Genomic DNA, 51,881 nt, shown 5'->3' with positions numbered 1-51,881 from the left:
TAGATTCTCAATTTTTGGTCCCGTTCAAATTGGTCTACATTAAGGTCCAAAGGGTCCAAAATTAAACTTAGTTTGATTTTAACAAAAATTGAATCCTTGGGGTTCTTTGATATGCTGAATCTAAAAATGTACTTAGATTTTTGATTATTGGCCAAGTTTTCAAGTTGGTCCAAATCAGGGTCCAAAATTAAACTTTGTTTGATTTCATCAAAAATTTAATAATTGGGGTTCTTTGAATTAAACTAAGTTTGATTTTAACAAAAATTGGATTCTTGGGCTTCTTTGATATGCTGAATCTAAACATATACTTAGATTTTTGATTATGGGCCCAGTTTTCAAGTTGGTTCAAATCAGGATCCAAAATTATTATATTAAGTATTGTGCAATAGCAAGACATTTTCAATTGCACAGTATTCAGCAATAGCAAGAAATCTTCAATTGCACAGTATTGTGCAATAGCAAGAAATTTTCAATTGCACAGTAGTGCGCAATAGCAAGAAATCTTCAATTGCACAGTATTGTGCAATAGCAAATATTTTCAATTGCACAGTATTGCACAATAGCAAGAAATATCTAATTGCACAATATTGTACAATAGCAAGAAATTTTCAATTGGAGTTATCTTTCTTTGTCCAGAATAGTATTTGAATCAACTTAAATCATTGTTTTATACAATATACAATGTATATTCACTTTTACTACCAACTGATAAATTGAAACAATCTTTACCATTCAGTGATAACAAGCACTTTATTTTACATTTAATATTTTATGATGTATTTAAAAGAGTAGTTATTGTTGCAAACTCCATTAGAAATTTGAATTGAGATCAGTTTTGGGAAAAGGGAAAGGGGGAAGTGAAATAAAAAAAAAGGGGGGGGTGTTAAATTTTTCTCATTTCAGATTTCATAAATAAAAAGAAAATTTCTTCAAACATTTTTTTGAGAGGATTAATATTCAACAGCATAGTGAATTGGTCAAAGGCAAAAAAAATATTTTAAGTTCATTAGACCACATTCATTCTGTGTCAGAAACCTATGCAGTGTCAACTATTTAATCACAATCCAAATTTAGAGCTGAATCCAGCTTGAATGTTGTGTCCATACTTGCCCCAACCGTTCAGGGTTCAACCTCTGCGGTCGTATAAAGCTGCGCCCTGCGGAGCATCTGGTTTTATCTAAATCTTAAAATCCCCAAAAGAGGCATGGTTTGTGAATCAGCTGTATTTACAAAGTGCAACCTATATGGATTTTTCTAATTAATATAAACCTGCTTTATCTACCTTTTATTTTATATATCTATTGAATATTGAGACTTTCCAGTGGTTAAAAAATAAACATAAGTAAGGAAGTGATATAAAATATTGCTAATACATCCTTAATGTATATAATGACTGGACAGTTGCCAAGACTAATAAATACATTTGGTGACTGTTATATTATTAGCTTTCATAAAACACTTGTGATTACACAATGCATATCGGAATATTATGTTTGTATAATCTCAAGAAGTTATAAAGAGATACGATTTCTACTTAAAAATGATGTATGCTAGTATTATAATTATAACTCTTTCGTTATGTATCGAACTAAGCAATGGTTTCTTTGCAAGAACAATTCGAGATGGAAACTGGAGGACGAAGACACACATAGATATAACAGTAACGGGAACATTAAGAGCAATTGAGAAGTATATCAAATTAAACAAAGGATTTGGATCTATTGACGATTTCTTTAGTAATGGTAAGATACTCTGTGTGGCAATTAATTATTGGCTTGTCGTTAATATCAATACCCAATCAATCAAGTTCATCTAATGCTGATGCATTCAGTAATCAATGACACAGTTTTAATATATAAATAAGAACAAAAAACAAATATACACCACATATTTTGATCCAGGATTTTGACAGGGGGCGGGGCAAACTATGCAATGTTACGAGTGCATTAACAATATATGTGGCTCCATTAGGGGACTGGACCCCTGTCCCCTTAATCCGCATCTTTACATTATGATTTCCATAGTACAAAAATCAGTTTCTGTCATCTTCATCAAGAGAAAAGGTTTGAAAGCAATCAACAAAAAGATAATTATGATGCCCAATGACCGATAAACACACGAATAAAGGTCCGCCGACGATTAACAGCGATCATATATGTTCAAAGATTACTTTTTCAACTCAACTCGTTCGTTGTTATCGTATCTCATTATTATTTGTTATTTACAGATTTTGGTGTTGGTTGCAGAGCTTGATTGTTTCTGATAAATGTATTCACTTTCACTTTTTAAAGCCCCAAACAACATCATTTTTGTATGCAAATCACATTACGTCCACTGCTTGATAAATAGATTAGGCATTGACAATTCACTTGAAAACTCAACATTTACCCCACGACACTTACCAAGGAGGAAATTCTGAATAATCATGGGTCTGTTCTGTGTTACTATGGATTTTCAACCAAAGATAATTAAAGAACTGGATCTTCCGTCACTGTATTGGATACCTAAACTTCGAAAGTGTCCTTACAAGCAACGTTATATTGCTGGGTCTTCCAAATGCTCCACGAATCGTCTTTCTGAATTATTAACATCAATGGTATCAGCAATCAAAGATGGGCTTCAAATATATTGTAAAACTAACTATTCTAGAGGTGGCGTGAATCAGATGTGGATACAAATATATTCCAAAGATCTTTTAGAGTACATACAATCTAAAACTCTTTCATTTTGCAATAGTGTTACAAACATTTGACTTTTCTACACTTTACACAAGTATTCCCCATTCGAAACTAAAAGACAATTTGAAAGAGTTGGTCCTGCTTTGCTTCATAAAAAGAATGTCAAACGTCGAAAAACGTATCTTGTCTTCAAACAAAAAATTCCGTGAAACTGACATTATGGAGATGCTGTGATTGACAACATATTTGTTACGTTTGGAGGACGTGTTTTTCAACAAACTATCGGCATTCCCATGGAAACCAACTATGCCTCTCTTCTTGCCGAGTAGTCCTCTTATTCATATGAAACTGACTTTTTACAGGAACTTCTTAGGAAGAAAGAAAAGAAGTAAGCAATATTTTCTTACTTCAATTTCCGCTATATAATGTTTCTCACTAAATAAATCAAAATTTGGTGACTATGTTGAACGCATCTATCCAATCGAAGGATACAGCAGATACAGTTAAGTCTGCCATATATCTTGACTCGTATCTAGAAATTGATAAAGAGGATCGGTTGAAAGCAAAACTTTACGATAAAAGAGATGATTGCAGCTTCCCAATTGTAAACTTTCCATTTCTATGTAGCAACATTACAGCAGCGCCTGCATACGAAGTATATATCTCCCAGTTGATGTTTGTATTTCCTATCACAATTTCCTTGATAGAGGGTTGCTTTTAACAAGGAGGCTATTAAACCAAGATTTCAAAGTGGTGAAGCTGAAATCATCTCTTCGTAAAGTTTACGGACGCCATCACGAGTTGGTTTACTGGAATACTTATTTTCGCGAATACTTTATTTCGCGTTTATCCCTTTCTAGCCCACTTTGTGGCGATTTAATTTGGCGGTTTTCAAATTCACTTGATGTAGTTAGATAAGGAAAGATCCAAGTTTTAAATGTTCGCGAAGATTTATTTCCGTGTTATTTTTCTACTCGCGAAAGTGGCGAAAATAAATCGCTGGCGAAGATTAAAGTTGGTTTGCAGTATCTGTTCCCCAGATGACAACGGATATGTTCAAATTATCGTTACTACAATCCTGTCCCCGTATTTCCGAATGTGACCTACCGAATAAGACTGTTGTTTGTCTATTAGTCTTTTTTTTTTTAAAATGACGTTTTCAGTTTATTTTCGATTTATGAGTTTGAATATTAGAGTGTTGGGACGAATAAGTGCTTAATATATTATATAGACACCTGTCTATTGTTAACGATTGTATGTTTCCCCTTAGATATATTTTGGTTATTTCCTTCGCTGAGTTGCTGTCTTCTTGACGTTCACCCACATCTCAATTAAATCATGTCACGACTCTTATACATGTTGAGAATCAGAGATTTTAAGACACCAGAATGGTTGTCTGATCTGTAAATTACCGATTTTGTTCTATTTCTAATCTCAAGTGATATTTTTACATAGTCTTGTTTCGCAAAGCGGGTATTTGTGAATCATATATATAGAAGGAACGCTTATCCTTCTTGATACATTCGTTGTTGCTCTGTATATAGTTCATTAGATTCCGTTGGTGTTGTGTGTCTATACTATATCAAAATTTATATCGCCCAAAGTTCATAAGACTGATGACTACTAGTATATTAAACAAATACTACCAGATATCGCGTTAACAAAATCCCAAACAACATATTATTAAAATATGACAAATTTCTCATACATATATCAATTACTTAAAACCACGCAGTTTAAAGTTATCTACAATTGTTTTAGATGCCAGTGGCAAAGATACAATGATGAAGAAAGTATTTGCGTTGAGAAATGCAGTTGCTGATACACAGGGGAAGAAGAAGGATACAGCTTATATACATTGTCACGCCGATCAAATCTTTCTCGGTAAATTTTATACGAGTTAACATTTTTATCGTAGAATTCCAAATAGTCTTTAGTTAGTCATTCTAAATATATCAAATTCTAATAAATGTCCAGTAGTTTGAATAGTATTGATTCTGAACATAAACTAACAGGAACATACCAACACCAACTTCTTTGCTATAAAAAAAAAACACCAATAGACTATAGCTTTGAAATTAATAATACAGTCGATTGTAATACTAAATTTTCTTACATTGATTGATTGATTGATTGTTTGTTGCTTAACGTCCAGTGGCAAATATTTCATGCATATTCAGGACGAGAACAAGTTCACAATAACTACTATAGGTAGGTCTTGTCACAAGAGAGGCCATCTGGGATGATGGTCGGGGAAATTTGGACTGCCACTGAAAAATGAGGATATATTGGATAGGGACAGAAATTTTGCCTTGCAACAGGCCACCTACGGACCCCAAAATTTTCTTACAAAACGGAAACCAAATCATGTAAATTTAAATGATTTCTGAAAATGATCATTACATTTTACTCAGTTCTGCCAATTTGTTGAAAACTACAACAAAAATCTTTTATCTCCTGTTTTCTAGTACTACTTATTCTCAACAGACATTTGTAAAATGTAATTATGTGACTAATGATTTAAAACACCACAATATACATTTGTACATTAGATTTCCATAAAACATTAATTGCCAGTATTACATACTACGACTTAGTTTCACAAGTACCTATTTCCACCACAATTTCTACATACTTGTTACTGTTTATTATGATGTTGTTGAATTTCATTCACACATAATTTGTTTTGATTTCAGCACACAACTTCGTGAAATCTTGTAAAAAGAAATTGATTGCACGAAAGGGTGATCTGGACGAATTCATAACCCAGCTTGGTGAATGCCTCTATACCGTACAGTCATTTTATAGCAATACGAACTGGGTAGAAATGTTTGGAGGTGTTGCGTATGAAGATTTTGGTAAATATGAGAAAATGATGGTGGTAAAAGCATGCGAAACAGGAATCCAGAAAAAAAATGTCACACGAGCATTCATTGGGTTCATAAACATTTAAGGAACAATATGAAATTAATTGAGTTTAACAGAACATAAAAGGGACGAATCGATTCACAGAACTAATTTTATTTCATATGCATGATCATAATGATATTATAGTGTTAAAATTAACTATAATAGACCGGTGGTGGATTCGGGGAAAAAAGGGGGTACAAATAATACCCCGAATTACAAGACAACTTATCCCACCTTCTTACATTATATTTCTTTTTATAATAGGAATAAATGATTTAATGGAAGTAGCGGCCTTAGAAGAAGACACCTGTTTAGATAATGCGGATTACAAGTAATATGTATTTAACGTTTTATCAGAATTAAATATATAGTCATGCTCATTAGAAAATGTGACATATGCAATTTGACGAATGCAGAAATTCAGGATAGTATGAAATGAAAAATGATATACTTCATTATTCAATTTTTAACTAGAATACTGAAATAAAAATTACTTTTTTTTAAATTGATGAGTAAAATATCAATTTCATATTTCGACAAATACTTTTAAATAAATTTGAAAAAAAAGATAGTCATGTTTAATTAAAAAATCTTAAATCGACGATAATAAGATAAATATGAAGAAAAACAAAAAAGGTGGTTGTTAACTGTGTGCATGGTTATGGATAATAAATAAACTCATCATAGATACCAGGATTGAAATTTTATAATTGCGCCAGACGCGCGTTTCGTCTTCAAAAAACTCATTAGTGATGCTCGCATAAAAAAATGTTAAAAAGGCCAAATAAAGTACGAAGGTGAAGAGCATTGAGGACCAAAAATTCCTAAAAGTTTTGCCAAATACAGCTAAGGTAGTCAACTCCCGAGGTAGAAAAGCCTTAGTACTTCTAAAATTCAGTGTTTTATAAACAGTTAATTTATAATTATGACCATATCAATGATAAATCATGTCAACACAGAAGTGCTGACTACATGATATGGACACTTCTAAAACCTGTGTCTGAGGTTAATTAAACATTTAAACCGTTGAACTAACCGTTTACCCGGTTGAGTTAGGAGCTTGCATTGATCAAGAGCTTAAATTTAAGTGTTTTCTGTTTGTTTGTGTCGAGCGTTTACATGTCTTAAAGGAGATTTTTAGTATATTTAACCAAGACAGCAACCCAATAAATATGTATGGCAACGAGTACTTATTAAGGATCATGAGTTGAATATATGCCATCAACAACAAATCCGAAAAATCCTGCGACCCCAAACCCCCCTAAAAAAACAAATAAACCCCCAATCAGAGGCTCACAAGAGCCTGTGTCGCTCACCTAGGTCTATTTACATCTTCAATAATGGACAAGCTCTACCATTGTGGACTAGGTCAGAATGAATGACTAAAATCTCTCTTTTGTTGATTTTGTATTGCTGACACTTTTTCTGTTTACAATCAATCTACTTAAGTTTTTGCCCAAAACACAAAACGGGTTAGAAATTAACATCTTATGGCATCACTCCTGTAAAGTGTCTATTAATGATTTCGGCAAAAATATGACATATTTGTAGATCTTGTCTTGATGATCATTTTTTATAATTTTCAACATAATAGACAAAACAAGAAATAATAATAAATAACGAACATAGTTTTCAAGATACATCAGATAATTGGCAAAAGCGCGAAGTATTTGGGAAAAATATCATTTAACAGAAAATACTCCAATCGGGCAAGTCTGACGGCGGTAAAAATGATCAGAACATTAAGATCTATATACTGCCCACTTTCATCAAAACTGTTAAACGACTTCTTATAGGATTTATTGCCCTTAAATGACGATTTTCCCATTTTTCTTCATCTTTTCCAATTATCTTGAAAACGGTGTACTGTTTTTCAGTAATGTCATCTCTGTTGGTTTGCCGGCTATATTACCGGACACATATTTGAAACTAGATACCCCAATGATGATTGTGGCCTTGGTGTTGTAGTTTTAGAGGAGAATGTTTTGTAAGAGTTAACGGATGACGGACGCCAAGTCATGAGAAAAGCTCACTTGGCACGTTGGTCCAGGTGAACTTATAAAACCGAAGGTACTATGTTGGAAAGCCATACGGCGTGAATATTTGGTCTTTGAAAAAAATCTTCAGCCTAATTTGTTGTAATTTACACAAGCAGTACACTAACAATAACTACACGAAAGAAGAACCATTATTTAGTATTCACGGGGCATTGAAGTAATAGCTTTCATCGATTATTTACCGATACCCTTAAAAATAGTCAGTGAGAGTTGCATAGACCGGTTAATTAAGTATATCCTATTTTTATTCTTTTCCCTTGAGAAACACTTTAAGTACATTCCATATTTTTGCCTACCTGCATTGAATTGTCCATAATTTTGCTGTTTTAGTTCTCAATGTAAGAACAACATCAAAGTGAACGGTAAACTGACTAGCGGATACCATCAAGGAAGAGGCAACACAAAACCTGCAAGTACGTAAATAAAGGCAACAGTAGTATACCACTGTTCAAAACTCATAAATCCATGGACAAAAAACCTTTGTGATAACTTTTTGAAAATTTAGAAACAATCACAAAACAACTTACGTTATTATATAATCTATTATGTGAGTTTTTATGGTAAAGTTTTAAATTTGTTATATATATAATAAGTGTTAATTAGGTGATACTATGATGTTTGACAGGAAAAGTGGTGCAGTGCATATCTATTTTTATCCAACACTCTTCGAAGGCCTATATAACCTCAGACATTTAAATAGATGAACCAAATAGAAATTTGAAAGCTCCCGGTTGATTACAATAATACTTTAATAAACATTTTATTCGAACATACGTATTTGTAGAATTCTACTTAAAATTGATAACATTTTCTAATGTTAATCAGTTTGACATTTTTAATTCATATATATTGTTGCTTTAATCTTAAAACTTGAATATAAACTACTAGTATGTCAACAATTTTAAATCTGATCATTTCTGCATTTTCTTTTAGAGGCAATTGGTTCATCAACTGGTAAATGTAGTCACGGAGGTCCTGACGATGACAGCAGAAAACTTGTGGCCAGATGTGGCATCAATAAGGATACCCTTACTCCTGAATGGTCACCACATTCTCATTTACACGAACAGGCATATAAAGCCGCTGTCCAGGCTACAGATAACTTCCTTGTTGCTAATGGTCAGTGATATAGACTCATTTGAATCAATTTTAAAATGGAATCATGCGTTGAGTTTCATTTCACAAATTACTTTATAACGGTGTATACATATTCTCTTTTAATTTTTTTGTAAACTATTAAACTTATGGCACGGTATGACTTTTTATTACTTTTTGTTTTATAAATAAACGAGATGTAAGGTTTGTACAGTCAACCAGACAGCAACCCAACAACACAAACATAAACAAATGTTGATGGTCAACACCACAATACGGTCATCGACAATAAACAGGTGTCTATAAAATATGTTTCAATCTATTTTCTACTCCGAGTCTTTTTTTAGCCTTACTATGTTCTGATGCGTTATTAGTTGTAGAAAACACTGTTAAGGGTTGACTAGCGCTATATCCTGAAGTCTATACTGTGAACAAGAGAGGCGGAATATATCAAAGGGATATGTAAAATCATAAGTCTAAGACCAACTGATGTTTCTGAAATGTGGCTACATAGAAATGAAAAGTTCACAATTGATAAGAAGCTAAAATCAACTTTTCTGTAAATTTCTGCAGTTAAACAAACTCATCATAGATACCAGGATTAAATTTTGCATTTACGCCAGACGCGCGTTTCGTCTACAAAAAACTCATCAGTGACGCTCAAATCCAAAAAAATTAAAAAGGCCAAATATAGTACGAAGTTGAAGAGCATTGAGGACCAAAATGACCGACCCTTATCATTAATTTCTAGGTAAGTTAAGATAGTAAGGAGAATTAACTGTATCTATGGTATCCTTTATTTTTAATGTTTGGTGAGATAGATGCTTTTAACATAGTCATCCAACTTTGAATGGTTTAGTGAGAGGTCATCGTATATTTAGCGCACGTAAAAATAAAGGATAATGCTCTACTTTTCGTTTTTAATAAGAAGCTCCTATATATATGAAGTCTGCCTCGTATGAATAAAGGAACAGATGGACAACAGGAGAATCAACGTTTGTACCAGTAAGTCCGCAAAGTGTAAAAAGTAAAATAACAAGAACACCGAACTCCGAGGAAAATTCAAAACGGAAAGTCCATAGTCAAATCGCAAAATCAAATGTGTTATCAATCATCTTGACAATGTCAGTTTCAGATGATTTGTTGTTTCAAGTAGAGTCTTTTTGTTTTTATAAATTATGATTCCCCCCGCCTTAAACAAGGTATATGTTTCTACGTTGGCCATTCTTTTTTTTATGAATCAAAGCTAGGCCGAATCTTTTAATCTGCTCTAAAATTTGGAATGTGGAATAATTGTGTAAAGGGTAGAAAAGTCAAATATTTTATTAGATGAAAAATGCTTATATTGTATATGCTTTAACACATCTGATTCACACCGGCCCAAGAGTAGTTAGTCTCACAATATTCATGAAGCCCGGCTTTGGTTGCTGATAAAATAGGTGTTTATAGTTGGGAAAGAGATTTCATGGAGCAAGAGGCAGATCCAGCCATACGACATTGTTTGAAGGGACACTTGTAACTTAGGTATCCAATACAGTATAGACAGATTCAGTTCTTCATCTTTGTTTGAAATTCCAAAGGCACAAAGAACAAACCTATGATTATTCAAGATTTCCCAGTTGATAAAAGTCGAGGGGATATATGTTGAATTTCAAGTAAATTCCATTATCAACCATGTTTTTGTCATTTGATTCCCACAGAAAAACATTTTTGTTTGCTTTATCTGCGGGGACAATAGTAGGAAATATGTGTTGGTCTTTGATATTCACAACATTTTGGAACACTTGGGTGGACTAGATATTGATGTTTCTTACAGAATAATTAAGCAAAGTACTACAACTGTTTCGGTTCTCAATAACTCTGCATGGAAAGATGGCAATTTGATATACAAATGTTGCAGTAAATTATAAAGCTGTCGATATGTATATACATGTATTACATTTTGTTTGGTTTCCTTGCTATATTTATACAAATAATCAAATTGATAAAGACAGGCTCTGATAGAAAAAAAGGGGAGGGTTTAAGGGATTCGTTCTGCAAAAGACATTGTACCTGTCTTTAAAATATAAGCCTACGTCAATATCGTTTGCTTTCTACTTTTTTTATTGAATATATCTTTACTATTACTGCTCGTGGTTCAGCATTGCTAGGAATAACAAATATCCGATAAAAAACGTTGAAGCAAACGATATGGTCCTACATTGTCTTATATCATAAGACTAGGCATTGCCCCTTTTCGTCGATTGTTATTTACTTCTATAAAAATTTCCAATGAAAGAAGTGGTTCCGACGACGGGTTCTTCACAGATTAGCCAGTGAAAAATGATGTCAAATATGCTATTTATTTTTTATCAAGGAACTGGAGTGCTATACATTATTGGGCAAACATTATTTGAAGATGTATTTCATGTTAAAAGACGGAGAAATATGACTCTAGCAGTAGCAATAGACTATACAGCATCTATGACAGACGACATTGACGCTGTGAAAACAAAGGTGATAGAACTGTTAACAAATACTGTAGGATCTTCCAATGAACCTGCTGATTATGTTCTGTCTTTGTTTCATGATCCAGGTAGGCCTTATATATATTGTTCTACTTCAAGTTTTAAATTGGGCTATCTGAAATAGACCAAATGACCAAATAGTTAGCGTCTAAGATCTAGTATTATGTAAATTGTAAGCCTTTTTTTTCTAAGCCGTTATTTTTAGAGTCAACAGAAAAAAAAATATACAATCACAATACTAATTAAAAGAAAAGGTTTCATAAATCTTCAATTTATGGACTTACTGTCTGTTCTTATCGGTAACAATTTCCCGTTCATAAATTTAGATTTGATTAAGAAACTAGATTCCAGCTAACTAATTGCAAAGTTGACCATAGGTGAATTTGACTGTTCTCATATCATATGGCTTTTAACGTTTCTTCGTATTTATACATCATACATGGATTTCAAATATATATTGTGTGCGTTCCTGATAGAGCTAAATCAAGGCGCACGGAATTTATAAAAACTGTCTTTTTAATTGAGCACCCAGGAATAATAATATTTAGTCTTTTATTTAATGTTTTGGCCTTATTGTAGTCCAATTAAGTCTGACGTCCTGTGTGGTTTTTTCAATTATTTTCCGGACGCCTTCCAACGTCAATAGGGCAGCATCAAAGCAAAATAGACTGCCAAGACTTCATTATCATTTGGAGTATTCAAACAAACGTTTTATCATCTACTGAATCAGACACGATTTAACTTTAAATATCCTCCATCCTGTCCCTGCCAATATATTCTGGGTGTCACTTTATAATATCGAATTTTCCTTTTCAGAAACATTGAATACGGCTCATAAGTATATTGATGGATATGCAATGATTAACAAAATTCAAACACTCAAAACAGTTCGCAGTAATGACCATGACTGTCCTGAATACGCAGCATCAGGGACTTTAGCAGGTACAATAGGGACGTCACATAAAGAACTACGGTTAACACGATATCAGATAAATCTCCAGTAGAAAACGTTTTTGTTTACATTTTAGACAGACGAAAATAGTGGTGATTGCTTCAAACATGAAATTAAACAAGTTGTTATTGGCTTTGAACTAGCTGTCAGTAACATGCGAGTACTTTCAGATCTATACTTAATGTCTTTTTTGTTGTTGGAATGTACAAGTACCCGACCACGTCCACTCTGTGTCTTGTTTTTGTTAGATGTATTTCTATTTGGATCCATCTGATGAGTTAAGCCTTTTTCAACTGATTTTGATAGTTCGTTTTAATGTTGTACTATAACACCACTGTCCAAGGTTCGGGGAGGGTTGGGATCCCGATAACATGTTTAACCCCGCCATATTCTGTATGTATATGCCTGTCCAAAGTCCAGAGCCTGTTATTCAGTGGTTGTCGTTTGTTGCTATGTTCCATATTTGTTTTTCGTTTATTTTTTTGTACATAAATTAGGCCGTTAGCTTTCTCGTTAGAATTGTTTTAACATTTTTCATTTCGGGGTCTTTTATAGCTGACTATGCTTAATGGGCTTTGCTCATTGTTGAAGGCCGTACGGTGACTTAAAGTTGTTAATTTCTGTGTAATTTGGTTTCTTGTGAAGAGTTGTCTCATTGGCAATCATACCACATCTTCTTTTTTATATGTTCAATGACAAGACAAATGCAATGCAAACATATTTTAAATTGGAGGCAACATGAATGCGTTATTTCTATTCTCTGTAAATTCAATTCACAACTCTCCTAGAATAAGGACGATTTAGAGCTTCAAATGTTTTTTGACGACAGCATGTTTCGGTACATATACCCGTATCTTTTTTTTTTTTTTTTTTTATTTCAGATAGATTTGAAAACCTTTAAACGATCCAAATATCAATCAAAAGCCTAAATAGTATGCAACCTATGTTCTCTGGCAGGACTAGAGTATCTTTGAAATCGCCCACTTCAGAGACAATATTTACTCTAGTATACAACAGTACCTAATCCAGACGTTTTCATCATATCGTCTGAAATTGACATGATATACCTGTCTTAATGTCTTAATGTTTTGGTCAATTTTGATTCATTGTCTCTTTTAACAAAATTTTCAAATACACTTCGATTTTAATTATCCCCCTGCACAGAACCACTTTACCTTTAAAAGTAGTATACGATTTTCTATTTCAGTTCTGTTCATATTTGATATGTTCTGCTAGACCAATGCTTGGTTAGATTTATTAAGCTCTTCACCGGTTGTTAATAATAAATACAATATTATTTGTCCAGTAATGCACTCTGTTTACTTTCTTCTGAAAATAGGTCGACAGTTTGCGTAAAGGTTGTATCTCTTGAAAGACGATAAATGCATTTTGAAAATGTATTTCTGTCAAAATTGTCCTGAATAATTATTGGGTAATTCTAAATTTGTAACATTTGTATTCAACATTCTTATATCATATGCGTGAGAATAACGGTATTTCCCCTTTTGCATAGCAATAGAACTGATGAGAGATAACTCGCCTCTGTATGTATTCACGGATGCAGACGCAAAAGATGCTCATCGCCTTCAAGAAGTTTGTAATGCAGCCAAAGCAAAGAATATACCAGTCTCGTCATTACTAACTAATCAATGTTCTCGAAGAAAACGATCAGCGTTAGGTTGGTATATTTAAGTTACAAATAAAACTGGGCAATGGGTAATCACTTCATTCCATTCGTCTAAAACACTGAAGTTTTTTTTTATGTCATGCACATCTCAGACATTTTGATTAACATTATTTAAACAAAGCAGAGTTGTCGCAAACAGGATGAAAATGCAGAAGTCATATTTCTGACAGATTTAATTTATTTATTCTCATATTATTCTTATGTGGAATTTATTAGGTTTTGTAACTGAATGCTGTAGGAGGTACTGCATTTGTCTTATCGGTAATGTCATTGGGTTTCTTTCAAATTATTTAAGTTTGCATTAAGACCTAAATATACACATTATAGCTATATAAAGAAGCCTTTCTAAACGAAAGATAAACCTATCATATCATACAAATCTTACCTTAATATAGGGTTATTGCATACATTTTGGTTAAAATTGTCCCGATTTTGGAAACACATCATTTGTCGATCCTGAATCCATGGCAAATATGACAGTTAGAAAATCAGTCAATGATTACGTTACGTTATATGTAGGAAACATTATAATTGCTATACAATACTCCAGTATATCTGACTTCATTGTTGAAAAAATAAAACCATTTCTTAGTCCGAGAACATAAACTACCATGGAAAATCAAATGTATGTATTTAAATTGGTTGCACCTGACAATCAACGAAAGTTAAACACTAGAAATTTTTCCAATCATATATAGTGCTCTAGTTTGTTCTACAAACCAGCACGATTTTACGAAGGTCTAGACTCAATATCTGGATTGTTTCTTATAATCCTGAAACCATAAGTTGCAAGTTTTACAAGTAAAGAGGCTATCATTGATTTGCAAAGACACACCCTCGGTGGTATCTTGGTAGCGTCCTCTCCTCTGATGACGAATGACGTAAGTTCGACCCCGGCTAGTTCAAAGTCTTTAAGATTTTAAAATCGCTATTTCACCATTTTGGCATAATATCATTAATTAGAAGGATCATATTCAGATGTTTGTATCAGCAGAGTGATATTTCTTCATTCGAACTGTTGCCTTCGCCTGTTTTATTCCAGATTAAAATATAAAAATTATGAATATTCAAGCAATGCCTTTGTGCGTGAAAACTCACCAAAAATATCAGGTCAGACTGATTATTACTCATATCATATTATCTTGAAGGCCAAAATCAAAAAGAAGTTGAAGAGCATTTCAAACCAAAAATTCCGAAATTTGTGACAAATCTGGCCAATGTATTTATGTCTGATGCCTGAAAAACCTTACATTTTCGAATTAACTCATTTCTTATGAACAGCAAATCTACACATAATGTCGTATCAATCATATTTGATGTCAGTAAAAGCTGTCATCAATACATCTATCAAGTTTAACTTATCCTTGACATTTGACAAAACTGCAAGGGTGTACTGTCTGCATTTGTATTTGATGATTTTATTCTGATATTTTAGGTCGGGATGAAAGATCTGTATCGTCATTGTCATTTTACCAACAAATAGCAGAAGCGACGGGTGGAAATGTCCATGAAACAGACAAAGAAAGTATTGGAAATGTCCTAGACGCTGTAATAGAGGTAAAATCTAATTCTGTTTAGATATTTCTAACAAAGCCAGATCTTACACTATAAATTTAGTATTTAAAAGAACTCAAGAAAAGTATGTTAAGAAAAAGATCACCTATATCCATGGTGTGACGTTATTCTAATGGTAGGATTGGTTTAATGTAACAAAATGACCAGACAGAGTTTAATTTAGAATAAAAATTCTGTTTACTTTAACATATTTAATTCTAGAATCTGTTATTTATTGGACAAAACATCAAACCTTTTTTTAATATTGTAGGAAACATTTCCGTCTAGTGAAATAATTATAGACTCTTTTGACTGGTCTGCAACTGACACTAATGACAAGAACATTACCGTTGATAGCACGATCACAGTGCTCAAGATAAGTGTTACAGGTTCATCTGCAGAAACAGATGTAGATATATATTATGCTAATGGTAAATAACATTTTTAGTAAGTTTAAGTATACGTGTATTTATAATTGGAAATTAATTCTGATCCATTTCCTGACGCAACTAGAACTTGTGTTTTGAGTGGCAGAATTAAAATCAGTACACGGCCATTGATAGAAACGACGGATAAAAATAATTAACACATGAATATAATAAATAAAATTCACAAGTTCAAATGTACGCTTCTAATATATATAACGAATGTGTTCTACTCGTCAAATTTACATACTAGTAAACAATAATGGTTTCCTAGATATATCTGCTGTTCATGACATTATTTATTATTTATTCAAATAATTAATTAAATGTTTGTTCTCCATCTTCAAAGTCAAGTATATTTTTATCTTCATGTCTTGAATTTTTGCATGCTTTATGGTGTAACTTTTACTATAACATATACCAGCTGCACAATTTTTTCGAAAAGTACAACTGCACAATGATCCAAGAAGCATAACTTACAATCATGGCAAAAGATACAACTACACAATAATTCCAAAACTACTCTTCCGGAGAAGATGAGTTCATCTCCGGTATAATGTTTTGTGGACTGTTGTTTGTGTTTTTGTCTTTATAAGGTATATTTTCAGTCTTTTAATGTCTGTACCTTGGTATCTTCCCGGTGTAATTCGGTATGTACATGATATAAATAATAATTACATTAGATGTATGTTTCATTGTGATACTTTATTCTGATTGGCTAACTGCCCATCACGTGTTATTCCGTAAGCAATTGCATTGCTCAATAAAACTTTTCATTCATGGTAACACGTGGTCCCACAATAAAGTGCACAGGTGAATTAAATAAAACAATAATAAAATTCGTGTTTTCATCATCATTGCTAAAAAAATGTAATAAGTATTGAATGCTTCTTTTTGTAACTTCAAAATGTACTTCGGTCAACGCTTTTACACCCCAATGAAGTAACAAAAAGAAGCATTCAATTCTTAAATAAGTTGCTTATTTGACATCAATTATCCAAGGGTATGTACCTTTACACGATATTCATTGGTACGATTTATTGAGTGGACAAACCTGACCAAGTTGATGGGGAATTTGAAAGTACAATGGATCTCACTTTAACGGAAAATTTGTTGAATTAACGGGCTACTCATATTTACATTTGTTCACTTCATTCATGCCTGAAACCTGTATGAGTTTGTATCTCTAATTTTGATTTTTAAATTGTATTATAGGGACATTGGAGACATACACATCTGGAATGTCAACAAGAATATATACCTCATCCGGCGAAACCATTATATCAATCCAGGTATAATATTAAATATGTCTATATATAGTACCCTGTAATATAACTAATAGCGTAACAGGCGAGTGATATTTTTCAAGAAGACGCTTAGTTAACGACTGTAATCCACCCACCTAACATACGGCTTTATTATATATCATTCGAAAGTTCATTGTTTTTACTGTCGTCAATATTTCGAACGGTGCATTTTTGTTAAATAAAAGCCAAAGGTCAAGAATGAACATTCCTAAAATTTACAAGAATAAGACAAAATGCTCTTTGCTGTTTCTTGTATGATATTTTTTTTTTCTAAAAATCATATGAACATTATAGAACAGAATACCATAATTCTAATCAAATGCATATCAAAATGTTAATTGCACAATATTTACAGAAATTGCAATTCTTTAAAAATCCTTCAAAAATGATAAAACTGCGCTAAAAGCAAGATATTTCTTAATATATCAATATGTATATGTCAAAAATAAGATTCATTTATCGTTTATAGGTGAAGGGATTTTGTCCATCATTTCAAACTGCAATTGATATAATAATAATCAGCGATCAGCCTTCTAATGAAGCTTATGCAGTTGCCCTAAATACCACCATCTGCAAATAGGAATCATCTTACTTTTCATTATTTAGATAAAACATTGATTGTTGTCAATTGCAACATCAGGAGAACATAAATTAGCATATTTAAAAAAGGGATTATAAAAGTGATCAAGGAATATACAAGGTATATACATGTATACAGTAAAATATATTTTTTCGATGTCGAAAGTGATAGACATGTTACAAAGTTTATTCTCGTTCAATATTCGAATGAATACTTTTTGCAACGCGCGATGAACAATTACAAATCCGGCATTTCTTTTATGATAGCACATTACTACATACTATATAATTTGTTTCATCAAATATGAATGAACATGAGCAATTTCAATCAGCACCGGTGTTCGTATATTTCGGTGTAGTGTTTGAGGACTGTTTTTTTGTCTTTCCTACTTTTATTGCGTTGGTCATGATGTCAAATGTGTATTTATAGGAAATGTAGGAATCATCTTGTCCCTACTCTATTTTTGTGAGTCCTTTTCTTGCATGTGGCTATCCGTTAGTCGAAAAAAAAAATTCTACATGTCCTACGTATACACTGCATGGTAAATTTTAGTGAAGTTCAAAGTTTTTAAGTGCACATATGGAGATTGTACATAGAAATGACTTTTTTCATGATAAACACATTCAAGTATAGTTCATAAGCAAGCAATTCAAATTCACCATTACATTCCTGCTTTTAAGTTATTTCATTTTAAACTCTTGTTTTTCTCACATTTATATAAACATACCATATTGGTCAACTAAAATCAGACACTTATTGCAGTTATGAGAACTTCGCACCATTAGAAAACCAAGCAAACAGATTAAAACATGCAAAGCATTGGAATAAAAGCAAACAAAAACGATGCTTCTTATTCACGTTATTGTTTGGATAAAGTTTTTTAATGGTTTCTTTATAATTTAGTTTTTGAAAACACTTTATTCAAACCAACTAGTTTTGGCAACAAATTTGTAAACGTGACGTTTGTGATTAGAAAATAACGCTCGTATAAAGAAAAAACCTGTTAAAAGGCCAAATAAACCACGGAGTTGGATAGAAGCGAGGACTCGAAATTCCGAAAGGTTTCGCCAAATACAGCTACGGTTATATATTCCTTAGGTTGGAAACCAATAGTATTTTAAAAAAATGAAATAGGTTTTAAACAGTGAGTTAATTTATAATTATGATCATATCAATCATAATTCATGTCAACACAAAAGTGCTGACTACTGGGCTGGTAATACCATTGGCGAGGGGGTCAACGGAAAAAAAGTCACAGGAAAAAAAAGTCACAAAACCTCTAGGAAAAAAAGTCACAGGAAAAAAAGTCTCAAGAAAAAAAGTCACAGGAAAAAAAGTCACAATAAATAAAATTATTTGAAAGAAGTATGTTGGAATGCATGTAGAAACATATGCTAAGCTGTCTACTTCGCTTCTAATTTTAAAAGATATGAAACAAAAATAATTACAACAAAACATGTATCAGTAACATTACAAAAAAAATCCTCTACAATGACATTGAAGACCTGATGGTGAACTTCTGCTGTTGTCTGTTCTATGGTCGAGCGGGTTGTTGTCTCTTTCACACATTCCCTATTTCCATTTTAAATTTTATGATAAAAAAAAGGATATGGGGTACAAAAAATACAAAACCATACATGCACATGAACAGCAGAAAAAAAAACCACACACAGACAATAAGCAAATGAACAGATACGAATATATACAAAATGTATGACTTTTTTTCACCAATATATATGTGCAGATCATATGACAGTTTTCATACAAAATATTTATTGTGACTTTTTTTCCTGAGACTTTTTTTCCTGTGACTTTTTTTCCGTGACTTTTTTTCCTGTGACTTTTTTCCTACATTCGGCGAGGAAACCTCCTGTAGCAGTGGCATCGATCTAATGATTGAAAATAAACTCATCATTGATACCAGGCATAAATATTGCACGCCAGACGCGCGTTTTGTCTACAAAAGACACATTAGTGACGATCGAATTAAAAAAGTTAAAAGGCCAAATACAGAACGAATTTGATTAGCATTAAGGTTTTGCCAAATACAACATGCAACTGCATGTAGTTACAATATTGTTTTACTAGAAAATTACGTAGTTTGATAGGATTTCCTACTTCAGACAAGCTCAAAGATCATTTTCAGTATCTGGAACATAATAGTTTTTTTCGTCAATGCACGATGCAACCAAGAAAACACATTTTATAATTGTATAAGAGAAATATTAGAAATTCAGCTTTTCATTAATGAGCTTTCTAAGTATGTAATTATCTATTTAATATTTTGTTTTTTGGGCTAGATTTATATTCATATACAAAGTCCTTTATTTCTTTGCATGACATTCATGAAATTACAAACAAAAAACAAGAAAAGGCAAAAGAGTTTTTAATAGGCTGGCAAAAGAAATACAAAGTTTAGCCCCTTAAATTCGCCTTAAAACATGCCTCCCGCGAGCATTATTTACTTCAAATAATAATTAATTTTTAAATGTGTTTCTTCAACCTAAAATTGACTACATACAAGTATTTTCGAACGTAGAACAATTAAAAAGCTATCTATTTGCATATGGTGGTATTTTGGGCAACTATATGGGTTGTTATGATTGACCATGGAATCAGCAAGAAGCGTGATTGCAGTAATTTTATTATGTCAAAAACGTCCTAAGCACTTAATGAAATAAGTTATTTCGTTTTATGGTGATACGCGATTGAATCATAGACAAATATTTTGGTTTCTACACCTATTTATCCTTTTCACCGGAATTTCAGGAAAAAGGCGCTCTTTATTTAAAATATTAATTATTAATTTAAATTTTAAATTTAAAGTGCGTTTGACAATTGACCAAAAGTCTCTGTTCTAAAGGTTTGGCCAAGAATTTTATTATTAAAAAGACAGATTATGCAAAAATTTTGGCGTCTTGTAAAATAAAAAAATTGTCTGTCCTTCACCTTTCATCGTGATTTGACAGAAATTGCACCGTACGAAATTTTGACGACCGGGTACATGGGGTATGAAAAATGATAGTTCAGATGATATGCTTTCGAATGATATATGATTTAGCCGTATGTTTGGCTGGTGCATTAAAAAAATGAAATTTTATGGTTAATGTCACTCGACTATAAAAGTAAAACAATAGAAGGGAAATGTAACGGAAACAGCAACCTGAAAAAGTTTTTTTCTTCAAAAAACATAAAGAGGGCATGATACGAACTCGTTTAGAGACAGGCGTTTGCAACACAAGCCACACTATAATTCGTTCAACAGAGATCAAAGATGCAACGTTTATACCGAAGATTAAGTTAACATGCCATAAAAAACGTCTACAAATATATTAATGAATTACTGAATAGGAACAACACGTGAACAACAATTTGGCGAGAAACAGTATGTATCTGGTATCATCTCGATTTGTGAATGAACATGAAAACAACATTTAATGGCCAATATCTAACCATTTCTTTTTTTCTAGGTCAACTAAGTATGACAAACTTATAGAGATACATAAAAATTTACATTCGGGAACTGAAATGTCAATATTAAGATGAAGAACCCAATTAAAATACTGCTACATGCATTTTAATTTTGTATCTGTCAGCTGTATTCCATCGGTGTTTGGTGGGATTCATTTGGCTTTATTTTTCATTTTTCCATGAAACATTTCGCGGACTATTGAGTTTCTATTCCCGTTTGAAAGGTCTACATGGTCTTCTTATAACGTACCAACCTCGAGTGCGGGATGTCTTGGTTAAATCCTAGAGCTGGATTGGTACTTGCTGGTTTTTTTTAAGTAATTGGCGTTTAGTAGTGAAAGAAGACTTAAGGGAAATGAAACGGTTTTGTGTTAACGGATTTGGTTGGCCACAATTATTTGAAAGACCTTTACTTTGACATTTGTTTTCCGGCATTGCAATTGCATTATAGCGGTACAATAATAATGTTCTTTTTAGCATCCTCCAGATAGTATCATGAAACTAAGAAAAAATGTCATTAAAGATTGGAAGGTAAATATTACAGCACAGAGTTCTATCAAGGTTGATGGTGAACTTTTGGAACAATCAGATACTGGTGAATTGTTTTCTCTGAAAGGCAGTCCAATTTCGGGTAATTATATTTTTTCTAGATATTCATAACTACTATATTAATTATCATAATTGATTGACTAAACGCTTGTCGGGTAATGAAACACTGATATTGTTCAAATGCAAATGCATACTCGTGGAATACTGTTATATTAATTGGTGTGTCTGTTACACCTTGCCATCAAAGGTTTTTGATTAATAGAGTAAAACAAAAGCCGATATCGCAAAAGACGTCTGGTGTGTGTGAAGTTTTTACTCTTCGTCGCTGTGAATTGAAGAAATATCAGAAGGTAAAACATTTAGCCTTTGATATGTATTAATTAAACAAAAATAATTTGTCATCTCTAACATGTCTGTTTTGCTATACATTTATTAATTCCTAATATTTTCCATTGTTTCCCAGATAACAACTATACTGTTGATTTGTCGGTGTATAACTTGGGACCAAATGGCACATGTCACAACATTGCATTGACCGATAGTACCGGAAACATTATTTTGTTACACCAGGCTTTACAGTTGCAACGAGGTGTCGATAACTTGTGTGCTGCAACTTTCAGAACGCCAAATGTTGTAAGTTTATTTTGAAGTAACGAAATTTACATAAATTTCTAAAATTTCAGTTAAAATAACAACTTGTCTAATTCCATGTTTAAAGGAATTGACTTTTGTAAGAATGAATGGTGTATTGAAACTAGTCATAAGTACAAAATAATAAAAACCCAAAACATTAGTCCCCTAATCCAATGCTCTGTTTTCTTGCCCAGATGTGGATTTAATTTGGTCATTTGGGGTTTTATTAGCTCTTCATAGTTTGTTTAAAAAATAAAAACAACACGTTATATAAATTGCATGCGTTAGAAGTGTTTTTTCTTGATTTACCTTCATCCGGAACGCTCAAAGCCAAATATTTGAAAGCCAAGCATTTATAAGAACCCAAACAAATGAAGAGCGATATGACCAAAAAGAACCTAAATTATGTTAAAGGTTTTTTTTTATATTTAAATATTTTGACATCGAGCATCTCTTAAGTTACATTAATTATCACAATCCTCATCTGGTGCAGTACCATTGATACCGTTAATGTTGTAACCTTAATAATTTGATGGAGTTGTATAACGCTTTACCTCTGTTCGTCAATCCCATGAAATGTTTGTCGCATCCCTCTTAGTACCAGGAATAAGAGTTGTCAAATTCATTGTTCGTCAATTTTATGGATACCAAATACTAAAAGATACGGAGGTACCATTTGTGAGAAATCGCTCACGGAAGATCTTGTTAATAATTGGATACCGTTCAGTGTACATAGAACATATGGGTCTACATTTCAGGAATTCCAAGTTAAATTATATGGAAATGATAACAGTGGGAGATCATTCACAAGAAAGCTCTCGGAATTTTACAAACCTTCAAGTGTTGAACTACAAATAACAGGACCAAGCGGTAGGTGTATAGGGACACTAAAACTTCTTTTAATAGTATTTACTACAACTTTGACCTAAGAAAAATCTGCTCATACACAAGTGATTTTTATACTTAAAATATCTGCTGTTGATAAAACTATGTAATGTCTCAACAAATATGTTTCAAAACTGTCAAGTGTATGTTACCTCAAATAGGCTTTATTATACGGTATGTATTTTATCTTTTGTTGAAGGTCGTACACTGACTAATTGTTACTTGCATCTACCTCATTTGGTCCATAGTGGATAGTTGTCTCCATGGGACCATACCACATCTTCTTATTTTTATTTCGGTGAGCATGATCGAACTCCAATTAGTGCATCGAAGTAAAAATGCATACTAGTTACCCTAAGGTTCATGCAGCCCAAGTTTGGCTGAATTCCCTTCAATAGTTTCAGAGAAGATTTTTGAAAGTAACAAACATGATGAACAAGTTATGCAAAATTACCTTTAAAGGGCAAAAACTCCTTAAGGGGTCAATAGACAATTTTGATCATTTGACTTATTTGTAGATCTTAATTACTGAACATTTTTAATGTTCTATAATAATATTCAAAACTGCAAAATTTCCTTTAAATTATCAATTTAGGGGCAATAACCCAAAAATCGTCTGATTCGTCTGACATTTCAGAGCAGGTAGTTCTTGACCTAATGAACACTTTTACCCATGTCATATTGCTCTAAATGCTTTAGTTTTTGAGAAATAAGCCAAAAACTGCATTTTACCCCTATGTTCTATTTTTATCCATGGCAGTCATGTTTTTTTACGAAACAAAAAATAGAACACAAACTTTATACTAGATACTCTAAGGATCATTCAGCTTAAGTTTACTTGAAATTGGTTCAGTAGTTTCAGAGGAGAAGATCTTTGAAATAGTTTACACCGGACGGTCGACGGACGACTGACGATGACGAACGCCAAGAGATGGCAAAATCTCACATTTCCTTATAGGAAAGATAAAAAGGTAATCCGGTGATAATTGGCTTTCATTGAAAGGTTTAGCTTAGCTGCTTTGTTTGATCATTTTGATAGATAATTAATTCTTAGAGAAAAAATTATGAATTATGAAAATTAGTCACTTTGATCTTTGAAACCATTAAAAAACAATCGTAAACTGACATCGTCGGGATAAACTATTGATATTTGATTTACACTAATGATGTAAGTAAAACAAAAAAGGCAGATACTGCAGTTATGCACCAATCATGTCTCGTCCAGCGAAACGTAAACGCGTAGAGTTATCACTTAGTGCTAAAGTTAAATTGATAAAAGTACCGAGACCATCACAGACAGAGCTTGCTGAAAAGTATAAAATAGGCATTTATTCTACGCAAAAAAAGATACCTAACTGCAACAGTTTGAGCTTAATGATTATTCTTCAAAGCAGAGATTTAACACCAAATTCAAATTCCTTAATATCAACAACATTGTAAGGAAACTAAGGATTTTCTTATCCAAGGAATAGATAACCTTAGCCGTATTTGGCACAACTTTTTGGAATTTTGGATCCTCAATGCTCTTCAACTTCGTATTTGTTTGGCTTGATAAATATTTTGATATGAGCGTCACTGATGAGTCTTATGTAAACAAAACGCGCGTCTGGCGTACTAAATTATAATCCTGGTACCTTTGATAACTAACTACAATCAATTTAGGCCGTTTCAAATGCATATCCGGACTAATTATCCAAGAAAAGGCACTTCAGATTGCAGATGAACTCAACATTTGTCAAAGCGCCAAATGGATGGTTAGATAGATGGACGTCCCACTAATCCATACCTGCATTTAAAGTAAATGGAGAGAGTGTCAACAGTAGAGAATATCGCAGCAGGTTACCAGACATAACAATGAGGTACGTACCAGAAGACATATTCAACTGTGATTAGACAGGGTTATTCAATCAGTCGTTGGCAGATAAAACATTAAAACATTAAGTGTCAAAGATCAATCTTGCAAAGATGGTAAAATGGCAAAAGTTATGTTCGCCTGCAGCTCCACTGGGGAAAAGTTTGAACCACTTGTCATAGGGAAGTCTTACAACCCTCGCTGCTTCAAGAACGTTAACAAAGGAAACATGCCAGTTACCTACTTCTCTAATAAGAAAGGCTGGTGACATCTAATGCCTTCATCGACTAGTTACGCACCGCCAACACAACTATGAGACGACATCGCTGACACAAGTCATACTCTTGTTCTTGGACAACGCATCTTCTCTCTCAAAAAAAATCAGTCCCGGTAATCTAAAACTCAAGTTCCTACCCCAAACACTACTTCAGTATTTTAGCCACTTGCCAAGGGCATCTCTAGAGTTTTCAAAGCATGCTACAGCAAGTTGATGATTTCCTCTTTACTCACCAAGATAGATGAGACACAATCCGCCGCTGAACTGTGCGGAGAGATAATTGTGTAACTAGAGCCTTGAACAACAGAAACGAATCAACAATTCAGAAGTACTTTAGAGTGGCAGGCTTTTCATTTTCTGATCCAGACACAGTTGATAGCACCACAGATGATAACGACGACAACGACGATGACAATGTACCACTCAGTGAACTTGCTAAACAACTTGAATTGTCACTCAACATAGACCCATGCTTCGACGATTCGATACCAACATAGGATGATTCAGACGACTGGGAAAGAGACACCATCAGTTGGTAGCCATTAACAGCTAACACACTAGTGCGACAACAACGGCATCATGGAACAGAGTCATCAAGAACCAGAAAAGAAAATGACGCTGCAAGAAACTCTAGCCGAACTCAGAAGAATTCCCGCCAGTACATCAACAACTTCAATCCTTTCAACAGCACAGGCAATGCTCACAGATTTAGAAGCGCTCATTGTGAAAAAGAAGTGCCAAAAGAAGAAATGTGCCATTGACAGATTCCTTGTGTGATTTTTCTGTGACTTAAATGCTGAACCATTTAGTACTTAATAAATTTTTTGAATGAAATGCAACGTGTTTGTACAATGTAGTACTCCAACTCTTATATTAATTAGGTAGTGCTGTTATCGTATATATTTTTTTATCATTATGTCACCGGATAATTACTAAACTTTGTATTGTTTTGCATCAATTGTCGATTCAGTGCATAATTGTTACATTAGTTATAAACACTTTTAAGGTGTATTCCATCTGTTTTCCCTGCAAAATAAATAATAAAAGAATAAAAATAAAATTGATGCTGTAGTTTTTATTTTATAATATATTTAAGATTAAAAAAAAATAACCTATAATTTACACAGGAAAACATACATTTTGATTCAGTTAAAATACATCGTCAAATATGCTAAAACATGCATATTAAATAGAAGTACTCTTGATGATTTCAATTTTCAACAAAGCGACCACACATGAAAACCGGTCGTATTCTCTGGTCCCACGGGCGGTCAATTTTGAGAAGTTTCACAACATTTATGCGCTTATTTTTTAACACCCAATGACATATTTATTGTTGCTCTGTATAATAAAGATTCCGTATTTATTTACTTAATTTTAATGTCATGTACCGCCCTCGGCAGGCATTCTCTTACTTTATCACTTATATGGTCATAATTATAAATTAATGTTTACAAAACTTTGAATTTTTGAAATACTTCGGCTTTTCTACCTCAGGAATAGATTACCTTAGCTGAATTGGCAAAACTTTTAGGAATTTTTGGTCCTCAATGCTCTTCAACTTAGTACTTTATTTGGCCTTTTTGACTTTTTTGATTCGATCGTCACTGATGAGTCTTTAGTAGACGAAACGCGCGTCTGGTGAAAATAAAAAAATCAATTCTGGTATCTATGATGAGTTTATTTGCTAGCCTATGTACTGGAGGTTGTGGTTATGAAACAAGTATCTAATGAATTTTGTGCATCTTAAATTCATTTCATATCCAAATGATGTTTTGAACTTATCATAGAGAAATAAATTAATTAACTTTGTCATTTCTGTACACAGAAAGTGTGGAACACTGTTATGAAATTTTCAGTTTTGCCAAGTTTTGCTAGCAAGATGTTATGTACAGAATGAACACAATTTTTTTAAAAGAAAAGTATTTAAACACAAATTGCATTTAATTATCTCCACTCCTGGAAAGTTAGGTTTAATGAATGATAAAAATGATAAATAAATTCTTAACAATTTTTGTTTACCGTTTTACCCATGAGATTTCGAGTATAATTGATAAAAAAAAAGTAGATACTCACAAAAAGAGATACTGAAATTGCAGCTTTGAAAGAAATTACGCAAAGACAGTTGGAGACTGAGCCCTTTGTCATTTCGTGACTCGTATCTTTTCTTCTACCGGGGCGCCAAAAAATGATTACCCAAGCAAACTGTTTCAGTCCCATATAACAAAAGTTATCTTTTTCCAGATGACGTAATAGTTGGAAAGGAAAGTCTTATTGGGTATGAGGTTATAAATCGTGGTACTGTGACAGAGACGTATCAAGTGTCAATATCAGACGACCATTCATTTGTCCAAGGAACAACATCAGAAGATTATACTCTTCTTCCTGGAGATGGTGCTAATGGAACCTTTGCTGTTAAGCCTACTACACCCTCTGTTATATTGTATGTTTTATTGGCTGTTAAGCCTACTACTCCCTCTGTTATATTGTATTATTTGTTCAGTAAAAATCGTCATTTGGAATTCAGTTCATATAATTCACCATATGCTTTCAATCAAAATCAAACATATAACTGTGAAAGTCATGATTTATATTATACCTCGATTAAATTGTTCCTTTATAATTTATAAATCATCAAGAAATGAAGGTTTCAACACCTCTAGGCAAAGTTGGCCTTCAATGATATGGCTATCATTTTAAGATACTTTTTGGTCATATATCTTCACAACTGTTTCGGTTCTTACACATCCTTGGTTTTCAAATATTCGGCTTTAATCGTTCCTAATGAAGATAAACCCAGAAAATTCCTTCGAACGCATGGAAATTTAAAGTGTTATTTTTTTTTTTTTAATTTTGACATGACAAACCGATCCTATAATATATTTTGATATAATATAGAACTTTGCATGAATGACATATATTTTCATTGCAGTAAATATCTTGCAAAAAGCTAGATGTTGGTTTCTATGCCTTATATCAATATTTATACACTATGTGCATCTTACAGAAAGATACAAATCTTTTTCCTTACATTTCAACTTTTATTTTAGCTCGTATACAATATCAGCTTCAATTATATCAACTGGAAAGATTCAACAGAGTGTCACTAGGAAACTTGTGGTATGTTCCAAATTCTGAATCACAACTTAGAAGAACTATGTTTTTAAATAACTTTCTTGAAAGTGCAGTTTTATGTAAACAATATTTTGATAACTTAAATCAAATTTAACATTAACAATTTCGATACTATTAACTGTTGGAAATCTTACCTTAATTGTATTTTGATACACATTGGATGTATTTCAAATTGAACAAACACGGGAAATTGGCTACTGCAGTTAATAATTATATTCGACATATAACGAATTTAACTTGGTTAGTCATAAGTAATGGTAGTTTGGCCCTCGTAATACGTTTTTCTAATTTTCTGTAGGTATTTTGTCAGTGATTTTGCGACTGTTATACAATGGAGAGGTTTAGCTAGCTATAAAACCAGGTTTATTCCACCATTTTCTACATCAGAATAGCCTGAACCAAGTTAGGAATATGATAGTTGTTATCAATTCGTTTGATGTGTTTGATTTTGCCATATGATTAGGGACTTTCCGTTATGAATTTTCCTCGGAGTTAGGTATTTTTGTTATTTTACTTTTTGTTGCCCATTTGTGGATTGGAATAAAGTATTGGTTGTATGTTTAATATAACGCTAAACCATTTAAATAGTATACAAATGTAAAAAAAAAAAAGAAATCCACTTGATTAATACAATTTTCGAAGTTTTTAAATGTTTGTCGACTAAGGTTTTCCTAGTATTACGTTTCAAATGTTTGTCGACTAGGCTTATCTTAGTATTACCATTTTCAATGTTTTTCGACAAAGCTTTTCTTGGTATTACCTCGCACACGTGTCTGGTTCTTTCTAAAAAAATGTTTGGTGACATGGTGCTTAAACATGCTGCTAGTCTTATATACTTAACGTCACCACACAATGATGCGAGCGGAAGGGAATAAAACCAGTCCGTGTATCCTTTCTTTGCCCTGACACATAAGTTATCTTGACATAATTGTATACTTATTAACCCTCAAACACTTGTTTAAATATCTGCTCCGACAATTTTGTATAACAATTAACCTTGAGGAAAATGTGTACTGATTTACACAGTCACATGCCGGTTTTTCTTGATACAATTGTACAGAAAAAACCCTGACACACTGGTATATCTCTTTAGTCTGAGACAATCGTATACATTTTTTTACCCTAATACAACTAATAAACTTGTATACTTTAAAACCCGGACACATGTGTTTACCTTTTATTCCTGACACATTCTTATATTTATTTATCATGACAAAACGTGTTTACCTTTTTATCCTGACAAACGTAAGCTTGCATAAATATATTTTTGAGCGACATCATTTTATTTACAGTTAAAATACCTAACAACCCTTCTTTCCAAATATGTGCCCCCTTTATGTCTTTGTTAAAATAAGACGTTTTGTGTTGATTACTTGACTGTGCACCTTGTTATTTGACTTTCACCTTTACAACCTATGTTCTAGCATTTTTAACGTGTTTAAAGATTTTACCAAAACAGTTTTTCGAGACTCTTTTTTTTCTGTTTTGGGGTATTGTTTAAGTCGGTTTTACTGTTCAATTTATTCGGTATTTCCTTTTATTATTTAAAAAAAATATTATTACACATGATATTCAAATCACGAACCTTCTTACTAATTTTGGTCTAATCATGATCATAGACATTTTCAGGAGCTATCCCTCTACAAAACAACAAACAATAAGAAAAAGAAAATGTTTTGGAACAAGTTCATTGCACATTACATCGAAAGGTACAGAACTTGATCGTTACAATTTACAAACGAAACATGTTTTTTTATGTTATTATGTATCACTTTTAAAATATGTCTTAAAATTTTCCTTTGTATTAGGTAACAGATGTTGAGAGACCTGATTGTACTGTTGTACATGCGGATGGAATATGTGGTATATCGTCGCTTAATACAGCTAATTGTTCATTGTACAACTGGACTGCTTCAGCTGAAGTGACATTTTCCGGGACACTGTTGCAGAGTATATCATCAACTGTTGGAATGTCGGTTAAATTGGCTCATGTTAATATAACGGGGTTATCTTTTGGACCAATAGCTGTTAACATCAGGTAAATGCATGAGAATAGGGGTTTTGTTTAGATGAATGACATAGTCGTATTAGAAAAAGGGTGTATTATGATGTAAATTTTCATATATGTGCAACCCTCCTTTGTTATCCGACTATGCATTGAGTTAAACAAAATCGATAACATAAAAATTCAGCGGAAAGATTTCGGATCAAAATAAAACTTAAGGTAAACGGAAAAAGCACGCACATCGTTTCGCATTGTCATTATAAAAATATATTTTCCCCTTATCTTCTCCAACTTGATCAAAAATCTTAATATCCAAATGTCATGATTTGCATTGTGATATTGGTTTTTTTTCGTCCTATAGATACGATTTGACCGAAAGATCTTGTGTGTAATTAAGAATATCATTGTGCTAATTATGATAATACAGTTCACTTACAACAGATAACAGACAGATTCCGGAATGCAAACATATAAGAATAAGGAGATGTAGTATGATTGCCAATGAGAAAACTATCCATCATATCATGGTTACAGCAAACGTCCTAGATTTAATATCCCCAGTAAGACTGAATTTATTAAATCCACTTTTAAATTATTCGACCCTGGTCAAACACTGTAAAAGAGAAGTTCGCGTAGCAATATCTTTATACCTTCTCGAGAACGTTAAAATTTGAAAAAGTATATGATCGTATATTACATGCAAATAACGATGTAATATATTTTAAAATTAAAACGATTTCCACCAGAAGTAGTTGATGTAACGCGATCACTAGATTGTCAACTAGCTCGGAGCAAATGTGCTCGACTCCAATTTGAATAGAATAGGTTTACCAGTTGAAATCATGAATGTCCTCCACCAATAAAAACTGGCCGCCACAATATAGCCAAAAGTGCTGGAAGTGGCGTTAAACACAAACAGTTAATCAATGAATGTTGTGTAGGGTTGTATTATTTGTGTATCATCTTTTAAATTCGAAACAAACTAATCATAAATGTTTAGAACTGAAAAATGTATGATAACATTTTCTGTCCGCACGACATGTTTCTTAAACTGCCTTTCATCGTGTATGGTGGAGTATAATATTTGTAAAGCCAATTATATAAAAAGCTTCAAAGCATAAAAACAAAACGGACAATAGCAATGATGCCATAACAAAGAACATATGAGCTCATATACTTAAATGTTTTCAGTGGTAACTGTTGTACGCCATCTTTATACATAAATGTGATCGATGTTGATGGTTTTATATCACAGTGTGATTTATCTTTTGGTGATGGACAGTCAGTTCAGTCAGCAGAGGATGTGACAGAACCTTCCGGGTCACCGGTAAGTTATTGATATAGAAACCTCTCTGGCCTTCTTGATATTCCCTTGCAAATTAAAAAGTGAATATACTATTATATCATTAATATCAGTACGGTCATGACATACGTACTAAATCATAAGCCAAGTATCTTTGTTGAGTGTATACAACCACTAGGTATGTGTTACTGCTGGGAAGTTTCGTTACCTACACATCGACTACTGAATCCTGAGATATTTTGACGATTTGATCTCATGCTTTATTGTGACCGATTTAATCTTATTTTGTATAGCTTCACCTTCACATCGATAGCTGAATCCTGAGATTAAAATTGAAACGTTTTGACGACGATCTGTTTTTGTCAGAAAAATCATACTTTTACTTGATTTTTAATTTTAAAATTATACTAAAGGATCTGAAGAGCCTGTGTATCATCTGCATCTTCAACAATGTCCACGTTGTAGTAAAAGTCATTATTAAATGGGAAAAACTCTATTAAGAGTTAAATAACAATTTTAGTCATGTTGACACATTTATATATATGTTTCTGTTTTAAAGTTTCTATCTATCTATTACAATTGATAAGGTCCAGTTAGGGCTAGTTTTGGCCTAAAATTTAAGGTATATTTGATGAAAGATTTTTGACATTTTTTGAAAAATGAAAAGTCTACTTCAGTCGATTTAATTAGTTTATTTAATAGATTTGTAGAGAGTTGGTAATTAAAGACGCTCAAATTCAAGCTTAAATATGCCATAAAACGTCATTTTTTAGATTGATTGATTGATTGTTGGTTGCTTAACGTCCATTGGCAAATATTTCATGCATATACAAGTCGAAAACATATTAACAATAAATACAATAGGAAGGTTCTGTAATAGATAAAGGGATTAAGTTCGGAGAAATTTAGACTGCACGGGAAATGAGGGTATATTGGATAGGGATAGAAAGTTAACCTTGAATTAGGTCACCTCAAAGAGTTCTTAACGTGCATAGAGCGTGGCACTCTCTTTACACGAGGCATCGGATTTAACGTCCCCATTCTGACCGTACATGACTGCAAATTTGTACATCCCGCACAGTCAAACGAACCCCCCCCCCCCCCCCCCCCCTTGGCGAGGGTTGTACTGCCGGTCCGAAGAAGACCAATGGTGACCATACTTCTATTCCCCAGTTACACTTGAGGATCATTTTTCAGATTATTTTTGACTAAAATATAAGTGGCCGCGTTCGTGTTTAGTGAGTCTTATTTCTTAATGTATGTTATGTATTATCACCAAATACAACATATATTCGAATATAATTACGACTGAACATTTCCATTTCAGACAAAACCCGTCTAAAAATTAGCAAAAATCCTAAAATTGTGAAGATTTCAGTAATTTTGCACAACATAATGATGCTAGAACCTGATGCATGTGCATTGTATTGATAAAAAACAGCCCGTATCTGTGACACAAAAGTATTCTACTTTACAATTAATAGCATATGGTTTACATTTTTACCAATGAACCACTAGACCTCATAACAATAGAATACCAGCAAGAGTTCAGATTGACTGTTTACAAGTTGCTTGATGTCAAGTGACAGGTGTATAAAAATGTTCAAAACATTTGAATAAAATTTGTGCATATGCATACCATACCATACCATAGTTTGCATCTCGTTGGAAAGGTCTTTCCTGCTGGACACAAAAAAAAAAAATCAAGCAATTGTGTGTAAAGACTTTCTTTCTCAATTACCTATAGTATACATTTTTTTTCTTTTTTCTTTTAGGGAACAGATGTCTTCACAATCATCATTATACTGACAGTTTGCGTCATTCAGATGTTAAAAATGTAGCATTTAGTGCTCTGAGCACACACCAGACAAGTCGAAAGATGCATTATGCCAATCTAAAGCAGTCCCTGATACTACAAGGAACGAAATAGTACAAAACAAGGATTAACTGTCATATATGAACAATATTTGAATTAAAAAAAATATATTTATAGTATTTACTTAGCTGATATTAACTTTATTACTCATTAATGCGATCATGTTTAAAGCCAATTTTGTGAATATATTTAATTATACATGCGCAACAACAAAAAATCGGATGCCAAAGATTACTAATAATTTGTATATTAATGAAAATTATGTGCTTGAAATATATCTTTAGATCCAAGTTTTAATTGTCCTTCAACTGGTGTTACCTGTATGTCTGATGTAAATATTGATTGTAATATTGTTTTGTGCTAAATTATATTTACATATTTGTTCCATGCATATTCTTTCTGCAATATAATTTAATCAATAAATAAGTTATAAAAATCTCTCTTTCCTTTTCTTATCAAGCTTTTGTGATTGTTAAATTGTTTGGTTAATTATTGTTAAACGCCGCCTTTGCATAAATCGAGGGCAATTCATTAATTTTAAACAAGTTCCTGTTTTACAAAGAAGACAAAAGGTCTCAAACACGTTTCTTGGATTTTTACCGATGCACGGATTTTAAAGGTCCAGTGACAATTAATCTTGCACGCCATTCAGGGTGATAACAAGGTAATGTGATATGAGTCTTGATTGTATTAAGGCTGAGCCGGAATGTCTGAAGTTCATAAGAAATCTCTCAAAGAGACCAGCCACAATACTCGGACGCATTATTATGACGCATAGCTGATCAATCTTCTCTTGCAATGGCGTGTGATGAGAGTGAAAATATCGGCTTTTATCCTGGTAGGCTCCACTTTTCAGAATCCACCTTTTATATATATTTAAAATCTTGAATCTTTTGTCGTCCCGAATAAAGATAAAATATTTCCCACTTGACGGTAGCAAAAAATCAACCAGAAATCGTTCCATACTTATCCATCTACTTCAGTCAAACGGACACCTTTATCTTACGGCAATACGAGAAAAGTCCCGGTAAATATTCCCTTTCCATTTGACTGATGATTGATTGATGAGTTTTTAATACCACATAAGCACATTTTTGGGAATATTTTGAAGAAATTAATATAAAATTATACTGTAGATGGATACATCAAAAAATGAAAAGAAGTCAACTGTTGTTATATATTTAAGAGGATAGAGTGAGATTGTTGGGTGCTCAACGTCCAGTAGCAAATATGTCATGCATGTTTAAAAAGAGAACAAGTCAACAATAAATACAATAGGTAGGTCCTGTAAAAGATGCCGTCCGAGATGAAGGTCGATAAATTTGGACTGCCACTGAAAGGCAATATGTTATCTACATACCACTCAAGAGTTGTTGCAAGGGTTCTTTACGTGCAGAGAGCGTGGTACTCTTTCTACATGAGGCAACATAATTAACGTCCCAATGTTGCGTATATATACAACCCGTACAGCCAAAGGACGTCTTTGTTTGCAAGAAAATCAAGAGAGACCATATGTCTATTCCCCAGTCACCCTTGGGAAGTGAAAAAAGAGTATAGTCAAAATTATCTAAAAGAAAGTTGTAAAGGGGATGTTATTCAATAAAATCAATTATCACATAGTTTCCCAAGGCATGTTTTCAAATTTCAAAAATTTATGTATAGTAAAATTGTTTCAATTTTAGTATCATTGAATAATTGTATTTGCAAAATGTTTGGGTTAAAGAAATTGTATTAATCAGTGACCTTTTTTAACAGTAATGACAGATATGAACAAACTTAATGAAGTGGCTATCACGACAAACCGTTTTGCTAATACTTTACCTTGGGTGTTCATATTTATTTTAATAAAATTAAGGAGGTGTTGTAAGATTGCCCATGAGACAACTATACACCAGAGTTAAAATGACGACTAAAAATATAGGTCAACGCAAGGCCTTCAACAATGAGAAAACCCATACCGTATAGTCATCTTTTAATGAATCCGGCAGATACTTCATGCATGCTCATAAATAAAACAAATTAACAATAAAAAGGCTCTGTAAGGCAGGATATTACTTACACGACGGGTAGGTTATTTGAAATGCCACTTGGAATTGAGAGTATGTTGGGTAGGACAACAAGTGTGCCTTTAACAGACCGCCTATACATCCATCAGTAAATTGTTGCAGAGCATAGTATTCTTTTGATAATATTTATCATGTTCCTGTATATCATCTGATGAACATATAATCCATTAATGGATTAAGTTCAAATTAAATCATTAAATACACCTGCATTGTACCAGAGCAACAGTTTCTAATCAGGAAACTGCATTCTGAAATAAAACTGAATCTGCTTACACGGCGACGAACATACCGAAATTACAGCCTGTGTAAAAATTGTTTAATTTTGTCCTGATTGAAAGAAAAAAAAAGAGAATAGAGGTGCTTGGACCTCGTGTATTCAAATATGAACCACTGCTTTCGAAATTCTGCTGTATTTTTTGAGGGTAAATATAAAAAAAGTTATCAAATTCCTGGTTAATTCCTTAGAAAATAATGTAATTCATTATAAGTTGATGTCTTATGTGCGTAAATACCCCTCATTTCCTTTAATCATATTTATCCGTGTTTAATAAAATGAAAACATTGCACTGAAATCATAAACCCATGTGGTTAAATGCTTAGGTTCAACAGAATAACTGCAGCTGTCAATTCTATTTTTATATTTGTGTTACTTCGTGTCTTCCTTTTAACGATATGGATGTTTATTCGTGACTATCTGCATTTAAAACAAAACTGTCACCGAGGATTAAATTGTTGTTTGCTAACAGCTGTGCTTAAAATTCAATAAAGGTGAGTAAACAAAATGTATAAGCTAGATAATAAATAAGGTAAAAATCGTAATGTCTTATATAACGTTGTGATCATTTTTAATATTATTATCATTAGTGCTATTATAATTATGATTGATTGATTGATTGATTGTTGGTTCTTAAACGTCTAGTATTAAACTTTTCGTGCATGTTCAGTACTACAACAGATGAATAATAAATACAATACTAGGCAGGTCCGGTAACAGAAGGCAACTGGGTTGTAGGTACGGAAAAATTTGGCTGCCACGAAACATTATGGGTATATTGGATAGAGAAAAAAAATTAACAGGCAACCTACAAACCTCTCAAAGAGTTATTGCAAGGGTTCCTAACGTGCAAAGAGCGTGACACTCTCTCTACATGAGCCTCGGATTGAAATTCCCCATTCTGACCGGACATGGCTGCGTAGTTGATACATCCCATACAGTCAAACGGTCAATCCATTTTGGCAAGGGTTTTACTACTGGTCGGAAGATGACTTGTAGTGGTCAAATTCCTATTCCCCAGTAACACATGGGGATTATTATCATGATTATTTTACTTTAGTTCATGATGATTAAGACCCCCTTCCTCTAAAAAGAAATAGAAAAGGCAATGGTTTCTATGTTATGTTTGAATAATTAAAATAAAAGTAACACATTATTTTATCTTAAAAACCCAAATCATATCTTTTCACGATTCAGAACCGGTTATTATATATATAAAAAAACGTTTACAGTATGTACGGTATTGGTAAAACACATTTAAATTGTTGATTATTGCAATCTGAGTATCATGAAATTATCTGATAACTTCAGTTCAGGACTTTTATTAGTGATGTTTGTGTCAATATTTGCCTTGCTATCCATTGTATGTCGTTTTCCCTAGCTTTAATATAAGGTAGTTTTAACATATATCTTGTTTTTTGCGTACGACTGTTGCACATACAATAACGGGTGTGTTCCTAATGTCATAACTACAATACCGTCCCCCTTTTCACAAATGTGATCAACCGAATAACACTTTTTATCGTGTTTGTACTAACATGAGCAACACGACGTACGCCACATGTGGAGCTGGAGCTGCTTACCCTTCCGGAGTACCTGCTACCCCCCAAAATTTAATGGTGCGTGTAACTTAGTCAGTCTTTAGTTTTCAATGTTGTGTTTTGTGTACTATTGTTTGTCTGCTTTTCTTATTTAGCAATGGCGTTGTCATTTTTTTTTCGATTCAAAGCGCATAAAAAAAAAAAAATTACTCACAGCTTTGTTTTTTTAACCTTTATAAGGAAAACTATAGTATTATATATACTTTATGTATTGCTTTGATAAGTCAAACGTATTTGGAATAATGTTGCACCATCCTTATAATCCAATTTAAACACTATATATATATAATTATGTCTAACATGGATGCTTTTACACAAATGTTTACACAGTTTCCGTAACTGTTTGTTTTAAACGCAAAAGTAACTTCCAAATAGGTGTACTAGTAAACTTTGGTACCCCAGGTCTAACAACTTCTTGTTTGATTATTCTTCTCCATTTCTTTTTCCAGATGAAGGTGATACTTTTAATGCAAGTTATTGTTCATGTTTGTTTTTCAACTGAGGTGAGTTAGCATGAACATGTATTTTTGTTAAAAGTTTAAATACTATATCAAAATAGAAAAGAAACAAAAACACTTTTTTTTATTGTCAGGCATTTAACACGTCTGACCACTTGGCAACTTCGAAGTTGATAATATTATAAAAGTAAATCTATTTATGCATGTTAAGGACATGTGTTTTTAATTTATAAATGCTGAAATTTAAAAACATAGAGTTAAAGTAACAAGTGACCAAATGCAAAAATAGACGTAATATTAACATGATAAAGTATGAAAACATACTTTGTATAAAAGTGACACCTAACATCCACGAGTTCCAACATCAATCCGAATTCCGATAGCAAACAATCTTATTCGGAAGACTCCGTATACATTTATTAGTATTTTATTGTAATTATGTTACAAAATAATGATCACATGATGCTAGTATCACTAGACTTGCAATTGCTTTACTTAAATCCGACACTTATTTAGTGTTTCGGCGGTTTTTGTATTATATGTTTATTTTAAATTATAACATTTATGAATGGGTTTAAGCATTGTAGGCCCGCCGTCATCAGCGATTTACCTAACAATTTATTTTAATTTTGTCGTTGTCAATAGATCTGTTATATTTTTATGTTTTTTTATAAGCTATAATTGGTTTGTTTGAAAATTTTTGATGCAAACCGCATCCTGTTTTAGTAGATCGCAATGTTTACCAAATTTATGGCTTGAATTTCGTTGCCAATACTAAAGGAATTTCCTTAGTGTGTTTTTTTTTGCCTTTTTTCCTGATTAATAGTTATCAAAGGTACCAGGATTATAATTTAAATCAAATCTATTACATGATATTTATGTACTTTTCGATTTCAAATTCCTTGTATACTCTTTTTATTAAGTTCAATCTTAACTGTAACAAAATATGTTGTAAATCATTCGCATTACTTGTTGTTCTAATGTATCTGATAACATCGCCCTTGATAAAACCTACAAACACGTGTCGATTGTGACAGCTTTTACGATCTTAATAAAGGAAAGCATTTGTTGGTTTAAAGTGTATTTTCACACCCAAGATGTTTTCATTAGAAAACCTTATTCCTTTGAAAATATGAACATCAAGAAATATTATTTCTTTCATGAAATTTCTAGTGTGAATTTCAGGAACGGATGATGATTATCTTCTAACTCTAACAAATCATTTATTTCTTTCATGTCGCTGTGATATATTGATATAACATGTATAATATCATCACGATATCTTCCATAGAAAAATATATTTTTTGTATGTTCAAACTTAGAAAGAATTTCTTTCATAATCTTATATATTAGTATATCACAGATTTTCGGGCTTGGCACTGCTCCTATCGCGGCGCCTATGTTTTGCCTATAAAGCTGTCCAGTAAAATCAAAAATGTTGTTCCATAAAATTGATCTGAGGAGATAGATTAAATCATCCGTAGGTGGGCATTTGATTTTGTAATCTGATTATCAAACTGATCATACGAAGTTCTAACTGCCGATAATACTTCATTAATCGGGCAATTAGTGTACATTGATACTACATCAACACTACAAAGCCAGCTATCTACAATTTGCTTAATCCTTTCCAACTTGTATATACGATCAGACTTATCTTTCATATACGTGTTTTGATCCTGTACTATAGGTACCAGAAAATTATCGATATAGCGTCCAATAAATTCCGTGACAGTACCAATCTGAGATATGATTGGGCGACAAGGCGGCATTATATTTTAATGTTAAACCACTATTTATTGATTTTTACTAATTCCGTTGGATGTGAAGTGTCACTTTTATACACATAGCTTCCATTGTTATCTTATATCACTTTCGCTGTTCCGGCTTAAGCAAGAAAATCAATCTCCATGAGATGATCAACGATAATCTATAAGTCTAGGGAGATAGACACCTGTAGTGCAATCGACATACATCTGGTATGTTTGGTTGAATTGAAAATAAATATGCCAATTTAAGTTATGTAAATTTGAATTAAAAAAAGTTACAAGTGATAATGCTCTTGAACAAATCACTGTTAATTTTCTCGTCCAATTTGAATAATGAATAAATAAAACACCAAATGAACAACGATTACTGATCAGACTGTTCTCTTTCTTACCTTAAAACAAAATGGGTAGATATGGTAGGTGCTTTCATGATCATTGTTTCAGGTTTAGAAAAAATCACTCAAGAACATAGGATAATACGATTTGTGTTGAACTATTTTAATGATACCTCATACGCTGGTTTACAAATATCTCCACATCTGAGTATCATTATACTTAGTATTATGAAAACGTTAGTACGACTTATATTAATATTCTCAAAATTTGTCAAATAGAGATGACTTATAAAAACATTATAAAAGCATTCGTTTCATCCCGATAAAAGCAAGCATGAGTGATAACTAGATATGCATAAATGTTTCCTATTTCCTATTTTACAATTTGCGTAGCTTAACTCTAGAACACAAGTAACGAATTATTAAAAAAAAATCAGATCTTAATATAAATAAAAGCATTCATGAGATTAAATAAAACATGATAGTAAGGAAAGAATTCGTTGAGACATACCTCATACTACTGTTGCCTTTATTTCTATCTGTTCGTCCAGTATTACGATGATAATTCCGAAAACTGAGGTATGTCTCAACGAATTCACAGATTACAATGTCTAGAACACGTAATGAATGACAAACTGTCTAAGTTAGACCTAGTTGATATGTTTGCTGAAGAATTGAAAAATTTGAAAACCACATATTCAAAATGAGCAATGAAATAAATGACATCAAAAATGTTCAGCAGAAACACTCACAAACAATAAGTAAACAAGAAAATCATCATCATCAGATCGAAGATAGAGTGAGGAATCTTGAAAGATCAAACAGAAAAATGGAAATTGAAAATTTCGAGTTAAAAGAAAATTTTCTAGAATTACAATCTCATTCCATGAAGTATAATTTAATTTTTGGTCGTATTCGAAATCAAGATGGTTATGAGGAAAATACAGAAGAAGTATTGAGGATATTTCTTTCGGAAGAAATGGAAATTCCTAATGTTGGAGATATACAATTCCAAAATGTACACCGACTTGGTGAGCGGTCTGACGGCAAGGAACGAAGTATTATTGCCCGTTTTACTAGATTCAGTGATCATGAGCGTGTTAACAGAGCAGCTGCGAGTAAATTGAAAAACAAACCACAATTTTCTATATACCAGCAATACCCGCGTGAAATAAATGACAGGCGTAAAAAACTCATTCCGAAAATGAAGGAATTCAAAAGGCAAAGACGACACGCAAAGATAGTGTACGATAAACTCCTGGTAGATGGTGAAGTATACAACCCTGACGCCCTTTGGGAACCCCCGCCTTCAATTCCAGGTCAACCGTTACCCAATAATGATGGAGATTATTAGGACAACGCATCAGACATTGATTATGGTCATTTAACTGACAATCATAATACTTTGAAAATAACCTTTTTAAATGTATGTAGTATCAAATTAAAACTTTTAAATCCAGATTTTGATGTATTGATTAAAAATTATGATATTCTGATATTTGTTGAAACTAAAATTGATGAGTTTGACGAGTTAAAATTACCAGATGGTTACAGCTACATTTTGTACTTTACAAAATATAGAAAAAAATTGTGAAAAAATGGGTATAGTCGTAGTATTTAAAAAATCACTTTCTGACTGCCTAAAATTTTTGAAGTCAGACTCAGAATTTGTTCAGTGGGTGGAATTTTCATTAAATTGTACTTAAACTTTGATAAGCAATAAATTTCTATTTGGATGTATTTACATCCCTCCTGAAAATTCGAAGTATTCTTCAGAAGAAGCATTCACTGAGATCATGGAGATAGAAGAAGCACTTCTATTTTTTTCTCATGAAATAAATAATATTGCTCTTGTTGGTAATAAGAACAGGACATATGAGTGATATTGTTGAAATAGACGATAATCTGTTTGATATGTTAGATATTGTTAATGCACCTTCAATTATGAATGAAAATACATTGTGTGTAACTCACTTTATAAAAAAGGTATCCCCCTTGGTATAGTAAGGACAAAATTAGTGTTAACAATTATGGCAGAAAATTAATAGAGTTATGCAAACGATGTTCATTGTGTTTTGCAAATGGTAAATTGCATCAGGATTAATTTATAGGAAAAAAATACTTGTAAAGACGCAAGTCTTGTTGATTACCTTATTTTGTCAGCTGATATGTTTGACCTAGTTTATGAATTCGAAATATTGGGACTTTAATCCTCCACTATCTGATGTTCATAATTAGATACATTTTTCTTTATGCATTACACACAAAAGTTACACTGATCAACAAAATAAGAAAAACAACACTTACGTTCGATTGAACACAAACAAGGCACTCGATTTTACACAGGTACTCAGCGATGACACGGATGCATTGAATTTAATCAAACACACCCTCGAAAATTTTCAAACGGAATCTGTTACACCACTACAGGTCAATGACCTAATTAGTGAACTCGGACTGCATTTGGACCAGCGGGTAAACAGCGTCAAAGATCAACTCAAAACAAACCATAGTTTAAAAAAGACTGCAAGATTATGCGTGATGAGTTCCACAGAGCAAGAAGGAAATACAAAAAAATTAAGACTGTTGATAACAATACACTGATGAATATGAAGGCTAAAGAATACCGACAACTCCTTAATAAGGCTAAAGAATACCGACAACTCCTTAATAAGAGTTATAAAAAATACCAAGAAAATTGCGCAAACGAGCTTCGATAATTATCAAAAACAGACACAAAAGCATTTTGGAATACATTTCACAAATTTTCCCAAGATAACCCACAGGTAGAGATTGACAATTTTTTTGAATATTTTAAAAATTTAAATGCAAGTGAAGATGATGAGGGAGATTTTAGTATTTGTGAAAATCCGGTATATGATGAGTTATTAAATGAAAAAATAACAGAATTATAAACATCTGATGCAATAAAGGAGCTGAAAAATAACAAAGTTCCAGGTACAGATAAAATTTTAAATGAATATTTGAAATATTCAAATCCATTGTTACTTTCTATAGATTGTGAGCTTTTTAATTAGTCTTAGATACTGGTATTATTCCAGAAAGCTGGACCAGTGAAATTATAAAACAAAGGTAACCCGTCTGATCCTAATATTTCAGGGCAATCACACTTATCAGTTGCTTAGGGAAATTATTTACGTCTGTTATAAATTCTAGATTAAATATTTTTGCTAACGCATTGAGTCTCGCTTCCGAAAACCAAGCTGGTTTCAGGAAAGGATATTCAACAGTTGACAACATTTTTGTATTGCATACTCTAATTTAGTTACATTTTTCGTTTGCAAGAAGCTTTATTGTACTTTCGTTCGACACCGTCTGGCGATCGGGGCTATGGACAAAATTACAAAATTGTGAGATTAAAGGTTAATGTAAGTTATCTTTTAACATGTACCATGATATTAAATCTTGCGTTCAGTATAACGATGACCAGTCTGAATTTTTTCCTTGTCTTACTGGTGTAAGGCAAGGGAAAAATTGACACTCATTCTGTCTGAAAGTATGGAAGGTATGCAAAGAGCTCTAGACATTTTTCAATCATATTGTGATATATGGAAACTACAGGTTAATGTTAATAAAACTAAAGTAATGATTTTTTGTAAAAGAAAACGAGACAGAATTTTACTTTTACTTTGCAAGATTGTAACCTTGAAATTGTTGATACATATTTATACCTAGGTGTTATTTTCAAATATAATGGAACGTTTATTAACACAAAGAAACAACTTGTTGAGCAAGCACAAAAGGCGTTATATTGCATTTACAAACTATTTCGTAATGAATCAATACCTATAGATATACAATTTAAAATGTTTGATTCTATGATTGAACCAATTTTATTGTACGGTTCAGAAATGTGGGGTTTTGAAAACCTAAAAATTATTGAACAAATCCACTTGAAATTCTATAAGAGAATTTTGAAAGTTCGAAATTCAACTGCATCATTTATGGTTTAGTGTGAATTCACATTACTATAAGACGTGTCTCGGTACTTTTCTATCCCAAATTCATGTATTTGGTTTTGATGTTATATTTATTCTCATCGGATTTTGTCTAATGCTTAGTCCGTTGCTGTGTGTGGTACATTTTAATGTTGTGTCGTTGTTCTTCTCTAATGTCTAATGCGTTTCCCTCAGATTTAGTTTGTTACCCCGATTTTGTTTTTTGTCCATAGATTTATGAGTTTTGAACAGCGGTATACTACTGTTGCCTTTATTTATGGAGAACTTGGGAGGTTTCCACTCGAAATTCGGGTCAATTTGAGGATGATTTCTTTTTGGAGTAAATTAGTATTAAAGGACAATAAACTTAGCAATACTTTATACAAGTTGATGCTATGTTTAAAAGGCAATCATGGAGTGAATTTCAAGTGGATAAACCACAGAATTAGGCATGAACTTTATTTTTTTAAACCAGTTCGCTGTATACAAAAAGGTTTTAGTAAAACAAATTTTGTGTGACCAGTTCATACTAAATGGTACAGTGATTTGCACACCACATCGCGTGGACAATTTTATTCACTGTTCAAAAAGAGTTTTTTATTAATTTATCAGAGTCATTTCGAATTTGGATGTCAAAACTAAGAACTGCAAACTTACGATTGCCTATAGAAACTGGTAGATGGTACAATATACCAAAATCAGAAAGAAAATGTAATTTATGCAAAGAAGATATTGGTGATGAATATCATGTATTATTTATTTGTAAAAATGCACAGATAGTAGATTTGAGAAACAGATATTTACCACAATATTAAGAAATAATCCAAACGTTGTAAAAATGGAAGGTCTTTTGTCACTTTGCAATATTGAATTGTCAATGTTTATCAGAAAACTGTCTTCCCTTCTTTAAATTTTGTTTATAATAATTTGTCAATCACTTGTTAATTTTTGTCATATTTAATGTATATATGTTATCAATAATGACCTCTTGTAACACATTGTAATTGTAAATGTGTCCGAGTGTTTTCCTAATAAATCTTGAAATCTTGAATCTTGAGAAAAGACAATAAGAAGACGTCTTACATCCAAAATCAAATTATTATTGTTTATTAATTTTGCTTAATCATTATTTCACAGATACACCACATTGACGCTTTCTTCCAGGTAATATAAGCTCTTATATATCGTATCAACCGATAAACACATACTCTTCATGCAAGGGCTGCTTGGATGTTGCTTATATTTTTTATTAAGAATAGTTGTAATTGTTATTAATTATAGATCATTAATTAAATAACCAATATCAAGTTTACTTTATCAGATGCGCATTTCAACAAAAATGTCTTTAAAGTGATACTCTGTTACGTTGTGTGGTGTGATTGGCTGTTCGGGCCGTATGAGTGGTAATGCATATAAACATGTGACGACATGGAGAGTGCCGGTTTTCGGTTTCGTGCTTTCCAGAAAGTCAATTTCCCAAAAATTAGAAAAATAATCCAGTCAAAAAATAGTCATCGAAACTGCACAGATCGGTTCCAACTTTTGCCCATGGTCGGTCTGGGACTTCGTGCGGATCTGCTGTTTATTCTCAAACATTTGGCATGTTTCGCACGATTGAATATGAAGATGAAGGTTCTAGTCTTACTAAAGATGAAGTTGGCAAGCGATTGAAAGATATCAATGGAATTAACAAAATAAACAAGAACATTACTAGCAGCTATAGTAGAAATTCAAATTACATAGAAAGTTTCAGGGGAAGAAGCCGTTTTTTTTAAGCCGAAGGGGTTAACAGCTACGACAATGTTATCACAGCCCACAGTGTCAACTGAAAGGAAACAGACCCAACACCTTCAATCAGAAATTTTTTTTTAAGGAGGCTCGCGGGTATAACAAATTCAGAAAAAAAAAAAAACATTTGTTTTTTCATTACAAAATTTTATTTATTACACTATTAGTTATTACTTTATAATATGGTACAAATATCACCCAGACATATCGATTTGGTTGGGCCACAGATGACTTTAAAAATGTTTATATCATTGAAAAAGCTCCAAATTATCTCCCTTTGGTGCGTAAATGTCATTTTTTGACATTTAAATTGATATATATTTTTTTTAACTCATCGGTGACCTATATTTTTTATAATTGTTTTCAAACAAGCTGTACATAAACTAAATAATTGTAAAATTTAAGCGATTTCTGTAATTTAGTTCTTTTTTATTTCGATATTACCAATATTTCTCCTATTAGTTCAACAGAAAAAAGGACATTAAAAAAATGTATGCTTCTTTCGGGGGCACATTGTGAGCTTAAATGAACGGTGACCCCATATATTTATTTTATATTTCTATTAGGTATAAGATAAAGTTTAATCATAGAAAAAAATAGCAAAATCCTATTTTAGAAAAAGTTGATTTAGACCCGCGAGCCCCCTTTAAAGGTTAGAAAAAAGTATAAACATTAAAAGAAAGTCGGATAAACTGAGAAAAAAATCAAATTAAAAGTATTTCACCAAAAGACAATTGGATTATTTCTTCAATTAAGGGATATAAGATAGAACTTGAAAAAAAAAGCAAATTGAGGATTATATTCCAGTTCCTATAAAATATAACTATAACTTAAGATAAAGGACCTTATTGACAAAGAAATAGTTGATATGCTTGAGAAAGGTGCTATCAAAGAATCTTTTGACGAATCAGAACAGTTTATTTCGAATATATTTCTAGTAGAAAAGAAAAATGGAAAATTTAGGCCAGTCATAAATAAGAAACCATTAAATCAATTTATTAGCTATCACCATTTTAAACAAGCAAAGATTTGATTTTAAAAGGAATTTCTAAAAATAGCTTATTTACATCTTTGGATTGGACAGATGTATATTTTCCCATTTCAATCTATGCGTCATGTGTGCTAAATCTGTATTCTATTTATACTCGGTCACAGCCTCTGTTTCATATATGCACATTACAGGCACTTGTCTCAGAAAAAAATTTCCTATATACCTTAATATAACACAAGGTACTTAACTTGCATTTTAGAAAAATTTCAGGTGGTGACGAAGTTATGTTATATGCCGCTTTATAGGCTGTCAACCCCACTAAAACTTGTTATATCGTAAATCTAAATTGATTTATCTCTACATTTGTTGTCGAAATCATCCGTAGCAATCCTACCAAAGTATGACAATCGTAATAATTTTGCAAACCGCTGAAGAATGTTTAATAAACGCGTCACGTCTCCTTGTATATCTCGGTTTCCGATTGATCAATTCTATTGGAAAGTCTAAATGATTCTCAGAGTTATCTGATCGTGTTTCATTTCATACGTAAAGTCAAGAGAGAGACTGCATGACCTTGACGTCATGGGAAAATTTGTAACTTATAAGACATACCACAAACAACACTTGTTAGGTTTTTTTACGGTATATTATACAATTTTACTAACTGTATGATAAGTTCTATTCATACGAAAACAAACAGTTTTTTTTCTGAAACAATTTTTATAATTAATCATTTACTGCGAGCCGTGTATTGCCAATTTTGTGTAGGTTGACGGAATAATTACGATTGCCATACTTAGGTAGGATTACTACGGAATTATCCAACACCAAGAGTAGGCGTGTTATACACCATTGTGAAAATAAATCATTTTAGATTTACGGCATAACAAGTTTTAGTGGTAAAAGGGCACTTTAGAATTTAAAAGAAATAAATCACTTCCAATTACTTTGCTATATCAGATTTTCTATATTTTTTACTTATCAAACGTTACATGTACAAATATCGAAGTGAATAGAAGGTTATCCAACTCATCGGAGAAATATTTTTATAAGATTGCATAGGAAACATCATTGTTTACGTTTCTTCGCTCCCCGTTTTTAACAGTCTCTTCATAAATATAACTCTGCATTTAATTCATGGAATTTAATCGTAATTTACCTTGTTTGCCTTGGATTTACATTCATTTAAGATTCTGTTTTGACAAATGTTCAAACGAAAATTGTACAGTGGATGAATTATGGGATATTAATGAAAAAAGTGTTGTATTATAACGTATAAAAACTATATACATTTGCACCATCTCGTCAATTTAGCCAGACTTATCCATAACAATTATAAATGACATCAGGGAGTCTGGAACTCAGAAAAATATACTCATCTGAACATGAATGAAACATTTGCCCCTGGACGTTCGGCTACAAACAAAATCATGCATTTTTCTTTGCCTTCTTCAAATTATATTAACAGTATACTATTCCAAGAAGAGAACTTCCCATACATGTACTTTTTATTTTAAAATAAAGTATATGAATCAGTCATGTGAGTGTTGGATGATGCTGTTATTTAAAAAAAACCCATTACAAACCTGAGACTACTATACGTATACTACTATATAGTAGTCTCAGCACAAACTAACGGACTTAAAAAGTCACTTTAGTGACGGTTCATTATTATGGATACAGAGAGGAAATAACGGCGCGCTAAATTTTTAGATATGGTATAAATACACCTTATCGCTATTTGTCTGCCATAACTGGATATCACAAAGGTTTAACGTAAAAATTTGACGCCATAAAATAAAATATCTGACGCCGCAACGGAAAAGGGATTGTTGTATGCTTCAAAAGTTCAAGAGGCCGGGTCAGCCAGGATTAGCAATAAGGTGTATTGTGTTCCAAAGTTGGTGTCATTTTTATCATACGATCCGTCCTGACATAGAAATATTATTGGTTTACAATGACTGAGGCCATATATATTTACATGATAAGTGTAAATAAGTTCAGTTTTGGTTGATGTGGTCAAATAATTTTGTTAAAACGACTCGGTCTGATACATGTATATCGAAACTACTGAACTTTGTTTACAATTCAATATTTTGAATAAAAAGAGGACTTGCAGAAAATTGCTGGTACTCTAAATTGACGGGAAATATTGCTGTCATTTGAATTATACAATCCATCGTGATATGTAAATATAAGTGATTTACTTTGCGGCTTTATATATATATTAAGATTTACATTATAAAGTGTAAATATGGTCAGTTTTGGTTGATGCTGACACATATGGTCAGTTTTGGTTGATGCTGTCAAATATAAAAAAAGAAGATGTGGTATGATTGCCAATGAGACAACTATCCACAAAAGACAAAATGACACAGACATTAACAACTATAGGTCACCGTACGGCCTTCAACAATGAGCAAAGCCCATTCTGCATAGTAAGCATGGTAAGCTATAAATATGGTCAGTTTTCATGGTTTTGGGTGATGCGGACAAACAATTTTGTTATATCCATGAGTCAGTCTGAGATAACAAAACTACTGAAATTAGTTTACGATTCAAAATTTTGATTTAAAAGAGGACATGCTGGCACTATAAACTGATGCGAGCATAATTTTGTTTTCAAATATTGCTTTCATTTATATTAAACAATCCATCCTGCTATAAAAATATAAGCTCATGCAATATAAAATTCTACTCGGAACAATATTCCCCAATATTCATGCAATAACCCTATAATATAGACCATTTGTATTATCATGATTATACACTCCATCCTTACATAAAAATATTACAGATTTACTATGCGACTATAAGAGTTACATAAACAAGAGCAAATATGGTCAGTTTTGGTTGATGTGGTCAAATATGGTCAGTTTTGGTTGATGCTGTCAAATATGGTCAGTTTTGATTGATGCAGACAAAAAATTTTGTTACATGAGTCAGTCTGAGGTATGAAAACTACTGATATTTGTTTCTGATGCGATATTTTGAATAAAAATAGGAAATGTTGGCACCCTCAATTGATGCGAAAAAAAATTTGTGGTCATTGATTTCCAATATTGCAGTTATTTATATACTACAGTCCCTCTCGACCTAAAATTATAACTGAATTGCTGTGCAGCTATATAGATTTACATATTAATTCACATCATGAGGATTGATTGATTGTTGGTTGCTTAACGTCCAGTGGCAAATATTTCATGCATATTCAGGACGAGAACAAGCTCACAATAAATGCAATAGGTAGGCTGATACAATAGAGGCCATCTGGGATGATGGTCGGGGAAATTTGGACTGCTACTGGAAAATGAGGGTATATTGGATAGGGACAGAAATTTAGCCTTGCAACATGCCACCTACGGACCCCTCAAAGAGTTGTTGCAAGGGTTCTTAACGTGCAAAGAGCGTGGCACTCTCTTTGCACGAGGCATCGGATTTAACGTCCCCCTTCTGACCGGACGTGACTGCGAACTTGATACATCCCGCACAGCCAAACGGACGCCCCACTTCGGCAAGCCTTTTACTGCCGGTCGGGAGAAGACCAAGTGACCATATTTCTATACCCCAGTCACCCTTGGTGATCACATCATGATTTTAATAGCATGGGTGTATAACGCAAACTTTTAAAGAACAACATAATTTCCGCAAAAAACTAAATATTTATATAGCATTTTATTTATCAATCAATATTTAAAAATCCCACAATTATATCATTAGTTAATTATTTCCAATACTAACTAAACAACCCAATGCACACATATCCCCTTAAATAGGGATACATCGAAGCAGTCCACAGCTTTTTAGAAAGCTCAATCTTGTATTTGTTTTAATTTCAAAGTGTATATCACTGATGCGTTTTTATTTCAATCTGTGTCAAAATAGCGTTTACCAGAACGTAATAGGTGTTTGCACATACCGTAATGGATGTTTGGACATAATGTAGGTGTTTGCACATCATGAAATAGGTATTTGCACATAACGTAAAAGGTGTTTGCACTTAATGAAATAGAGGTTTGCACATAATAAAATAGGTTTTCTACATAACGTAATAGGTGTTTGCACAAAATGTTATCGGTATTGGCACAAAATGTTATCGGTATTGGCACATAACGTAAACGATGTTTGCACAAAACGTATAAGTTGTTTGAACATAACATTTAAGGTGTTTGCACATATTGCATTAGGTGTTTGAACATAGCGTAAAAGGCATTTGCACATGATGTAATGAATGCTAACAGAGAAAATCAATTGTTCGGCAAAACGCATATGCACTATACCATGATGTATAATGTTTTACACTGGAGATACATATGTATAAACAGAAAATAAAACGGTTACACTATAACATCATGAGGTTTACATAGAACAAAGATGTATCAAAACAAAACGTTTAGAACTTTTGGCATGACAATCAAATTTGTGACAAGACGCAATAATTACCAGACTTGCTTGAAGGAAGAATAGATACAACATTGAAAAAATATGAAAGAATGTAAAGGTGGTTGATCATAAAGTTTGGAAGCATTCACAGAATATTTAGTAGTTACAGCATGATCGTATGCTTATTGCACACAACAAAGTTTCGCAATGACATATTATACAATTGTTTGACCAAACAATTAATTCATTTGACATAACACAGAGATGCAGTGTCAGGAAATTAAGGCTCATGCACATAACATAAAGAAGAAATGACAAGAAGTAAAGGCAAAGCGACAAAACACATTGAATATTTACACTATAAGACAGTTCCGGCGTTCCATAAAGACATGTTTCACCAACTATCACCCAACCTAAACGTAGTTTCTGTGCGTATGGAGAGTAAATAGGACCTGTAAGCTGCTCTATCACATGATGTGTTTCTGGTAAGTCACGACCAATCAATAGTAAGATAGGAGT

At 32.6% G+C, this 51,881-nt stretch overlaps 1 protein-coding gene across 1 annotated transcript; it reads left to right on the top strand.

Moving 5' to 3' along the window:
* Positions 1 to 1,436: 1,436 nt before the first annotated feature.
* LOC143052491 (uncharacterized) lies at positions 1,437 to 34,165 on the top strand. Its single transcript, XM_076225536.1, has 20 exons — positions 1,437 to 1,742; positions 4,440 to 4,562; positions 5,375 to 5,536; positions 5,853 to 5,919; positions 7,976 to 8,058; positions 8,579 to 8,764; positions 11,097 to 11,315; positions 12,064 to 12,189; positions 13,713 to 13,877; positions 15,322 to 15,443; positions 15,712 to 15,871; positions 17,081 to 17,157; positions 21,701 to 21,854; positions 22,236 to 22,405; positions 23,164 to 23,275; positions 27,664 to 27,862; positions 28,470 to 28,539; positions 30,363 to 30,592; positions 31,751 to 31,886; positions 33,638 to 34,165. Exons 1-20 carry the CDS (start codon positions 1,541 to 1,543, stop codon positions 33,701 to 33,703), a joined length of 2,829 nt encoding a protein of 942 aa, XP_076081651.1. The 5' UTR covers positions 1,437 to 1,540; the 3' UTR covers positions 33,704 to 34,165.
* The last annotated feature ends 17,716 nt before the right edge of the window (positions 34,166 to 51,881 follow it).

This window comes from Mytilus galloprovincialis, chromosome 11 (assembly GCF_965363235.1).
Source record: "Mytilus galloprovincialis chromosome 11, xbMytGall1.hap1.1, whole genome shotgun sequence".
Classification (NCBI taxonomy): Eukaryota; Metazoa; Mollusca; class Bivalvia; order Mytilida; family Mytilidae; genus Mytilus; species Mytilus galloprovincialis.
Note: the sequence above shows the minus strand (reverse complement) of the source record. Positions and strands in the feature narration are given on the sequence as shown.

What these genes read in the sequence shown, in the direction of transcription:
- LOC143052491 (XM_076225536.1), top strand. Translation starts at nt 1,541, where the DNA reads ATGATGTATGCTAGTATTATAATTATAACTCTTTCGTTATGTATCGAA. An exon ending in TGACGATTTCTTTAGTAATG is followed by an intron (nt 1,743 to 4,439) that starts GTAAGATACTCT and finishes CAATTGTTTTAG; the next exon opens with ATGCCAGTGGCAAAGATACA. An exon ending in AAACCATTATATCAATCCAG is followed by an intron (nt 17,158 to 21,700) that starts GTATAATATTAA and finishes TGTTCTTTTTAG; the next exon opens with CATCCTCCAGATAGTATCAT.